This window comes from Athene noctua, chromosome 15, assembly GCF_965140245.1.
Source record: "Athene noctua chromosome 15, bAthNoc1.hap1.1, whole genome shotgun sequence".
Classification (NCBI taxonomy): Eukaryota; Metazoa; Chordata; class Aves; order Strigiformes; family Strigidae; genus Athene; species Athene noctua.
The window spans coordinates 9,922,717-9,994,805 of record NC_134051.1 but is presented as its reverse complement, the minus strand read 5'-3'; positions in this window follow the sequence as shown (position 1 = coordinate 9,994,805).

Here is a 72,089-nt window from a genome sequence, read left to right as displayed (position 1 = left end):
TCCAAAACATATAATTGCAGCTTCTGTGAAATGTTAATTCACAGAAGGTTGTATTCTCAGAATTGGTAAAATTGCAACATTCAAGTTTTCTTTAGCAAACAAGCAAGACTTCAAAACACTGAAGTTGCCTAAAACTTCCAGTAAGGTCAGATACTTGTCTACCAGTTAAATTGCCAGCAGAAAAAAAAACCAACAAAAAACCCAAAAAACCAACCAACAAAAAATCAAACCAAAACAAAAAAACCCCCAAACAACCCAAAAAACAGCAACAAAAACCCAAACCCCCAAACCAACCACCAAACACTATGAAAAAACAGTGGTTCGCAGATGAAGTCTGACTTCATCTCTGAAGTACTGCTTTGCCATCCATTCCTCCCAAAACAAGAAAGGAGAATAAATCCAGAGTCAGTTGCTAGTGGTGACTGATGAATATTGCAACATCATTTCTAGGGGTAATCATAAACGCCTATCATCTTTCCTTCTGCAGAAATACAAATTCGGTGCTGACATTTGCCCATCTCGAGGGTGGAGCAGGGTAGCTGGTTTGCACCAGGCACAGTGTGCGCCTTTTGCAGGGGGGAAACCAGCCACAAGGAACAACATATTTTACGTAGTCAAAGAATCATTCATGATGTGGCTGGTGTGAGACACTCGTGCCCCTTAAAACCCCCCTGCAGCCACAGTGAAGGGCTCCAAGAATGCTCATTGTAGTCGCAGTTGTTGCATTAGAAGAACATTAGGTGTACGAGAAGCAGCACAGAGCAGGAGCTCTCTCTCATGCAGGAATTACAACATGACAGCACACACACATACAGTTAGAACACCCCATTCCCATGAGAAGTGCCGGGGATTTATGGCTCTCCTGGGGGTTTGCTGCCGCTGCAGCCATGCTCCAGAAGCCCCGTGCAGCGTTGTCTGCGGCGCTGGCTCAGCAGTGGCATTTCCTGGAGCACCTGTGTTTTTCTTGGAGGTCTCTCATCTCCATACTGACCAGACCTGATGTTGCTTATCTTTGGTGATTAGATCAGCTCATATCTCCAGTACGGAGATATGGGGAAGGAATGATATAAAAACATACCATCCTACACCATCTCGAATGACCTGCCAGGAAGCAGTTTATTTATATGGCCCAGGCACTCAATCTACTGTGTAGATATGTGCAAGCAGGCAGGTGCAGATTTAGCAGGAAAGCTCCCAGTAAAGGCTTTAACCCTACTGTCACCTATTTGCGTTAACAGTGAAGGTCACACACTCTACCACATCACTCGGGACCACTTGGCAGCTGCCCAGTCTCTTTGCCATTGTTTTGGTGGTGGCCACATGCATCCTGGCTAGCAGATTATGGTTGTCACACCTCTTACTGCCATCACCTTCTGAGGGTAATCAAGGTGCAGGGGTGAAATGAAATGTCACCTGAGTCAGGCTTTTAAAAACGGCCTTTGAATGAAAACCAGGACCAGTTATCAGGTGGTACAGGACTGTCTGTCAGTGCTAACAGCTACTGCTGCCTGTGCTTGGAGGCAAACACATGAACCAGCAGCCCAGACTGCACCATGTGGGGCAACTCCCAGCACATCACTCCACCATGACCATCCACCATTTGTCTCTCAAACCCCATGCCCTTCCGTCCTTCCACTGGCAGCCCTGGAGAGGTCAAACAGCCACTGAAAACTGCAATAACATCTCTGAAGCAAGTAGGACCGTGACGGTTTACCTCAGCTGAGCACTTCGTGCAAGCATCCGTGACTGCATCGTGCGGGATGCAAAACCTTCCTTGCAGTAGCTGTGCCTGTGTGCACTGCTCGGGCTGTCCGCGGCTCTGTTTCAGAAACAAAGCTGTTTGCAGTTCAAATGTTCGATGCAACATCATTCCAAGAAAGGAGCCATCAGTTAAATTGATCTCTACGTCTGAGGAGGAATCTTGGCTGAAATCTTTCCCTGAGAGTCCAACAACAACAGTACATCAGTTACTCCAGTGAATTTCATTTCTCAACCCTTTAACATGTAATTCCTGGACAGATGCCCTAAACTGAAAGAGTAAAATACTTCGCTCCTGGCCACTTGAATTGCATAAGAGTGAATGCCCACTCCTAAGCCATATACAACTAGTTATTTGTACTCTTGTTTCAGACTGCCACAAAGCCTGCAGTCTCAAAGGACCAGTATTTTTATATTGGTTCTCCTGAAAAACAAATATATATCACTCAAGAAGGATCAGAAAGAAATAGTGCTGGAATCTCTTACTGAAACTGTCTCATTTAACCAGGTTAACAATTATCACACATGAAAATAATATGTCAGAGCTGAAACTCTGGGGTATGCTGTCTTGATTTTATGTTTGCTTTTTGAGTAAGAAGAGGCAAGATCCTACCGGGCTTGGACATCCCTGGAGACATACTTTGCTTCAGAGCTTTGGAGTCTTTCATCCTTGCTCAGGACAGAACAAATCCCTCAGGCAGATCTTTTCTGTGTGTTCTTGGTCTAATATTCTTGCTTTTAAATGAACCCGTTCTTTCTCCAAGGGCTGTGAATGTCCTGGAGAGTCTACATGAAATGTGTTCAAATAGCAGAAGAAATCAGTAAGGCAATTTAGTGGGCTAATGCCTTATATCACACTTTAACATGTGTCTGACCATCTATCCATTGTTTAGTTAACTGGATAGCAAGGAGGAAGTGAGGGTTCAGCTGCTCTGCCTGCTTTTTTTTTTTTTTTTTTTTTTTTTTATGCACTGAAGCATATTATGCCTTGAACTGATGCTTGTAGCAGCAACAGTGCCTTTATACGCCTGGAATATTTGTCCTACTGTCCTTCCAGCACCCTTCAGTGCTGTGAGTCAGCAATGTGCACCCAGTTTCTACATCCTGACAGAAAGACGATAAAGGGTCACACAGTTGGACACTAACCACATCTGGGACCGTGCTAAGGAGCACCGTCTACTTGAGTGTCATTTAAATCAGGTTCATCATATGATTTATGAGCATATATATCTCATTAGCTGTGCTCTTTGCTTTACAGGTGTTACTGCTGGTCTTTCAGTAGACAGAAGTCACCCTTTCCAAAAGATTTCCCTTTTCATACATCAAATAGTGTTAAACACCATCCAGTCTTCAGTGTTATTCCCCTTTCCAGTATGCAAGACCTTAATGAGCCCCTTATCTGATTGGCCATCACACTGGGCATTAGAAATTCACAATTTCTTTGGGCATTTCTCTTAGTTTTGCTCCTTTCTCAGTTGCATTTGACAGAAAGTATTTCAGGCAGCAGGAAATGTTTAGATGTATTAGAACTTCCTTACAATAAATATGTTTAGTTAACATAGTGATAAAAGAGTAAAGGAGGGTCAGGCTGACATCAGGAGCACACAGTGCCCAGTTATTCCCATTGTTAGTAGCTGGTGTCTCTGCCAATTCCTGCAGGGACAAGGGACATGGCTGTGAAATCTAAACAGGGACAGTGTGCAGATAAACCTGATTACCATGTTTCCCCTGAACAACATCTGCTTGTTAACACAGTTGTAACTGAGTGCATGCCAGTGCATACTATTCTCTCCGACACTGTGATTTCTTCTACCCCATGACTTGTTCGGCTGCACAGCCCAGATTCTCCAGCCATTCCTCCTTGCTCCAAAGAAGGGAGGTGGAAGTTGCTGAACAAAGCCAAGCACAGCCCATAGTTCTGCTTTTTATCTTGCATTTGAAGACTTACTGTTTAATCTCTTTCTGAACAGGAGCCAGTTTCAAGAAAGCAAGACAGCAAGGTCCTTAGGACAAGATGATGGATGGAGCCATGGAGTTCAGAGCACTTTGTTCATCCACTCAAGTTCTTTCTTTAGATAATGATAAAGTTAACTGGATCAATTTTAGAGCTTTATAACAGCAGAATGACTATGGATTGACAAGTCATGTAGTGCATAACCCACTTAGATGTCATCAGACTGACACAACACAGACTGTACCTGGAATATCCTGTTCTAGTACATTTTTAATAAACTAATTTTCTTGCAGATCACATGTCTTGAATAATACTAAGATCATGGCTTACCTGGTCAATGTTATCCTGGTTTTATTTTACATATCACCACCTACTAACTGGTACAAAACTCAAGCTTTCCTAAGTTCATGCCAAAGCACCCATTAACTACTGTGAGCTGATCCTTCTGAGAACAGGAGCAAATCCCCATGGAACTGAATTAGTGTAACTCCATTAACTTGAATGGAGCTTTATCTTCTCACAGCAAGCAAGCAACTCTCTCCCTTGCTTTCTGAATTAGTCCTACGTGTAAAGCAGAACCTCTTCAGTGAGTTAAATTGTCTCATTTTGTTCTGATGCAAAACTGAGCACAGAGAAATGGTAGAGCCATGCCAACTTATATTGGACTATGGACTCCAAAGACACTTTCTCTTTGTCATCTCCAGCACACTCTCCTAGTGAATCTGAAAACAGGAAACCACAAAAGCAGCTGCCATGGGAGTGTATTGTTCTTGCAACTTGACCGATATTTTACCTGCCCAACTGGAAACCCAGGTGTTCTTCTGAAAGCATACAGTAGCCCATCATTTTACAGACTAATGGTATTTTCAGCCCTTACCAAAATAGACAGGACTAGAGTGCCCTCTCATTTACACTATTTTTATAATGGTTTAATTTCCATGAATAGAGGGTCTTACTTCTCAGCAGTGTAAACGAGATCAGATTTGTGTCCACATCATTTTTGCAGTTCAAGGCAAACTTGTTAATTTATACTGAGAAGGGACTGGAATATTCTTTGAAGAAGGCAGTGCTGTATAAATGGCATGCAGTGATAGTAGTTTTGATATTTGGTGGTGGGCCAGTGTTCACCTTCAGATCTGCACTGTGGTTCTCTCCAGACCCATCCATTTTTCCCTTTTCTTGACGTTTGTAGTCTCCAGACAGAATCCACCACAGGTAACCACAAAACACAAATTCACAGTTTCAAAAGTGGAGCTTGTGAACATGAGATGTCAAAAGATATACAGATACTAAAAAAAAAAAAAAAAGAAAAAAAAAGTTTTGTGATTCACCACTTGAAAATCTTTACAGTTCCTTCCATCAAGGAATAGTGGTGGGAATTGCCAAGAATATGGTGCAGAGGAGACACTAAAGGAGCCCTGGTGCAAGTCAGAGGGGAAATCCTTGCTTTTGAACAAAAGCATTGTAAATTGTGCTGTAAATTTTGTTGTTTGTAGAAGTTTGTACAACTTTCAATCTTTAGGTAGCTGGTTCATTGCTTCCGGAAGAAGAAGCAATGAAGTGAAACTCTGATATTGTTTAACAAAGCAACCTGTGCGTGTAAGTCAGGGTGAGGTCTTGGCTTTCAAGTTGATCCCTGGCATGCAAGGAAATCCAGGAAAAAAAGCAACCTTTCATGAATCAGGGGATTGCTGCTGAATTTCCAGCCCTGATTTTGGAATAGAGATGACTTCCCCAGGGTTATTTTATATAGCTACCCTGATTATAGCAGTTGTGTTATGATTCAGACTGGTGAAAGTGAGATGAGACCAAGGCTTGCTGAAACACTGTACTGATACAATTCTGTTCGTTGCTTATCCTGAACAGAAATGACACAGCAGGTTACGTGCAACCTTCACAAACTGGGAAGGTATAAAATCAATATATTGAAATAACACGGGCAAATGCTGATCCCTGTCACAACTGGAGAATTCTGGAACCTGAAGCAGCACTGTAAAGGCAGCATTTTGCTGAAGGTCATCTTTGGACCAGATGGTCTCATCTTCCCATCTTACTTCCACACTGAGTTTGTAGTTGTGTGAGTCAACACCTGAACTCAGTTCAGTCATTCGTGCTCTTTCCAGCCTTCAGTGTAAAGTTGGGCAAGATCACCGTTCGTTGCTTGTTATTATTTCTTGGTTTGTGCCTCTGACAATTTCATAAAACAACATTGAAATTAATGGATTAACACAGAAAACAAAGGTTTACATATTTTAGCAAGCTGAAAAAGCAAATAAATTTTACAGTTAGCTCTGAGGCCAACAGAATAGCTTGTTTGGGACAAAATGTTACGTTTCCCTTCAAGTTTCAGAAATTTCAATAAAATTTTATTTTTTAAATTGACATCAGGGATGGTGGCAAGCGTTAAGATATTTGATCTGACTGGAAAATCAAAACATTCTCTTTTGAAGGGTGCTTTTTCTGAATGTTTGTTTGTTTGCCTCATCAGGAACAATTCAACAGAAATGAGGCAAATTCACAAAACATTTTCATGTTGTTGAATCTACGTTTTTGCCAAAAAAAAAAAAAAAAAAAAAAAAAAAAAGGCAGCTAGAGCTTTTCCCAGCGCTACTTCCAAACTTTTACAGAAATTAGAGTGAAATGGTACTGATTAAGATGGGGTGGGGGGGCATCACCCTTGCAGTAACTCTATCCAAGGCAATGGATTTACACGAGAACTGACTCTTGGCTCTTGGTATTTATAAAGCCTATAGTCTTCAGCAGTTCATTTTCAGAACATTCTTCTTCAATGACATGAGGGTGGAATATTGCAGATAATAGCCTCAGTATTTATAAATTACAAAAGAAGCAAGGTTTACTTGGACAACAACATACAAACTGGGCAGTACTGAGGTGTGAGTGCAGGTGGGCAGTAGGTTCACTGTAGTGTGCAGCCAACTGGTCAGGAGAGCAATGTCAACACATGCCTGATAGGACCTGTCTTTTGCTTCCTCTTCCTCCTCTCACTTGTTTTCATATTTGCTTTTATTTGGTATGTCAGGTCCTTCAACTGTTAATTTCAATGTGTCATTAACCTGCATCTCAGAGGTTTCACCCTTCCATTTTGTCAACCTGTGGCAGCTCCACTTCCCACACAACCCAGTTAGTTTATCCAGGAGCCAAGCTTCATACACGGGAGTGAGTGAGAGGACACCCATGTGAAAAGCCCATGAATCTTTCAGACAGGGGCAAGTGTCCTTCCAAAGAGTGCACACGGTTCCAAAGGGGATACAGAGGAATTAGTGTTAAAATAATGTGTCGGTTATGGGAGTTAAAAAAATACGCATAGTTGGAAAACACTCTCCCCCATAAACTGGAAAAACATCAGCTTTTGTGGGCTATTTGCCAAGGATTCAAATTCTCATGAACAAGCTCCTCTGAGCTCATTCGAAAATCCTCGTGAACTCTGCTGCCATGCACCCATTAGGTTCAGGATGAAAAGAAAGCCTGGAAGCTGCTGAGAAACCAGAGGGCTGCCAGCCCTCCCAGATCTGAGCGTGGGACTCAGGCAAGCTCTCCCCACCCCATGGAAAGCAGATGACATAACGCTTGGGCTCATTCTGTCCATCCCTCATGTGGCAGAAGCAAAGGCAGGAATCAGCTTGCTTTTATTTGTGAGCTTTCACAATATGAAAGGGATTGGGAGAAAATTAGGTGTCTGCATCCATATTTACATGTAAGCCAGGCCCAGGCCCAAGACTACTCTCCAGTTCCAACTTACCACATCGTGGGCAGACAAATGCACAGCCCATCTGGATGGTCATGTGGTGACTTCAGACCATCTTGAGGTCCTTGGGCCCCTTTCTTCCTGTGTCCAGCTTTTGACAGAAGCTAGAGTTGGTAACGTGCTATAGAAGCACATGGGTCATGAGGCTGGCTGAAGTGAAGACCTTTCCCAGGTCCTTACAGCATGGTCAGAGTTGTGAGAGCCGGGCTTGCTGATCTGCAGAACCTGCTTTTGTGTGAATCGCAGGGATCGGGTCCTGCTTGTGTCCTGCCCTCTGCCACACTAGGGTCATTAAAAATATGCTTTGGGTTTTACATGTACTTCACTTTGCTTGGCTATCTGTCCATAGCCATACTTATCTGCACCCAGAGGTTGGGAAGCCTGCTCTGTTGTAACCCAGTGAACATCAATAACGTATGTTACCAGCTGTATGGGCGTGTGGCACTACGTGTAGGTAGACACGTACATGTGTCAACTTTGGTGAACTGATTCAAGCGTGCAGCAGTGGGGAAAATGTTGCACATGGCACAAGCTTCCTTAGGTGAGGAGGGAGTCTAGGACCCCCTGCAACAAAGTGCATATTTGATTTCGTTTTAGATAAGGATGTTCCAAAGTTAAAATCCAAACCTTGATAATCGTGATGAAGAATGAAACTAGTGTTGAATGGTCACTGCCATTCCTTTTTTCTTTTTTTTTTTTTCCACAAAGACATGAGCAAGATCTTTCTAAATTATAAATTAAATATGATATCTAGGAAAGAAGGAAGATTCAGTGTTAAGACTCAGCTCTGTAACCTTTTTGCTGAATAGCTGAATAGCCAGCACCAGGACATGATTCAGAGACAGTCTGCGGGCATGTCTGTAGCTGTGCACAGCTGAGAAAATAAAAGACCCTCAGCTAGGGCAAAAACCCAGATAAAGCATCACTTTTCCCCTCCATCCCAGCAGCCAGGGGTATCACTGATTTCCCCAAAGCCACAGACTGGAGTCCAGCATCACCTCCCAGCCATAGCAGTAGGACATGCAGGTGACAGTAGCACATGCCTCTGAGTCAGTAACCTCCTGGTTTTCTCTTGAGTAGATTTTCACAACTCCAGCTGCAAAAGTCAAATGTACTGTGTGTTTTCCCCTGACACAAGATGAGACTGAGGACCTGGGGGCAGGACTGAGGCTGTCTGGGTGACCCTGGCTGGGCCATTGCTGTTTCTAGGGGAAAGCTGCTGAGGAAAGATTTGTAACATCTATCATTCATTTTTGGATGTCAGTGCCCAGGAAGGCAGAGATAGTCTGGGGGATTCATTTTGTTTTAAGAGAAACATTCTTTTAAGTGAAATTTTGGAAGGGCTGCTGATAAACCTCAACACTGAAATCCAGGTGAGGGGAGGTTTGCATGGGAGAGCGTGCGTTCTGGAGGAAAACCAATAAAGATCAACCTGCTTTAGCCACAAATCTCACATAGGCTTACAGAGAATCATTTCAGTCTGCTGTTTGCACAAAGGACTTTTGATCTTTCAAAACTTGCTTTGTCAAAATCCCTTTCACAGTTTGCAAGGGAAAAACTGATTATTTTTGATGCAGATTGCTGGGGAGGCCGCAAACATCTGCCACTGCTTTCCTCCCACCATCCCAATGCACAGGGGAAGGTAACTCAGGGAGAGTGATGTTGGTGTTTTCTTTGCTGCTATTTCAGTGTATGATTTGCAGATTTTAATTCTATCAATGGCCTGATGTTGTTGAGTGACATACAACCAGACTGTGTCATCTGCAGCAGGGGGAGAAGAGCCAGTTATGGGTTAGCTCTCAAGATGTTCTACATCAGAAGTCTAGAAAATGATGACGCCTCTTCTGACCATGAAAAAGTTTAAAAGACCGTTCTAAAGGTAAGGGTCAGACACTGGCTCATTTGGAGAGAACCACTCTGTCCCTTCCCTGAGCACACCTTTAATATCAAATTATCGGGACTAATGACTAATTATGTGTCTCCAGTCTTTTTGACTTTTAATAATTTCTGTACCAACAAGCTTTACCACTTTCTGGGGGAAATGTTATCTGAAGTGTGAAATTAACCATTCTTTTGTTATGAACTCACCACTTGGCCATAGCTGCTAAATAGTTTCAAACCTGAAACATATTTGAACTGTTTCCAAGTTCATCTAGAGCGTGACCTTGTGTGTTTTAATAATTATAATTTCCTGAGTAAAGTACAAATCTAGAACCAGAGAAAAAATGTACAGACAGCTGCAGGGGTGGGGATGGCCGACTGTAATGATGAACTTTACAAATATAGCAGGACGAAAGCAATAAATCTCCAAAACCAAAGTGCCTCCTCATTTGAACCCCTAGTATGCAGCAGTGCCCTGATGGTACACAGGAACACTTTTCCGCAGGCTGCTCTTATGACAGTGGAGATGGAAAACATGGACGGAGAATAAGGAGGCAAATAGGTATCAGGTTGATCTTTTTTTTCCCAGAGAGCTGCTCTTGTTTCAGATTTTTATCTCCAGCATACTGGTGTAAATCAGCTGAAAGCAGCAGGATTTACCCCTGCTTTGCAGAGACGTGAGCTCTGCTCAGGCGCACAGTCGCGGTATGCATGCACATGTGAGTAATCCCACTGGAATCAAGGACTTGAAAGAGGAGCATGCACATGAGTAATGTTTTGTAGATACAAGGGCTGGAATCTGGGCCACATGGCTCAGGACAATGAGATGTGTCAGTTCTGCATAAATAACACAGGCATTCAGCTTCAAAACTCCAACCTACTTAGCAGGGGCAAAAGTCACACTTTCCATTTCACATCTAGGAAAGTGGGGACCAGAGCAGCAGGGTGACCTGCAAAGCAGCAAGGGCTGGGATGAGCACAGATGTTGGGTGCTCCCAGCGCCCAGGGAAAGATGGGTGCACAGCAGCCCTTTTGCTCAATGCTCCGATGTGCAAGCAAGAAAGTGTTGTGTTTTGTGCTGTGATCTTGCTTGTAGGAAAAGCCTGCTTAGCCTGCTGTAGGTACCATCCATGCTGCAGGGGAATTTGGACCATAGCGAAAGGAAATAATCTCTGTTTCTCCTCCAACGGCTTTTCCTATGTATAATAATCACCTCCTAAAGCCTCAATGAAACAGGGCTAAAAAACAATAAGAGAGCCAGTGTGACAGACCACCCAGGTCAGGGTCTGTTTATCAGGCATGCATCACTCCATGCAGTGTAAGGCTTCTCTTAGTCACTTCTGGGAGATTTGACCAGGAATATGTCTAACACAACACTTGGCAAAGGAAAGACTAATAGTGTGATTGTTCTGTCGGCTTCTCCCCTTCTTGACTAATATCATGCTGAGCAGTGTTCAAGTTAGCGATCTGAAAGGCCTTTTCATTATTGTATCGAAAACTCCTCTGACTGCAGATCTCTTAATCAAAGGACTTTTATGTAAAGTCACATTTTTTCCAAAACCAGAAAAGTTCAGGCTCAGAGCATAAACATTAGACTCATTATTTAGAAATAGCAAGTAAGTCCTTTGGGTTCTGGTATCAGATCAAAGCCAAAAAATTAAATTGCTTCAGAAAAAAAAAATTAGTTCGTTTTGGGAATCAGCATATTTCTTGTTTGCTTTTTCATTATGGAGCTAAAAAAAGGAATAGTAAGATTCTGTCGGTGGTTTTCAAGTGTTTTCCAAAACTGGATGGATGCTGCATGCTAAGTACTTCCACAGCCTGTGGAGGCAGAAAATATTTTGTTGACATGACAATAAAAACATTCTGCAGACTTATCGAATTATTTTCTCCTTCACCATCCGTAGCCACAAGAAAGCAGCCTGATCGCCACACTCCTGTGGCATAGAAACCTGCACTCAGCTGACGTTGACTTTGAACTGAACCTCTGGAGCCTACACCGACGTGTGGAGGAAGACATTTCCATCCAGATTGTGGGTGAGACTTGGGAAGTGGCCTCGGTTCAGCAATGTCCCCTGCCAACATGTGTCCTGGCTGTGCTGTCCTGAAGGAATCACTCCTTTTGGGGATGTCCTGTGGTAACTGATTTACTAATGGTGGTTTGGGCAAAGATAACTGGCTTATTATTTTGAAGGGGTTTAGCCCTACTATGATCACCAATGCTATCCTATCTTCCACCAATCCTACCAACCCTACCTGTCATCCTATCTTCTCCCTGTTTGTGGTCTTCACTCACTTTTTTAGGTTATGGACACACAAATGATGGAATTGGCTCTTAGCAGGGGAGCAGGACGGAGATGTGGGGATGGGAGAGCGCCATGTCAGAACAGATCAGCCACTGCAAAGCAGACGCTTTCTCCATCCAAGACAAATCCCACCTTGGAGATCTGCTGCTGCCGACAGCAGTTCCCACCCTTCTGGTGGCAGTGAATCATGAATCCATGGTGCCAACGGCCATACTGGCCACCAGGCAGCTCAGGAAATGGGGGAGCAAGGGTAGATGCAAGACTGATATTTGGAATTGCTTTCTTTTTTACCATTTACTTCCTGATTTATTTTTCCCCCCAACATCAATTACCTGTTGTGCCCACAAGGCAGATGTGACCAACCTTAATTCCTGTTGATTTTTGTGAACTTTGCAAGTGCCTCAGAGAGAGGTGGGACTTTCAAGAAGTACCCAAGAGAGCAGGCTGCTGAGGGCTGAGGAATGGCAGAAATGCCCACATGTTTTCTGTTTGTGACACCACTGCTGATGGGAATCTTTTAATCACACAGCGAGACCAGACCATGCTACCTTTACACCACTCCTTAAGATCTTTCCCTTATCTCTAACTTACTGTGGTCTGCTAGGGTTTCCCCTGTCTCATTCCTCTGTCAGCTAGAAATAGTTTTGAGCATTTATTCCTCAGGAAATGTGAGTTGTCTCCATGACTCGGCCACAGTTTCCCTGCTTGGCTGTCATACAACATTTCATCTTTTCACTTCTCAGGTCCCCATCTGTACGAAGAGGTTAATAATGAGAGGAAAACAAGCGTAGCAGGGCCAGCTACACACAGATCCCCAAGTCTTTAGGGGCTGAGGGGCCATATAATTTCTTAAATGAATCAGTCACATGATATTCTTTTTTTTTTCTTTTCTCCTTTACTGGGTAATTGAACTTTCATAGACATTAGGAATCTGAAACATGCGTAGCAGTTATTTATGTACAAATAGCCTTTTCAATGCAAACTGAGGTTCTTGTAAGGAAGAGAGTCCTTCTGTGAACACTGGAGCGAACAAGCACCTGTTTTCACAAATGTTATGATTCCCACAACTGGCATGAACAGTTGATATTCAGGGCATAAACGCACATTTTCCATCTCTGCTTTGCAACATTAGCTGTGTTGTCCCCAGCCAAACCTCCTCAATCAACAAATAAATAAAGTTTTCTAAATGGCCATCCCCTCCTCCCTCTAATAAGGTCAGCATTCATCTGGCTCAACTTCTGCCCAAGTCTTTGTGGTGAGCAATTCCTATGGGCTTGGCACTTTAAGGCCTGCAACTAGTCCCTAGACTTGAAGGTCTTCAACTAGTAGGAGATAGGAGGCCCAAGAACGCAGGTGGATGAGCTTGGCTGTCTTACTGAATGGGAGATGAGTAGCTGTCAGACTCAGCACTGTGCCAGTGGAAAGGTGCCTGCTAAGGCAAGAGGATGTAATTTGACCTTGTAAGTTCAGTAACATGGGAACCAATTACACAGAAATCCAAGCTTCAGCAGGCAAGACTGCACTCTGGTGTTAGTTGCTCTCCAGCAAACGGCTTCTTGATGCGTAGTAAAGGTTAGGATTGAGTTGATGCTGAGTTGGCAGCAACACTGAATTCTCTGGAATTCATGTCCTGTCTTCAGTAAGGAAGAAAAAAAAATACATATATATATATGGATGTCTTCTGGCAGTCCACTTCCATGCTTCCATTCAGTCCCTGACCTGTTATTTGGGAAACTGCTACTTGAGAAAGCAGAAGATAAATCAGTGTACAGTAAAAAAATAGCTCAGTGTTCTGCCTCAAGGCAGGGGGTCAGAGAACAACAGAGTCTAACATTATCTGTTAATTTAGTAAAATGGTGTGATATTGTATATGAAGCAGAAGAAAGGAGAAAGACAAGCTCTCCTGCAGGCATTGCTGAGCAAGGTGAAGATACAGGCTGGGGGAAAGAACTGGGCTCAAGGAAGTAGAAGTGGTTCTTCCTTAGATGTCCTTTCATTAACGACATGCAACACAGTCCACTGGATCTCACCAGTCATGCCATCAGATCACTTTCCACCACAGGGAGATTGTGCGTTACAGATACTTGTGCTGGTGCTGCAAGCCAATCAGGCAGCTGGCAAAACACACCCCAGCTGACGGAGCTGCACACAGGCACCACCATCCTCCCTGTGGCCATGGAGCCCCAGTCTCCACTGATCCCTTCACCCCACTCCACTGATAATACGGCATTGCCTTCGTATCACTGCATAAAAGCCTTTTTCAAGGAAATGGGATAACACCAACACAAATCACTCCCATCTGAATTGTTCATGGACCTTCCAACACCACCAAAATCACTCAATCTATTCTCACACTGGAAGAGGTAATGGTCAGCAGTAAAGAGATATTATTCTGTGTTTGAAGGAAACACTCAACCAGAGACCTATTTTTCCTTCTATTGTTTAGTGAATAGGTGAAAAGGAACTTCAGCGATCCACTTCAGACCAGGACAAAAGTTTAATTTTATTTCATTATAATCAGAAATTTCAGAATTTAAGGGGTAAAAAGCATTGATTTTAAAAATTAAACACTGTAATATATTATAACCTTATACTTAAGAGTGTCTGTCTGTAAAGATGGGAAAAAAGGACATTATGAGCCTCTGATGAGCACATAGAACTCTAAGATCCTCAGAGAATCTGACACTCTTAAATGGTCACCTAAATATCTTTCAAACCCTGGCCTGCCTGTGTTTTGGCAGGCAGCAGATTCTCCACTTGCTTTTCAAGCCCAGGCTTCACCCTTCAGTCCTCCACTTGTTCCCTGCACACCTTGAGTCCTGGCCATCATTCTTTGCCTTTGTGTACTGAGCCCCTTTGAGCAGTTTTCATGTCTCTCGGCTTCAGTCTCTCTCTGTTTCATATCTGAACCTATCCCTTCCCTTCCATATCTACACTTCTAGAGTATCTCTTCCATTCTGGTATCACTTACTCCTAATAACTCTATAATTATATTGTGGAGCCCTGTCAAGCTTCTAGGAACAAAGCTTGCATGAAGGATGCTATACAAAATGGACCTCTATCGCAGGGGAATTTGCGCTATGGCAGAGACGAGGAAGTTGATCATTACTCTTATCTAGAACAAATTGCACATAATAACCTTTAATATTTTCTATCAGATTTTGTTCCTCAGACAGACACAATTTTTTTGAAAATGAATCTGTATTTAACTGAATCATCTAAGTATATCTGAGTTCCCAAAATAAGATACTTAAATGTGCATTAAAAAATAAACAAATGACTAGTTCACTGAATGAGGCCCTTGTTTCACTGCCCTTGACATAGGCTTAGGAACTCAAAACTTTTGTATTGACTTAAGATAAATGCTGCAAGACCATTAAGCAACCCATTGTTCTTACGGTACCCAATAATCTAGTCTTTTTATTTAAATATGATAGTAAGTAATCCCAGAGCCAATGAAAGCATGGAACTGACCAGGTGCTACGTTCCACAAATACTATATTGCATAGAAGAGTTTAACTCCTTATCTGAAAAACAGTTGGCTGTGACCATATTAACAATTATATTATCAGTTTTACTTGGCAACATTTATGTGTCAAAATGTATCATGGGTTTCACAGCTTAGTTCCAGAAATAGGCTGTGATCCGGGTGACATCATACCTCTCCGTAAAATCCTTTTTTCACTTTTCTTCCTTCCATAAACACTCATACTCCCAGCCCTACTTTGAATTCACTCGGGCTATTAAGGTATAACAAGCTCTTCCCACCGTTCAGCTCTATGACATGTCAAGAGGGTTGAAATTTTACCAAACAGCACTTTTTGCCAGCGGAGGACAGGAGTCTTTAGTGGCTTTTCTATGGTAGAACAGGAAAAATGCAGAGACAGTATTAAAACCATAATCGTTGTGCAATGAAGAGACACCAAAGGCTGTCAATGACTGAATCAGGCCGTTGGTTCACTGCATGATGTAAAAGGATAAGAATGTGTTATGATTGGGAGGTGTAACTCCCTTACTCAAACAACATCCCTGGATGAGCTGTGCAGATAGCTTAGCCTGGGGCAGGGAGGAGAGGTAGTACTGTGAAAGATTATGAAAAACCAGAGCAGGCAGAACTGAAAGTCTCCTCTCAGAATCATAACTGGTATTTTTAAATAGTAAGCAACCAGATTCTTAAAAATGAAGCGGTAGAAAGTGGCATTGTGAAACTGCATTGCGAAATTCAATTAAGCGAAGTTGCAAATAGCTACGCAACTGTCTGTTGTGTTGGAGCAGGCAGTCTGGCTGCCATTTTTACGATTCATGATCAAATATTACACTGTCTCTTCAGTTTTTTCACAAGTGTATATTAGGAAAAAAATTAAATTCTAACATTCTTCTATAGCATTCAAAGAAAGGATATGAGGGATTCTGCTCTGCATATGTTAATCCTTTCCTTCAAAAAAAGAATTAAAATGTGTAATTAAAAATATGTAATAAGTTTCCATGGTTAACTCAGTGTCTTCATGAAGTAAGTCACAGACCGTAACATTTTGCTTTATTTTGAAGGACCAGTTTCCCGGATCTCAGCAAAGCTGGGTTTTACCTTCAAACTCTAGAAGAACATCCTGGAAGTTATGTGCTGGGGCAAGCAAAAGAAAAAAATCCACCACTGAATTGAAAAGTTGTCTCAGGAACCACTCAGGAAAATTAAAACATCTAACCTAAATTTTCAAATTGTTTGGTCCACATTAACTCTGGGGCAACATTACTCAAGTTTTCGCCATTCCAGCTTTTATTTAATTTATTTTGGAAAAGAGTTAAGAAACAGTGAAGTTAGAGCACTTTTGTCAGAAGCTGAAGAGAAGCTTTATAACATACTTTAAGGTCTTTAGGGTTTTTTGGATGATCCTGTGAGTTTCTTCATGCAAATAGCTCTTCGCTGGACAAATAACATTTGAATAGTGGGATGTTCTTATCAATTACTACGGAAGTTTGGCAGTGACATGATACCCAAAGTAAAGGTATATTTAAGAATTTCTTGGGGGGTCCTTTTCTATTTCCTTTTTTTTATTTTTTTTTTTTTTTCTTTCCCAAAAGCCAGAGGCAAAATTAAAAAAAAAAAAAAAAAAAAAAGGCAGAAAATACAGTGGAACTGCAGAACAAACAAGATGGCAAAATAACAGAACTATTTTTTAATAAGCTGGGAATTTGCCTCAGTATGCAGTTCTTGGAGGAGAGGCAGTTTCTACGAGCTGGCCAGATTCCCCGTTGCAGACATATGGACACCTGGAAGAAAAAACAAAAGTTTTATTCTTGTATAATCCTAAGGTTACATTTTTGTGACAAGCATAAGTACTCTTTATTAGGAAAGCTTGAAAGATTGCAGAAGCTGTAAACTGCATCTTTTCCTGGTTACATGATAAAGAGGTATAAACCTAGGATCTTTACTCTCCCTATGAATGCAGGATAACTGCTAACATTGATGAAGCTGCAGAGTTGGAAAGTTGTTTTAGAGAGGATAGTGCAGCTGGTGAAAACAAAACACACTGAGAAAAATGCAGTGGAGATGGGGAGGGAGAAGAGGTAGAAATGCTATAAATAAAGCCTATATTTGAATTAAACTCTTCTTGATCTTTGATGAGTTATGTTTCCTAAGGGAAGAGAAGAATAAGAACAGTGATGAGGGAGACAAATACTTGTTGAAGATTCAGAAGATATTTTCCAGGGTCCCAGCCTTGAGGCTGAATAGGAACAGAGCTGGACTCACCCAAGGAAGAATACAAGATTAATAAGGAAAACTACAAAATCTGAAATAGAAGAGACATGCAATAATATGCTTCTCTCACTGAGACTGAGCAAGGGCTAGAGGAGGATTAGAAAATAAATATTGTTCATATGTCAACTTTTTTTCAAACCTAAGCTATAGAAAGCTTCTTAGCTCTGTGATGATTTTGCTGATCTTTCTATACATCAGTTAGTTATTTCTCTATCATGATTATTTATTTTAATCTATTAAATTGAGGCTAGGAATAACTGTGAAGCTGATGTGAGGGAGCTCTGGCACACCACAGCAACTCCTGGAGAGGTGGTACAGAGCACGTTCCAGTGGCATGATGTTGTGGGGGTCCAGGGGAGGCTGGGCAAGGGAAAGATACCTCTTGATGCAGTTTATCCTGGGCTTTTTTTTAGTATGAGATGACCTGAATTATGCCTAAATATTGGCAGTTGGCCTCAGCTGCTTACAAGGTTCTCTTGTAGCTCTGGGCTCTCTCGCTGGGGACATCTGTGGTGAATAAGCAACAGCAAAAGGGACAGCCCGCTTCATCAAATGTTCTCTGAGCTACGTGTGCTATTAAAGACATTTATTTTTTTTTACTCATCTTTTGCTGTTAGGATCCAATGGGTCACTGCAGAGAAATCTCCCTTTATACAGGATGTCTGGAAATGGGCATTCAATGCTTCCTGTAACTTTAACAGGAGCTGAACTTCTAGAAACAATTGGGAGAGTTAGGAGATCTCAAGCCTTCTTAATACACCAAAAAAAGGAAGGCTAGTATTTCCTTCTCTTTGCTTGCAGAGATTTTCTTTAAAATGGAGTAGTTCTCTTTCGGGCAAAGTATGTGCTAATATGTATGGAAGTGTGTCACTCAGCTAGATTTCATCCATGACTTGTGACATTCATTTTTTAAGGGAAATATATTTTGCTGTCAGGACTTACAGCAGTAACATTACCAGTACTCATTTTCATACTTCATGAGCTCCAACTACATCAACATAGCTATTACAAGGGAATATGTGATTATCTAAAGGCAATATAAAACAGTCATACAGGTCGCAGGGGTTTTACTGGAGTGCTTCAGAGGGACTTTCTCATTAAGGATTGACACAGATGTGTTTGTACATTTTAGAATTCATATTGGGTTACTAAAACTCTTAACATGTGCTTGCCGGGAGGCATTAAAAGTACTACCATCCCCCTCATGAAGCACTTGGATAGGCTGTGTGTATGTCTCAGTGTAAGTACAGTTCCTGAGGTGCTCCTGCATCAGGATTTAGACTATTTTTACCCTTTTCTAAAGACCTGTAGAGTATGTTTCTAAAGTCACCACCAGCCTGTGTCACAAGTTTGTCAGAGCACTGCTTAGCCTTTGGGATGGCCCAGTTTCTAACACTGGTAAGGATGGGGAATGTAACCACCTAAATGACATCTTCAAGCTTTAGGCTTTTTTTCTCATACATGGCCTGAGAGAAACAGAATCTATCAGGAAATGACATTTCTCTCTGCAGTTAGAAACAGATACATTTGTGATACCTCCTAAGTGTTTGGTGAAGGCAAAAATACCGAATAATCTGCAAGACTGAAAAATGACACTTTTGAAGGCATCTTCTTCCCACTGGCACACTGGGAACAGGCATTGTGGGAACTGGTAAGACTTTAGCTCTGTTGATCTAGTATTCATTTGGCCACAAGATAAATGTAGAGCTGAACATCTTTGCACTCTGAGTATAATAAAAAAAGGAGGTGGAGTAAAGTCAGATGTGTCCCCTCTCAGAAGGATCTGCCACACATAGATAAAATCCATGAAAGACCCAGTCATACTAAATCACTAATTTGAATAGAAACATGATGATGAACATTGATGCAGAAGAGCAAAAAGAATGTTTCTGCCCACCTAGTCACCAAGGTTTGCTTCACTCCGTGTCAGTAGTGTGGTAGGGCACCTCTGGCCCATAGATCACTTCCACACTTTTTGGCTTCTTAATACCAGAAGTGGAGCTGTAGAAGACAGGTAACAACACTCTTGATCTGTCATGAACGTCGGATTTACGAGGTCACATACATCCTGTCCTTGGATGTTCCAACTCAATATGTGTCAAGAAAATGCATTTGTCAAACATATCTGTTGACTTTCCTGAACAAGTTGCACAGATGCTCACCTCTTCTTTCTAAAAAAAAAAAAAAAAAAAAAAAAAAAAGGATTGTGTTGCAGCCAACATTGCTATCAGAGCTCAGGAACAAATAAATGTGTGGCTCCCCTCCAAGGGGTTTTCCCCCTTGTTTCCTCACAATTGACAAAGAAGCCAATGTTGTTTAAGAGTAAGGCAGGATGACAAATCCATGCATGTGCTCTACTTTGTAGCTGTCTGAGCCTGCTGCTGCAGTGTTTTCTTAAGAATGACAACATTATTATATATTTCCTGGCAGAGAAAATCTAAATTGATGCCCATTTTCTTACTTCTATCCTGGGAACTGCAAGAAAAAAAAACCAACAAACAAACCACAGTTGTACCCGGGATGGATTTAAACAGGAAATATCACCTAAAATGTTGGAAAATCTGGCTGAAAAGCAAAAAAATGAGTTTCAAATCTTACCAATGGACAGATTTCTGTTGTAGTTTCGTAAGTGGATGTAAAACTGGAATAACCTCAACAGAGTAATTGTGTTCTGTTATGCCAAGTTGTATCCCAAATTGCTTCAATTCATTCAGTGGCATTCTTTGGGATCTCTACCAGCATGAAATAGTTGAATGGGGATTGATTTTATAGCAGTTTCAAGTACATACCCAGCAGAGGAAATCTTAGCCAATTAGAAAAAACACAGACAGATGCCCATCAAACATTCACAGCATGGTCTTGATCTTTGTCAGGATTTTCCTAATAACAAATGACAAATTAACCTAGCCCATCTCATCAGGGAACCTGCAGGGCTTGTATGCAAAGGAAATCAATCTGCATCATGGAGAGATTCCATGCAGTTTGTTGTAGCCAGAAAGAACTGATCCTCTTCCTCGTGAGCTGCTCTCATGTGTCTGAAATTTCCTATCTCCAGGGAGCCAGGTTTGAAAGTTAATCTCGAAGGGCTACAAGGAGTTTGCCATGGAAGCTGATACTGTGAAATTACTATCTGATAAGAGGGAGAACCAAACAAGAGCTAGCTAACAGCTCTCTTCCTCCTCCTGGTTCTGACACTTTCTTCTGGCTGCCCTTCTCCCAGATTGTGTGTTAGGACAGAGAAATATGGATTTGCAATTGCATGAAAACTGCTTGTAACCTCTGACACGATTGCTGGCTACCCATATCTTAGAAGCCTACTTGAATAACAATAAAACACTCTGAAAGTCCTCCCTTCTTCCTCCTGTTTTCTGTAATTAGAATTATGCTCTATCCTGTGGGTTTATTAGCTACCTGCATGTCGAGCAATTCCTTCTGGCAGGTCCACAGGTGAGTGAGAAACAACAGTACTGGGAGAGCTAGAGAGGGTTTGCACCTAGAAGAAAGGTCTGGTGGCATCATCACTGAATTTTGATTGTGAAGAGTAGAGTGTGTCCTTGGATGTTTCTGTGAAACGGAACCATCTAGACATAGTCCTGTGCAACCTGCTTTAGGTGACCCTGCTTGAGCAGATGGGTTGGACATGGTGACATCCAGATGTCCCATCCAATCTCACCCATTCTGTAATGCTGTGAACCCACTGATGAACTTTGTTTGGTCCAGTCTGTGTGGTTTCCCAGTCCCTTAGTTACCCATTCATTTTATGTTTTAGAAGAAAAAAGAACTTCCTGCCTCACACATGTCTTCCACTGAGACTTGTCTTACACATATTTTGTGCTGAGACAGACCAGTAAATCTGATGTCACTCTCCATTTGGCCCATATCATTGGTTTGTGGGAGAGGGTTTGAGGGGACATGTGGGACTGGGGACTGGAATATCTTTTCTATTTTGCTTCCTGGGGTTAAATATATTATATTGTTTTTTCTTGTTTTAAACTGGCAATTTTCCCATTGACACACTGGGTGGTAACATGGCCCCACTGAATTCAAACTCCCTCCTGGGACCAGTGGAGCCAGAATTTCAGCCAGTGTCTTCCATCACATTGTCATAGGTCAGCTCTACCATTTAGGTTTTTATAAAATGACGTGTAGGTCCCCTGAAGCTCCTCTTCCCACTGAAATAATTGACTTAGGAAGAGTCCTTGGTTCCTGGAAAACTATTACTTGTATTCAGAGGATGTATATTCTAACTGAAGATTTCAGTAGATGATCTGGTATGATCTACTGTATGACTCACTCAATGTCATTTCAACTACAGAGTTCTCTAACTCCTTGATTAAAAATGTCTTATCTGTAGGCATCTAGTCACCATCTGAAGACTTCAGGAGACAGACAGATAAAAAATACTCCCTCATCCCTTTGCAGTAATTCTCTTCTTAGACTTCATTCTGTTATGTCCTCTTTAAAACCTGTCAGTGCATACAGTAATGGGAAATATGAACTACAGGGAGAGCTTAGTAATTTAGATTAAAAATGAATTACATTCCTCAAAATTAAGAGCATGTGAAACTTAACAGTATATATTAGAATGTTTTTAATTTGGGGAGAGAATTTCAGTAGGGTCATTTGGGAAAATAAACAAATGTGCTTGTTTTCACATTGCTGAGATTTTAACTTTGTTTTCCAGTTATGAAAATATGTCAAGCAGCTCAGAGCCTAATGAGAATTCCACCCATCAAAACCAAATTAAGTTTATAATGAGTAGAAATGGTTGAAAATTCTGAATTTTGAGTGCTTGATGAAAGTGTGTTGATCACTTCATTTTTCAAAAGGGAAAGAACAGATTCTGATGTAAATATTGTCAAAGGCTCTTTTCCATATCATTTTTCTGTGTAATTAACAGCAAGTTGGTTGGTTTTGTTCATTTCTTAAGTACAGAGGTTTTCACAAAGGTTGTGGTTCATGATGAAGTAGGGTATGGTTTATATACATATAACATTAAGAGAATGAAAGCCGTAAATCAGTCTAGTTTATAACTGTAAAAAAGAGATTACCTTTGCACTAATGCTTTGTCTTCACTACAGGAAAAAAAGAAGCTAATTTATAAATCAAGCTAGTCATTGAAATAAGAAATCCACGGAGACAACAAAAAATTTTTACTTCAAAATGAGTTTGTTGCAGCTAGTACACCTACCCGATCTCCACTAGCAGTTATCTATTTTGGTGTAAAAACATAATTTTTTTTTCCTCTTGTTAAGACATATGCTAAGATCAGGAGGAAGATATGGAGAAAGGTCAGCAAGGATCAATCTTTAAGAGGGACAGATTGCTCATTAGTGAATGCAATAGACATCACCACAGAAAGAAAATTTAGTGATTGTATTTAAGATGTATGAATGTTTTCCTTGTCAAATGTCATTCCCTTTAGAATTTGGCAATACTAACTTAATGTAATTCTCTTTCATGTGAAATTCAGTTGGGCTGTGACTCTGTGTATAATCTTTTTCTCATGATGGTAGTATAATTTGACATATCAACTGTATATTTATAATGGAAATAAACTTCATTATGACTTCCCAAAGGGATCTGATCTAAATCTCATTGAAAGGAAAATGGAAAGACTCCCATTGACTTCTCTGATCTTTGGTCAAACTATTGTTAGCTGTAGAATTCTCTCTCTTTCCCCCTTTAAGCTTTGCATCTGGAAGCCACACATATTTTAAATATGTGTATTCGAGTCATCTCTTGTTTTGTTCCCATTGTTTCACAGCGTGTTAGAGGTGCACTTGCAATGTAAAACTGAACAATTATCACCTTGTTTCAGTGTTATTATCTTGGCAGCAGAGTGTACAAGTATGAACGCTAAAGTCTCAAGTTTACATGAGGTTGCATGGAGAAAATTTTGCAGGAAGGTAACTGCTGACTTCTGAAGCGTTGCAATCAGTTCCAGGGGGGCAGAATTTGGCCCCATTTCTGCAAAATAACTGTGGCTTTCCTTAGCAGTCTGATCATGTCATAATTCACTTTAATACTCATGTATACTAGCCCAGGGGCTTATATAATTATTACGCCTGTCTCATCATGAAAGACGGATAAATCACACCTGAATACAAGAGTAGGAACTTGTTGTTTTGTTTAGATTTTAAACATTTTAAAATCATTATTAAATGAGCAAATTGCGTATGCCCTGCAGTAGGGGGTACAAGTCAAACTATACTTCTTACTACTACTGCTATGGATTTTGAAGAGTACAGTCTCATTAGAAGGAAACATTGATTAGCAGGGTTGTGAAGAATTTATCTGAATATAATGCAAGGAGTAAACAACAAAGATAAACTCATTGGACATAAACTACAGTCTAGTTGGATTTTAGAATATTTAATAGATCAGTTAATACTTTATCCTAAGCCACACGATATTGTATTCATGAGGGCCTCTAATTATGCAGACATCTGTCGGGAGTGTTATTTACAGGAAGGTTTTTGAATAACCCAGACAATCATTTCTAGTTAAGATAAAGTCCCAGAAGGTTGGTCTCCCCTGACTGGGGAAGCAGAGATTTCCACATTAGCTGGGTCTGCACCACACAAGGAAGTAATGAAAAATCAAATATTCTATAAAAGCAAGTGTCAGGGAGATGAAGCTATCTAGGGCCTGATTTAAACCCTAGGGAAGTGAGTAAAAAGGATTGTTTTAACTTCCATAGCCTTATAACAAGGTCTTCTGAGGTATGCAAATTGAAGTATTAAAACCCTGGAGTGTGGTAGAATGAAGGAGATCCTGCAGATATGGGATGATACAAGATTTCTTATTAAGGAAACATGCCTTGCTGCTGGAAGAGCACTCAGAAGCACCGAGCAAGCTGTTTCCAATCACTACACGGTTAGAGTAAATTGCACAGTTCCCTTCCCACGTCAATTACAAATACATTCAGACCTATGCTGTTAGCAAGTATATATTTAACTTCATGATTTTTTCTGATTCATTTAATACTTGTGTAGGTAACTCTTATGAACACCATGAGTATTAGTTGTAGCAACTATAAGGAGTAGGAATATGAGTCTGTAAAAAGCAGGATTTTCTTTCTTTTATTTTCCTTATATTTTATATTAATTATCTTAATTTTCTTTCTTCTCTAGCCAAATCAGCAGCATTTTTATTTAGATACTAAATGACTGCATTATTCAGGGCCAGTTTCACTCCTTGGGTCACTCTTACAGCCAACTGTATAGATATAATATTCTCCCTCTTCATAATGAACAGATGATAGTTAGATCAGCTTTACCTCCTGTGAGGAAGAGGACGAGACAAGGGCTGAATATTAACAGCCTTCCATCTCTTTCTCAGGAAAACCAAGTTTTGAGTTGCCATGTCCACTCATGCAATTTCTGCTACTTGTTTCCTTTGATGTCAGCTACCACTGGCACCATTTCAGATAATACTGAGATCTATAGCTTTTCTTTTTCACTCAGCATGATGGTAAATGCCATGTGCAAAAGACTTTGGGAGTTACAGATATTGTAAAAATCCAAAGTCCTCCTCTGTTGCAAAACTTGTGCAAATAAAAATAGAGAAAAGCTCTAGAGGCCACAAACTCTCCACTACTTACTGTACTGATTCAGTTATTCATGTCAGCCAGGCCCCTGTATTTGTCTTTTCCATGCGAGGGAAGACCTTTCCTTGTGACGATGGCAATGTGAGGAATTGGTACCTCTGTTCTGACGTCTCTATCAATCTTCCCACACCCTGAGCAAATCAGGAGGTGACAGGGAGAGGGGAAGACAAGGGAAAACACCCATCTGTGGAGTTTGCTGCCTATTTGTTTGTCAGAGAAGGTGTTTATTTACAACACAGTGGGTTTTGTTTGTTGCTAATTTCAATGTGAGGGTCTCTAATTTAGATAACACAACTGGTACAAAGTGGGGCTTGAAGCAGGTCTTGCAGCATCAGGGAGAGGAAGGGGCAGAGCTGTGTGTCAGCAGCATGCAAGGCTCCATCCTGCAGGGCAACGGGGATGCTCTCAGGCTATTTCGGTAAAACAAGTACAAATATGGAGAGAAGGGACCCAGGCAGAAGGATTTGCTAACTGTTTAGCATGGTGACAAGGATGTTGTAGCCCCACTTTAGCCATGGCTCAAACTTCAGGTCCAAAGCTGTCATACAGCTTTAGACACAATGTCTAAGACTCTGATCATGGTTTTAGCTGAAAGACACTTGAGTTGATGCTAATTGACCTATCTCAGATGCTAGACCTTTTATTTTTGTGGCAAAGCTAATCCTAAATCAATAACATGAGTCCAACATTTACTTTCCCCACAGCCCAGATCAAAACCTCAGACCTAGTGAGGTTGTGCTCTGCTCTGTGCTATATCGTAGTGTTCAGACAAGCTACAGCAATATTCCTGAGCCCAAGTCTTTGACCTGCTTAAATCCAAGTCAAAGTAACACCTCCAGCATCTGCTGCAGTATTTTACAAGATAAGTAAAACTCAGTAAACTGAGTTTATATCAGTTATTCCCATGTTTTTCTCATTATATTTATCTTGCATTTTTTCTGAATGCTACCCACCCTGCCCCCCCATCACACTCCAGTGGAAATGAAATGCAGCTCAGTCCTGTCATCTGCTTAATCTTTTCCTTTTTCTACCATGACATGGTTCACCTGCCATGGCTGACCAACCCTAACCCTTTTCTCAGAATTCTGATCTTTTGGAGTAAAATCTCAGTATAACTTATGAGATAAATTGGAGATCATTAGGGTTTGTGAGAAAGCAAAGGGAAATTCCAGACTGAAAGCAATGGAGGCTCTGACTGTAAACTTGTGAGGATGGCAGAGAGTAAATGGGGTGATTTGTCCCACTGAAATGCTTCAGCCAAGTTTGAAAAATCATAGTTGGCCACTACAGAGCATGCAAGTATCAAAGGGAAGTATGGGTTAAAGGGAAAAATCTAGTAAAAGAATGTATCCTTTGTGCAGGGAGGTTATGCATTTAACAGATCTCTACTGAGTTACTTAATAACATAGCAGATGCCAGAAACTTTACAGAAAAATGGAATTACTTAGAACTTCAGTGCTAAAACATTAGCAGGCATTCCTCCTGAATGACCATACATCACTAGTGTATGAGACGTTACTTCTGCCACAATAGTTCAAGTTTTGTGTTCTCTCTTTTCAGTGTTTTTATTGTGGATCTGTGTAACTGTTCTGGCTGTGTTTGCCATGCAACAAATGGACATTGATGTTCCATGAAATCACAGGCTGAGGACAGAGCCCTGCCATCTCACCACAGCTATAAATAGGGGAGATTTAAGTGAACCCTCCCTCTTGATCATCGAGTCTTGTACTCTATTAGGGGCTGTGAGTGAAGCTGAGGAGGGCGAAAATTGTTTCCCCAGCTCTAATCACATTAAGAATTTCAAGTCGGGATGCCAGGAGGGTGATGAATAAGAGCTAAACCACCTTGATGGATCTTGAAGTTTCACTGGAATTTCCCTTGCCTTGAAAATGGAGCTTAGCCATGATAAGAAGTGCCACAGCTTTCTTCACTGATGGGCCTTCAAAGAGATTCCTTCTTCAAGGTATATCAGACATGGGACTCCATGGAGAAGGAGGGTACTGGGGTTTTATTAAGGTAGTGGTCAAAATTTTAATTTTATCTCTTGTCATTTAGATAACAAAGTTGTAATAGCTGCACCACCAATACAGCTCTGTCAGACCATTTCAGAGAAAGACTGGGGCTGAAGCCACCCTTTCCATCTCCTGCAATCCTCCCTGTAAAAGTCTCTGGGTCAAAATGCACTTGGTCATTTTTGTCCTTAGCCCAGCACTTTTAGATGTCTTTACAAATCTTAATGCAGGACTAAACCTCTGCAATGACCTTATTGGGAAATTGAGCTTCAGGGAAAGTTGGAATTTGTTTGCAATTTAAAAAAAATCTTTTGTAATTTTTTTTTTTAAATTATTATTTCTTCACGAACCACAGGACATTAAACTTTAATTGATTAGGTGTTTTCTTGATGAGCTTAAGTGACTCAAAGAAATGGTCTGGAGAAAAGAAACAAGTGGACTTTTTGTCCTTCTAAAGTCCACTTTGTTAATAAATTGGCTTTTCTTTAGTAATGTGATGTTAATTTTCCAGAAAACTTATGAGATACTTCTGCTAGTCCTTTAAATGCTTGCAAAAGTTTTGCAAACAGACCAGCATCCCATGTGTGCAGTGACTGTTGGACTACCTGAGAGAAGAGGATGACTTCACAGTTAAATTCACTGGATATAGACCAAAAAGTTCAAAACCTGCAGGGATTTCATGCATGAGCCTGCACAAACCATTTAATCCCTTTTCACCTCGGGCTTCGTAACCAAACTCCCAACACACTAAACATATTCTCTGACCAGTCTGCAACATCTTCACAGCCACGTCTCTGGGAGATTTCCAGTCCAGTCTGAGGACATGTGCTGAAACCAAGGCATAAATCCAGCCAGACTCACCACCACTCACCTCCCAACCTGTGCCCTTCCTGGGGCACGATTGGGATTTACCCACAGGAGCTGACCTTGATTCTTCCAGCAAGTCCAGCAGCAGCAACAGCTCTGCCCTCTGCTCTCAGCTAGGGAGACGTTTCTAATCCTTACTCAGGTTCCTCCTTGGGACTTTGCTGAAATAAATTCCCTTTCAGTTATTGTTTGAGCTACACAGGATTTATTGTTTATTAAGTTTTTTATTCTGCAACTTGCAGACCACTTTCTGATTTAAAATGTGATTTAGATGTAGGGCCAGTCTTATTTTTGCATGGCTTTACCACCAGATTAGGAAATCTACTAATGGAATAGAAATGGAGTTAAACAAAAAATGAAGGCTCATCTAATCCCGTGTCAGGACAACCTTTAAAAGAGGGCCTAAGAAAATACAGTTATTTTTAGATTAAATAGATTGATAAATTTGCTAAAAGGAAAATTTTACAAAATATGAATGTACTTCTAAACAACTGACCTTTGAGCACATCACCCTGTGGTCGCATGTGTAAAAGCAGGGAAAGCTGTATTGTCTTCACTGGCTTGACTGAGATGTTAATAGGTATCTGGTTAATGAACCAGCACGTTTTCACTGGTACTCCAAGCTCATCGGGGCTGGATGCTGTTCAGTAAACAGATGTCTGTGGGACCAGAAAGATTCCCAGATTTGTTTAGCTTTTTCCAAGTGCATTCATGTTTCTCTTTAAATTCTGCAGTCCTCTTCTGAAAAGTTTTCAGAAAGAACAAATGGAAACAGTATTTTTTTGCAGATAAGAGGAAATCCAAACTAGACAGATCCCATCCACCCTACATGCTTTTAAGATTTTTCTTACCTAGTCAAGTAACAACTCTGTTATGTAGACCCCTTGCTTGTGTTGTATTTGTGTTGTAGGTGAACTCTCATTGCAAAGGAAGAGCATGACTTAGGTGAGTCATCAGTTTAAGTACCTTAGTGGTTTAATACTTCCAAGTTGCTTTGGACCAAAAAGTGTGAGGATCTAATTAGGTCTTAAATTTCAGTGACTTAAGTCTACTGGCTGGAAGAGCCATCTACTTCTTGTCTCCTAAGCAATCAAAAGGAGTGGGAAAATAGGAGTGTTGATTAGCTCTCCCCAAGAACTCTGGCAGGGATATTATGTACCTAATGGGATTAGTGTGATGAACACCTTTATAGTGTAAGCTAAATAAGAAGATGCTGATATCGTGAAATAAATAAATAAATAATTTTTAAAAGTCAATGTAATTGGCATAGGAATCTCCCTGGCTATCTGCACATTTCATCTTATATTGCCAAGTGGTTCATGAGCCTGTGTAAAAGAAGGGTTTTTATTAGCTTTCATATCCTGTATATTCATTCCACCTCCTCCCCAGATATTCACCTCAGCTGACTTATGACAAGCACCATCTACCCTATCTGGAAGAAAAATAAACAGTTCTTGAGCCCTCATGGTACAAAAGCAAGTTTAGCTGGTACTCCAAAGCCCTGAACTGGAAGAAATTGATTGATTTATAGTATGAGAAATCTCACAAGGAGTCTCTTACTTACATCAGTAGGTTGTAGATTTCATTCTGTTGAAAACAACTTTCTCATCCCCCAAGCATAAATTAATGAATCAATAATTTACTGAGTCAGTCAGCTAAATCTTTCAATAGAAGGGGAGAGGTGAAAAAGAAGTATGCTTCAGAGGAACATTAATGTGTTATCCTCTCTATTTGGTGCAGTAATCACACTAATTAGGGCAACTTTTAATTAAACCATTTTCATCTAGATTGACTCACAAAATTGCAGTTATTAACAATAAGAAAACTAATGGCTCATATATGCTGTAGTGGATTTTAATAACAGATGTGCTAACCATGAGAACTTGCACCCCACAAGTTTTTCAGAATAAGCAAGTGGGTGTGTTGCACCCACTGCACTGACAGAAATGTCACTATTGTCCACATTGTTTTTATTTCTTTTCCACAATAGCCTAACTCACTGTATATTTGCCTTCTTTGTCTAGCTTGACATTTGGTCCCACACGACCAAATAGTGTCTGGTCTGAGGTAACCAAGTAGGAGTTGGTTGCACTTTAGGGTTTTTTTTTCTTTCTTTCCTAAACAGGTCCACTTGATAACAGAGCAACGGGGCATTTCTGAATGCCACAGGGGCACCCACTGTGGGAAAGAAGCCCCTACCTATATTTTTATGGTCTGTCCACACATGAAAAGGTGCCTTTACAAGATGCCCTTCTTCGTACTCTAAACATGAAACCTGTAATTAAATAGGAAAAACGAAGTTACCAAGCAGTAAGCACTAAAAAGGCTCATGCTTCAATAACGTTCTGTTTCTAGGAGCTCAGGTTAGCCTGAAAGGATAGAAATGGTGCAAAAAAGCAGGTCACAGCTATTTCTAGAAATCGTGGAAGTGACTGGGGCCCCTTGACGCCAGGAACTGGAATTTCCAGACATTAAATTAGCACTAGGGTATAGTATATCTGATGCCAAGGAGCTCACAATTATCATTAATTCAACCACAAGTAAGTGCATTTCAGGTAGTACTAAAAGGTTGGATTAAGACTACAATAGCAAGGACAGTCAGTTAAAGATAAAAGTCCAGACTGATGACCAAGCTCTGCCCGTCAGAAGGTCTTGTGGCAAAGAGGCCCAATGAGACATTAACAAGGATCAGAATGATTTTTCTCTTGCAGGTCTTGTTTTTCGTCTGTTTTACAAATGAAGACATTTAAAAATGTAGAAGTTCTTCTGATTAGATTAGATTAGGTTTTTAATTACTTCTGCAATCTTCCTTAAAAAGAGCCCTGAAATAGAACAGTAACTATTACTTACATATAATAGACATTTTATAGTCTTCCTAATTACATATATTTCACCAATAGCTATTATGTACAGTCAATTAAATATGCAGTTAAAACACCTTAAATTGCATACCATGGACCATACTGAGTAAATAAATAATTAGGGAGTTATTAAAATGCAAATTCCTAACATAAAGGAGCAATTATGGAAGAAGAAACTATTTTAGTTCATGACTTATTGACCATATCAGCTTTTCTGGGGGTTCCTTCTGCATTAATGTGAATGTTGCTGACACAATAGACAGAGCAGCAAAATGGTTTGTTTCAGTCAATGCCTAATTACTTACAGCTTTTAGATCCTGAGGTCTTGACTTAATGGATTGTAATGGCACAGAAGGGAAAAGAAAGCTCTTTGCACACCCAAAGACTTCATAACATTATGGAAAAGAAACTTTATATATTTTCTCTGTATTTACCTTTACCATTGCCTATTATTAAAAATTGGTCTTTTTTTTTTTTTTTTTTTATACTTTTGCTAACACAAAAGGAACCATTCTGTTTGCCAGACTCATGTCAGTGAAAGCTGAGATCAACTGGAGCTTGGTTATCAGAAACTGGCATAGATCCCATCAGGTTTATGATCTTTCAAGCTACAGATGAGTCCTAGCTGATGCATGGACTCCTGCTTTGGAGTCATGGAGCTGCCTTTCACCTCCAGCTTCAGATGTGCCTCCTGGCTTTTGAAAACATAGCTCAGCAATTTGACCACCCTGTCCAAGAGCCTATCCGAAACATCCGGGCTTATGGGCACACGCATTTTGATCTCTTCAAACATAAGTCATTGGATGTTCACAGCTGGAGGGGCCTTGAAAATGCTGCCCAGGGAAATCTTTTCAGTTTTTTGTTTCATGGCCACTTGTGTCCTGTTTAAATCATGAAGAGACAAATTACAGCTCAGGAGCTGTTTCCTCCGGATCATCAAAAAAGTTTGGAATATACACAGTTTCTCTAAGCTAATAATCAAATACAGAACAAGCGCCACACGAAGCAGGGAGGCTGTAGACCCTGAAAATAATTCAGTAAGCTAACAGAGGATCTGTACGCTGGTAGCTGTTAAACACAAAGGTTTGCTGCCTGCAGTTCATCAGCCCCAAAGCTGCAGCTCAAGCAAAACCTGAAGGAAAATTGAGGATGGACAATGCCCTGCTCTGCCCTTGCTATGTGTGTGCTTGCAGGACACAATGATGGGCAAAATGGTCCTTTTGGCCTGACCCACTGCAGGTCTTTACCACATGGGTCATGGCTCTCCAAGGCCGGACTGGGCCCCACAGACGGGGCAGTCCCGCCAGGCAGTGCTCATGCATCTCACGCACTTTTTGCTATGTGGAGTTAACAGCTCCTTTTCTATCATGGTCTATGAGAGCTATGTTATTTCTGAAACACAGCACGTTTTGTTTGTTTTCTTGTCCCTACAGAGACCAGACCAGTGAACTTGCTGCATAAATCAGAGAAACTCTTGCCCTTTAGAGTATGTAGAGTGGAGCTGTGTGTGTGCATTACTAAAACATATATGCTTTGCCATCAACTTCTTTTGTCTCTCTCCAAAAGAAAACTAAGATGTAATGTATTAAGGATCATTTTCCTTTGCAGTAAGGCATGCTGTGTATGCTGAATGAATTTTATTCATATAAGGAACAGACTCAGATTTTTTAAACTGATAGTGTTTTCAGTATTACCCTAAAAGTCCTCTATAAAAATGTTTAAAATTAATTTTGAGTCCTCCACTTTCCTACAAATACATTTTTTTCAAGATTTAAGAGGAAATTCCTGTATGTTTCTGCCCTAACAAATTATATTGGCATTATTTTATTGACATCAATTCCAGCTTTGTTGTAATAACTTTCTTCTGATGCTGTGCTCTTTGCTATGACTTGGCTAGACTTAACTAGAAAATTAAAATTAGAGGAAGAGCTGCAGTTCAGAAAATATTCATTGCCATATTAATTACATATAAAAGTAATTTTTACAAATCATGTATTGCAAAATTCCACCAGAAAAACAAAACAAAACAGAACAAAACAACATAGCAGGTGGAATAAGACAATTGGTTACCTTTCAGTTTGATTGGCATGTACAATGTGATTGCATCAAGCCAGATCCTCAGTTACTGAAAACTAGAAAAACTGTATTGTCTCCAGTATCCACTGCTTCAACCAGAAATAAATAAATCTTTGTCTGTTTTATTGTATGTGCAAGGCAAACAAAATTAGAGGTATTTTCTTAAAGATCATTGCTTAGTGAGGGGGAAAAGACAAAAAATACTGTCTGAAAATATTCCCATTTAGGCAATTAATGCACTCCCAGGCATCTTACTGAGACCATTTAGCAGACACGCAGTATGGTGGTTGAGTTAAAAATGTGGGGATATGGGATTGAAACCATGCAATGAGTAGGAGATGAACACACACCTTGTGGACCGCAAAATCTGTGCAGAGCTTGAGAATGTTCCCACAGTGTACTGATTATTTTGAAGATTTTCTTTTCCTACTGATCTTGGTTATACAAGGTCACATCTTTAGTCAGTGGGTCTTCCCCTAACTAAAACCAGTGCTGCTTCCTAAAGCCCCTGCTAGGTTGGAGATACAGGCTTAAGCAAGGCAGGACAAAGAGGAAAACTAATGAAAAATGACTTTGTACACATACTGTAAACTCTCCAACAACTTCAACTTCACAAGTTTCAGGAGGAAACTCATCTAATCACTGTAAATTTTTCCTATTCAGAAAGAACAAATAGTTCCTCACAAGACCATGAGAATTAATTTGGTATGCAATGTAACTAGTTTCAGTAAATTAAGGAAATCATGTGTGGCATTCTTTTGTGAAAAAAAAAAAAAAAAATCCATATTCACCACTCTGCTTTTCCTTAGCTCTCCATTTTCAGCTCTATATGTTGAAAAACCACATGGGTCATATCTAATTAAATGTGGACTCCTCTGATAAAGCATCTTTGCCTTGGTTAAGATATCAGCAGCAGTAACTCTGATGTGATCAGTTCTTTCAGGGCTACAATAGACATAATGTGTTCTGTAAGGTACACAAGGCTGGGACTACAGGAACTTGAATCCAGCTCCTAACTGAGCAACCTGCACCCTACATGGTTCTTATCTGCCCACTCTGGGTTTTCCCCATCTATGAAATAACTTCTCCATCTCATGGTACTATTGGCTGGCTGAAATCTGTTAATGAATAAAGATGCTTAGATGAATATGTGGATAGATAAGTAAAAGGAGAATTGAAACTCTTTATTTCATTAGTCTGCCAGTCTTTAACTGCCACTCCACACTAAGAAAATGTTAGAAATATATAATGCGCTCATGCCGTGTTGTCTTGCAAGCAAATGTTAAAAGAACCACAGGAACCAGTTTAAAATATGCGTGAATACGTACAGTATGTTTACATTGGTAAACCCAGTCTGTTTGTGCTAGGAAGCATTTTTAGCAAATAATTTTATTTATAACTTCTGTGCAAGCATTCCAGACATAGGTGGTCTGTAAATTCCAGAAGATACTATTTAAAAAGGAATTCTTTAACTAAAAAATGAAAGTAATAATATCCTCTTGAGGTGCTAGATACTGCTCCAGCTGGTACCAAGTGTTAATCTTTGGAGAAGTGAACTCATTTTTGTTTTGACATTAAGATAATGCTCTATGATTTCACAGTGAAAACATTATCTATCCCCGCTCTTTCTCCCTCCAATAAAGTTTTACAAGCAATAAAACGGCCTAGAGATCAGCTATCTTCCTGTTGGTGCCTTTGAATATTTCCTTTTGATGCCTACCGCACAGAAACCTCCCCAGTGAATTACTGCAAGGAACACTTTAATACCACTTCTCAATTTAGTTATTTAGTCTGAGCTAGAGTCTGGAGGATAGACAGACACTGGGAATAGCACACTCGTTAAAGGCAAGAATATTCCCAGATAGGAGGAAAATCTAGGTTAAATTTGGATTTAAAGCAACTTCTGCTTTCCAAGTACTGGATGATTTCTCCTTGGCTTCTCTTGGCTTGTTCCCTTCAAAGGCTGAAAATGAGTTTTACCCCCATGCCCAGACGCTGGTGCCTTCCCCAGGTGGCAAAGCAAGAGTGGAGGATCAGCTTCACTCTGCGGTGGTTTGTAATAGGCTTCACTCTAAACATATAATGACACTGGCGACGGGGTAACTCCCACTTCCTACCCTAAATAACTCTCTTGGGGATGATCCAGTTTGTTCTTAGCCAAGCACCACGTCCTCTCTAACTGGTATAGCTTCCCTACTAAAGTAGCAATTAGGAGAAACATTGCCAATTAGCTAATTGCATTTCTCACAGCTGCCTCAGTACAGATTGCCTTATATGTCATAAACTTCTCTAGGCTTTACAAATGACTTATCTCGGAAGTATTTTTTACAAGCAATGTGTTCATTTATATTTTAATTCCAGGAAAGTTGTTGGCTTTCCTGTTCCAGCCTGTGTAGAACAATGCACCCATCCAGATTTCCTCACAGGGTTTTCTAGCCCTACGCTCACAGGGACCTGAACAAGAGCCTCAGCACCCTCCAGCTCAGGAAATCCCTGTTGGTGCTGCACACAGCAGAATATCCACGGGACACATCTCCATAAAGCTGCACTACTTCTAGTTCCCCTTGAGCATCCGCCTCTGCCTACCATCAGGAACAGGATATGGTTCTATATGGCTTGTGAGAGCTGGAACTACCCAAAATGGCAATTCTTGCCTTATTATGCTCTTAAGCTTTTAGCAGGAGTGGATCAGCCATGTTAGTCACTTCCTCCCCTTCCTTCTGGAGCCTGTTACAGGAAAGGAGGAACAATGCACCCTTGTGCAATCCAACTCTTGCTTGGTAGGCAACACGGGGCAGTGGTGGCACGTGGCACTGGGACACTCGCCCAAGCACAGCTGCCCAGAGATGGAGCAGGAGCAGTGGTGGAAGAGCCAGATCTTAGGGGATGTTCAAGGTGATGTCTTTCAGATTTTCTAAGATTATCTTGGATTCATAGGCGTCCTTATATCTTCTTGATCCAGTATAACAAAAGCTGTGGTTGCATTGCTGTAATGTTCACAATCTGGAGCTGTCAGAATGTGACATATTTTTAAACTGATATCTGTCCTGCTACTGCTTATATTTGTTTACACCATTGTGTAAAAAGACTCTTCTCCAGAGAAATACTCCCATCCCATGAATCCCTGTGGGTACAAACCAGACCTCTGCAGTTCTGATTGGCTTGAGCCACTGATTGAAGCAGAGGGGTTGAACTAAACAGCCAAAACAATAATGCTTCCACTAGAATAATATGGCCTAAGCACTGTGCATGGTAAGGTCCATTCTGTGCTGCAGAGGAATTTTTCAGTGAGAGTCTTTGAGTAAGGCTTTTTTTCAAACTGGACTTATATTCACTCAAAAGATCTGAACTTCCACCAAGCCCAGGCCAAGCTGTTAAGAAATCCAATCTTGGCGGGACTTTTTAAGAGAATGGTTATGTACGGGCTGGTGACATGTAGTTGCAGAGAACTAGGGAAAATAGACCTTCTTTCAGGTAAATAATGGAGAGCATCTACTCTGCCTTGACCAATTCTACTGTTGCCTCCAATGGAAAATACAGGCACTCCCATGGTTTATTTCTTCTTTCTAGACTAGATAAAATGAGTTATTATGAGGGTAGATAGAGAACCTCAAGCAAGGAATCATGGGGCAAGAAATACATATAAACCGAGTGCCAGGTATTTTTGCTCACTGTCACAAACCATCACAAGCCCATATCCTGTGAGAACTGGAAGAGTTAAGCTTCTTTATTTCACCCAAGAATGAGCATAAATGGTTGTCTTTAACTAAATTGTCCACAGATATATTCTTTAATTCCAGGAAGAATTCCCATGTTTTCCTGATCTGTACTTCCTAACCTTTCACTGTATCTTTTTTAATTGCATTTTAGTGGCAAAGATACTTTTGTTATTTTGTGTGAGTTCAGTTCCTGCCAATATTTCAACACAATTGCTTAGTCCTGCACATACTTAAAATGATAGGCTTGTACTGTCTTTCATCTGAAGCCAAATGGGTTTTAATATAGTTATCTCTTTAAAAGCAGTGTTCCCCCTCCTCATTTGCTGCTTCATCAAATCAGGGCAGGCAGGAAATTCTTCATCCAACTTTCATTCATAAGCTGGCTCGTAGTAGCTGTTGCAGACGACCATTGAAAGCAATACCAAAAAATCTCATTGGTTTGAATGGGTCGTGGATTAGGCCCAAATAACTTTCTGGACATTTATCTAAGTTTTGGGGTTTTCCAAAGTATTTATAAAGTAATACCACTCCTTGACTGGCTGAAATGTGACCTTTCACGTTTTTGGAGACTCTGTTCTTTATGTAGCTGGATAAAAATAATGGAGACCATACTGAAGTTTCTAAAGGCGACCAGAGGACCTTAATTTCAAACCTGCTCATTAACAGGTAGGTTTGTGGGGTATGCTACCCATCTTGGAGGAGGATCACTCGCTGCCGGAGCTCTTCACATTGAGTGGCCAGCCTGGGCCCAACTGCTGTTACCTCTCCAGACCCACTCATTTGCTTCTTGTGCAAATATTTACCCTGGCCCGAAATGATACAAATGGTTGTGTCCCAAACCATCCTTTCTGCAATAAGTCCATGAAGGGGACACAGGAGAAGCGGTGCTGGATCCTATGTATTTCCACACATAGTCTTACTCCATCCAAACTGGAGGGAGGGAAGAGAAGGCACAAGTGATGGGGATGGGGATGGGAAACTGTCCTGTTTACTGAAGGGAAACACTGAGATAAATTATTCACATCTCGCATAGGTCAACTCATAAAGGGGCCTTGTATGCAGACTTGTGTTACTGCAGAGGCTCAATAGCACATAGCTACCAGTCCCCCAGAAGAAAGGGCCTATGCAGTAAAAAACAAGATGGCTCTCCTGTATTTGGGTTTTTTACTGAATTGGGAAGGATTTTAAATGTCATTGTCAGAAAACAGAGGACACCAACATCTGCCTATAGAATGAAAAGGAAAGGATGCCAAAGAAATGGTTTGCAGAATGGGAGGGAAGGGAAACATCCTTAAAACTATGGTGTAAGCCCTGCAGCTTGCACTCCCCCCCACCCCCCCCCACCCCATCAGACCCCAGACCCCGCTCCTTGCTCATCCAGGTCCAGTTTTCCAGGCTGCAAAGGCTGGAGTTAGTCACATTTTGATTTTCGGTTCAGATGACAAATTCCACTTTATCCCCGGGGTATATTACTAAAACACTTTGCGCCACAGAGCGAGTTGGCCTTTTCAGACACCCTGTGCTCTGAGGAGACAGCCATTTGTACAAAAGTCTGTGCAGTGTATATGGGCATTTAGTAGGGAGATTAATATTAAAATACTCAGCTATCCAATGAACTTATTAGGATAATGCAATGACTTGAGTCTAGATGTTAGAGTTCACTTAAAGTTCACTGACTATTATGGGACTGATGGTATATAGAATAGCTTAATCTTACCGTGGGAAAACTAAAATCATGTAGGGGAAAATTAGGCAAGACATGGAGGATAAACTTCCATTCCTATGAGAGATACCATGGGACATGGCAAAAAAAGGCAGAAAAGGAACAATTTACTTCCAATGCAGTGGGAAAGGCTACGCCATTACCAACACATACAGTAGCCATTTGCAATCTCGAATGTTTTGTAGACATTTTGAAAAAGCAGGGAGGAGAAAAAAAGCTGCTTTATGTTTCTTTTTCAGGCACACAATGCAGAGGGGAAACCAGAGATTCAAAAGACAGCTCTGTTTTGCAGGCTAAAGATTCCTGCTTCGTTTACTGACAGGACCTTTCTATGCATAAGAGGAGACCTCCCACACCTTAAATTACTGCACTGAATGGATTTACATTCTGCTTTATCCTCTGCATTCCAGCTCCTGCCCTTAGCCTTGTGATTGTGTGCATGCGACTCCGCCGGCTGCATGTCCCAGAGAGCTCAGGTCACCCCCACCATGAAAGCCCAGAACCAAAGCTGTAGGAAAAAAAGAATCCTCATTTAGATACATCCTTCCCAAGTGCCCCTGCTTCCCCAAGTGAAATTAAACTTGCAGAAGAAAATATTTGAGAGAAAGTTGAAGCTAATGAAAACTGCACAAGGTACTTTGGCTTCACTCATCTGGAGAAGAAAAGTATAGCTCTAGGCAAGCAGGAGCTTGTTGAGCTTTAAGAAATGTTACCTGCTTAAAGGCAGGTAAAATCTGGCATAAGCTGTTAATCCATCATTCAGGTTTTTACATGCCAAACTCCTGTAAATGTTTTTCTACCACATCCTGTCTCCTCCTTCCCCAGCTGAAAAATAATAATTTTGGAAGGGCATGAATTAGGCCTGTCATTCTTTTTTCTTCTTTTTCTTTTTTTTCTTATCCTTAAACTACATCATATAAACTCCCTATCTCTCGGAGGACTTGATCCTGTGCTCCTAGTCAGGGGGCAAAATTCACCATGACTTCAATTTAAAGTGAGACTCTGCGTTTTCTTCCAAGAGAGAAAAACTAAGCCTTCTTCCTGCCCATCACATGTCGCTGGCCATCATCAGGATAGCACTTTAGTCGGCTACCAAGTGACCCAGACAAGGCTTTCGAGCAACAGATCCTGAACATGTTCACCCCAGGCGGAGGCAGAAGGGAAAGGGGAAGGGAGAGGGGTTGATATTGATATGAAAAATGGGACAAGGCCAGATTTGAGTAACCTTAGCCTCAGCAAGGAGAAGTGTTGACAAAACAGTCAGCCCGCTGCCAAGGCATTATTCTGGCTGAACAGTCCCTGACAGCGGGTTTCAGCACGGCCGGCAGCAGGATGGATCTCTTGCTGTGCCGATGCTCATTTGGGCAGCACTGATGTTGTGTCCTTTGGCCCTTCCCATCTCCTGCATGCGTGCATACAAGCACATCCAGTCTCCTCAGAGTAAGAGGGAAGATGACTTTTTTTTTTTACTATGAGTTAGAGCGATTTTTGTGAAGAGTTTATTACCCTGTTTGCACAGAGATGAGTGGGGATGACACCCACTGCTCACTGCCCTAAACCTACGGATTATTTCAGGGACAGTCTCACTTTCTTATGGCAGACTGGATCACTATCTGATGGTTGAGACCAGCCACCCAGTGACTCTAGAGACATCCCCATTTGGTCTCTCTAGCATTACCTCTGCAACAGGCTGCATTCCCCTTTGCTGAAGTTGAGTCTTACAGTAGCGGTGCCACACCAAGTCCAGTGACAGCCCCCTCCTTCCCACGCACCCCCATGTGCTGGTTACCATCTTTTCACAGGTCTGTGGTATTGCAGACTCCCTGGTTCACAGCTCACCTCTCCAGATGCAGGTAACAGCTGGAGCACCTGGACTTTGTAACACAATTCTGCTGCGAGCCAGACACTAAAAGAAATATGTAGATCTAACAAAACATCCGAACTTCCCAGTGCACCTGCAAGCCCTAAGTTTCTTTATCGCTCCTTAGCATTCCTTGGTCAGAGTCCTCAAGGGTGCTTGCAGTCTCTCCACCTGCACAGCGCTTTCCTGTCAACTCAGCCCTCCCTCAGTCTCCTTTCTGTTTGCTTAATGTCTTCTGTCCTCTGTAAAGATAGCTCGTCAGATTGTGTTCCTTTCTGCTCTCCTCCTAAGCAGCATCACTACTTTTGCCTAATTTCTAGGGATGTGATGTGATATTTAGTGCCACATTTGACAGGCAGGCTGATTTCCCTGACCAGTAACATTTTCAAGCGCTCACAGCATCACCCCTGTTTAAGGCCTTCTGCTACTACAGGGAGATAAAGACTACAGCGAAAGTCAAAGACTCCCACATGGAAAACACAGTTGGCAGAGTTGTATAAAATACACAACCTCTATTTAGATTCTTTGGCTTGTCGAGCTATGCTTTTCCATGGATTTTATTTCCCCCAGAAGTAACAAAGTTATGTATAACACCTTTTACAAGGCATTTGACATTTACCATATCTATGGAAATATGAATTGCCTCCCTGAGTTCCTGTTTACAGTGTCACCTGTCTGTGGAATGAATAATCCCACAGAGGCATCGGTCTGCAGCAGAATACTTTTCTTTTAAGAATTGTACACACAGAAGAGAGCATTGACACATTCTAACTTTAGGTCTATCTCAAGGCCAAGCTCTCTATAGTGTCAATGCAGCCTCCAGAGAGCAATTCAGGATACCTAAGCTAAAAGTCTTAAATTAAGCCACGTGAATACTTCCCAAAGTGTCAAGGACTCCACACTCAGCGTAAGGAGAGATCCCAGTATGAATGAACCAAGAGGAGTCATTGACCTTAAGAAGACCAGGATTTTCATTCACAAATTTAATGATCTTTTGTTAAAGTGAATGCTGGGGTTTTTTAAGCCATTTATGAACTTCCTTCAGAGTTTTATGAATCTGCATGGAATAATTAAGCAAACAAATCTAGTCCCATGCTAAGTTAATTACATGCCTTGTGGTTTCATATGTATTTTTCTCCTTTTCATAGTTACCTTTTAATATCTCCTCATATTTCTTTCTGACTTTTCTGTATTACTTTCTTTAGTCTTCAGGAAACCCATTATTACTCATGGGACCAAGTAATCAAATAAGTCTCACTGAGTGCAATTAATCTCTTCAGCTAGGAGGCTGGCTGTGAGATGGATTTCACCTTTATTTTTTTCAGTTACTATGGATCAGCACAGCTTCCCCCTAAACTCACGTCTCCATGTCCCTCTGGACCATGTGATATGTAGGACCTCAAGCCGGAGAGAATTTCCACCACTCCTGGACAACTATGAACTGACTCCGTACATTTGACTATGTTGAGGAAGGAGGGAAAGGAGGACTTATTTCAGTATTTCAACGATACCCTTAGTGGGGCAAATGATTTATCTTCAGAAAGGACAGATTAATGATAGTTCTATTAAATATGTCGATTTAAAATGTTAATATTGCAGCAGAATTATAGCTAAGTGCATTTTTACTCAGCTTGGCAGAGTCATCACCCTGGGGACAGGGCATTTCGTCTGAGCTCAGAAGACCAGTGCCGGGGCCAAATATTACCCTGTGTCCTACAGAAACATTAGATAAAAGAGATTTAAATCTTCCAGACTGTTTGGAGATATACCTTGACTTCAGTGAAATTTTGACAGTGTCTCATGATATTCTTATCAGCACTTTTAAGAAACGGATTGAAAATAAATGTATGCAAAATGAGAACACAAACCCACAAACTGTTCTGAGGAAGACGTATATAGAGACTACTCTTAGACGACAAGTGTAAAGGTTAGGATATTCTAAAAGCCTGTTATTGGTCTGATACTTTTAATAATAACAACTCATACAATTGACTAGAAAATATACTTATTAAATTTGGAGATGGCATCAAGCTAGAAGGTCTGCAATTCATAAAGATCTTACAGATTGGAGAGATGGCCAAGAAAGGATGTAAGTCAGTAAGGACAAATAAAATTTTCTACAATTAGGTATAAATAACTGATTGCACAAATACAGAACGTGATTAACAGTTGACATACCAGTTCTGCATGCAAGAACCTGAGGTTTATAGCAGATCACAAGTTGAGCATGGGCCAGGAATGTCCATGTTGCAACAAATGCACAAATGCACCCATGAGATGCAATATCCAGGAGTCCTGTCTCTAACACACACACACACACACACACACACACACACACACACACACACAGAGTCCTGTCCATGCACATCATGCTGGGAATGCCTCAGCTGAGAGATTTCATTCTTTTTTAGCACCACAGTTTAAGAAAGATGTGGGCCATTGGCAAGAGTCCAGAGGACAGCAGGGATGACCAAAGGTCTTGAAAACAAGGACCACTGAAGTTCAAGGATTGTTTAGTCTAGAGAAGGAGACAGAAAGTCTTCAAGTATGTGAGAGCTATAGGGAGGGAAGACACAAATTCTTGTCCTTTTCCATTATGGATGGGACAAGGAGAAACTTTCATGAGTTGCAGCAAGGGACATCCTGCTTAGGCATTAGGAAAACTTTCCACTGGTAAGGATAACACACTGGAAGAGATTGCCTAGGGAAGCTGTGAAGTTCCTATTTATTTGAGTTTTTTAAACTGCTAGCAGAGCACAGAGGACGAGTAATCCTCCCCTGGGGCAGAGGGATGAACTTGATGACCTCTTGAGGTCCCTTCCAGCCTGTTTTCTGTGCCTCTATGTAAGCAAGACAAGAAACAAATGAGCATGGGAAAATATCCTGTAGCAAAATACTATAGATCCAGTTCACATAGCTTTGAAGGGCAAGTCAAAAATTAATTGATCTTTAAGGACTTTGAAGCAAAAAATATGCTATTGCTCTCCTAAAGATGTTACATAGATATTTCATAGCAATGTAGTACTTAAAAATTATACCACTATAGTGCTGAAGCAACTGGGAGGATAGTGGAATATAAAGCTACTCTGGTGTGGATATAGCCAGGGAATTTTCGTATGAAGGAAAGAATCAAATTTTTCCCCATTTAATCCCACAGAGCAAAATTTACCCATGTATTTACAGAGGAGGCATTTTGCTTTCTTGATGGGAAGTGGTGCAATGAGGTGTATAAGACCTGCTCACCCCGCAGGGCTCAGCCCAGGCTGCGAGACAGGGGAAACCACTGCCCTGTGACAGCTTTCAGCCCTCTCAAAGGAGCTGCAGAAAGTCTGGCCTACTGCTGGGGTGGAGAATAAATTGCAATTTCTACTTGGAAGAATATCTCCTACTGCCTGTTGGTGTATGTACCACTAGTATTTGAGCCTGTATTGAGTATTTGAGTACTCAGACAATTATTCAAAAGAGGTGAACCTGGGAGACATTCCTAGGCAGAACCAGGAGAACTGGTGAGACAAAGAGCAAATTCAGAGATTTACAAGCTGCTATGTCTGACCATGACCATGTCTGAAGATGTAACATTTTCTACATTCATCTTGTAAGCTAAAAAAATTGAATAAGTATTTTTGACTACACAAACTTACGTTCCCCTTACCCCCTTACCCTATGGGAAGGATAGGCTTGCAACCCTTTCTGAGTGAAGTTCATGCTAATTAAATTTTCATGAAGATAAATATTAAAGTAACAACTCAAAGGAAAAAGTTAAGCTAGGCTGTTTATAGATGGCATCACACTGATTAATCATTATTTGTAACTTTCCCACCACTCCTATTGGACTAAATGCCTCTGGAAAGCTCTTGTTCATGCGAACTCATGCAGTTTACAGAGATTTCTTGATTTAATGAGACACGTATTCTGATAGCCATATAGGAAAGTATAACGCAAGACAAAAGGAAAGAGAATATAATACAGTAAGAGGGGAAAAAAAATCACCCTTCAGAATTACCCACTGCAAAGATGATGCTCATTATGTAATTGAAGAGCTTGCCGCATTTCAGACATTTAATTTTTATTTTGGTTTCTTTCTGCAACAAATATTTATAGCCCTCTCCTTCACTTACAAGAACATCCAGTGGTATTTTAAAAGGATTTAAATAAGCAGTGTGTCCATGTTAATATCCACTCTGCAATCATTTTGACTCAGTTTTCTGGGAGTTATTTTTTCTCTGTGATGGCAAATGAAAACTTCTGCCAGACTGAGATGGGATCTGTCAGATGGGGGTAAACAGAGCATCATGTTGACAAGCCAAATGCACTTATCTGTATTTCAATAAAATTTTAGTTCAAGTCATATCAATACAGAAGGTGGGGTGGGAATTGGTTTAGGTGCATTTTTAATTTCTTAAGTGTGGATCTATAGTCATGTTTTAATGCTATTCTTCTCTATTCTGCTACCGAAGGCTACATGCAGAAGATAAACATGCCATTTTTTTTCTTTCATTCAGGGTGTTAGTTCCCTGATTATGCACCAGGCATCACCAGAAAATTAGGGAAGTGTAACCAGTGAGTGAGGAGAGGGGACCTCTGACATCTGAACATAATTTTTTTTTGTGCACCTGATGAGTACCTGCCAGTCCACACTGGCTTTTTTTACATCTTCTGGAGATCAGGTCTCTTGAGAGCATTCAGGGTGCTCCAGATTACTCAATGTTCTTGAGTGCATAGGTCTAGGTGACTGGCCAAGGTCATGGGCAAAATTGGAAGTGAAAAACAGACTTCTGTGCCCATTGCTCTCATCAGTCACTGCCCAATGGAAAACGCTACTGAGATAATACAACTACTGTCCGAAGCTTGCTCACTCACTCACTCATGCCTTTAGAGGACTGGATGCGCTAACCCAGACCTTTTCACATCGCATTTACATCCCTGCATTGGGCCAGGTGTCCATTTCTGAGACACGCATGATAAATGGTGGTGAAAAATCACATTTCATTTCAGTATCAGGTATTATACAAAAGGCAAGTTAAATAGCATCAATCTATTATAATTGTTATAGGGAAGGTTGTTCTGTTTTGGAAATACAGTAAAACATTTTCAGCATTTTAGGCAGTGCTCATTCCTTTGAGTTTTACCACATAGAACTGGATAAATAATTTAAACAAACATTGTGAACAGTTTTGCAAAATGCACTTAATGAATTATTCAATGAGCTCTATTTGATCATCCTCAGACACAATACTGCTGTCAACAGCAATGAAGAAATTTCTAAGTAGGTCTTAAATATTCATTTTTCCCCATTTGAGAAATAATGTGTACTCTGTCCTATCACCCATGTTAGCATGTCTTAGAGAGAAATAGTTTCACAAGTTGTCATCTCTCCCTGTATTTGTGTTAAACTTTAAATTTAAGATTAGATTATCTCTTACATATATTTTTTTAAAGATAAGTGTAGGAAAATGTTTGCTGTGCCAGTTAAAACCATGTCTACAATGTAAAAGTGAGTGCATCTCTGGATTCGAATAGTTACATAAAAACACAAGAGAAACAATGGAGAAGGAATGGCATTCCTGGAATGCAGTCCAGATGTATATGGGCTGGGTAAGGCTAGATAAAGTTTTAGAATAAACTCTGCAGTAATAATCACTTAAGACAAAAGGTCTCTAAAGCTCTAATTGCTGATGTAATCCTTGGGTCTTAAGGCGAGATGTCTGAAATTTAGATCAGAAATGAGTGCTATGTGATTTTGCTGACAGGTAGTGAAAAAAAAGTTGTGGATATTGAAAGGGAAAGCATGAAAATGAATATTCCCCAAATTTCACATTAGGCGTGAGAAGCTGCTAGAAAGAAAGTAAATTTCCCACTGGGCTCTTTGGGGACCACAATTACTCCAGATTTACATTTAATATCTGCCTGATGAAGACAGTTTGATGCAGGATTCGGCAGCAAGAAGAGAAATGAGAATAAAGGCACGAAGTGAAGAAAAACTATGGCACTAGACTTTACCATCCACTATAATACTTTTTTTTTTTTTAACCTGTATGATAAGGCTCACAACCAAGGTAGTTTCCCCTTGCAACCCATCACTGGTAGGGGGAAGGCAGAAAGAAAGGGAAAATACCCATGTGCCACCTCTAATTCTCTGGTCCTTGGGCTGGTTTCATACTGGATCTGTGTTTTTTGGCTGACTCTGCAGCAGCACAATCTCTCCACTGGGGTGGATCAACTTGAAAAGCCAATGCATCACCATTGACTGAAGCAGTGGCATGTACTAATGCAGGGCCTTCACCTTGAAAGCCAGAATGTGCACCTACCCAGCCAACAGCCCCGGGGTCACTGCCGTGTGTAAGCCTGAAGGGTCTCTACTTCTGTCACAACAGAACAACGTGATTCTACAACACTTGAATTCAGGTAAAATTAGACCTAATGTACAACTTCCTAATGCCTCCAGAAACAACTGACATTCATTTAGCATCATACCTCTGGTCCTGACTGCACCATATCCTGTTTTCAATATTTCCTCCCCTCATTACATCCCATGAATATCAGATGGAGAGATCTGTTGGATATCCCACCTGCTGCTCAAAAGCCAGAAAGGAGTTAGAGCAGGAAACAGAAATCTGACTCAGAGTCATGTAAGGAGAACAATTCCTTACAGGAACATTAACATTCACTATAGCTTTGAAGAGATTGTAGTGACTGGAGATCTTTGGAAAAAAAAGTGTATTGTATGTATTTATATACAAAATTTAATTTATACACTGGACAATGTGGATATTAGATATTACAGGAAGGACAGACTCACTCACGTCAGGGCCCATATGCACTTCGTCAACTTGTATTTTTCTAGCTTTACTTTCTGACGCCTGTTAGCTTTTCTTCATTAAGTGTCTCTTCTAAATACAACAAAATTAAAAAAGAAGAAAAACATCGCAGCTTTTACCAAAAACTCTCAAGCCTGTAAGTGATGTGCTTTTCTTTTATGATGAGGTGAAACTTTAAAGATTCTGAAAGGAAGTTAGTTTAACCTCAGCGTCAGAAAGCTTTGTTTGCAAGTTAATGTACTGGTAGTATTTGAATTGTAAGAGTACTACAGCTCCTTCAGTCTAATGACTTAAAAGATACTGAGGATGCCAGACTCTTGAAAGCCTCTGTTCTCCATCTCAGCTGTTTTGTTTCAAAGTCATCCAAGACTGCTGCAGAGCCAGGAAAGAACCCCAAATCTCCCACAACACCTTTGTCTCACTACCAGATGAAACATTATGCCCGGTGTTGAAACAAATGCATGAGTCTGCAGCAGGCAGAGAAACTGAAGATTTCCTATTCGTGCAACACTGTCCATGTTTTTTCCTAGCTGTGTACATGGCTGCTCATCTTTCATTCTTATATCTTACCAGAATTTGGATTAATAGCATCCAGGTCATGTAAAGACCATCAGCCGCGGAGATTGTTTGTGGGGTTCTTTTTAATTGATGTTTTCAGGCAGCAAGTGCTGTTTAAATCTAACCCTAGATTTAAATCCATGTGTCTAGAAGGTAAAGGCTGGAATGCTTTTCCAGAGCCCTCAGATTAACAACCTTGCTATAAAACTCATAGGGGTGATTGTTTATTAATTTTCAACCCAATCCTTTAGCAATGAATATAAAGTTGACTGATGCAGATGTAGCACTGATTTGTTAGTGCTTCACCAGTCTTCTAGTTAATCCATTGAGGTTTTCTTTTTCCCTAGAACTAATGACCTTTCTTGCTACTTCTACATGTCTCTCTTTACTGTACAAGATTCTTGATTCTTCATCCATACAGAAATGTGTCAGACAAGCCCATGCTGTTGGGAGATGTTTACTACATTGTGGAGGTATTGTACTACTTAAGTTTCTGTGAACGAACAGAATATGTAGCAGCCACACATTACACCAAGTGTCCCCTTAATATTTTCATTGGAATGCTCTGCAGGAGCTTGTTACCCTGTTCAAAGACAAAATATATAACTTAACAATTTACTCCTAAAAGGTATGCTTGACATCCCCCTCCACTTAACCCTGAATCACAGGAACCACAGTCTAAGGTAAGAGGGCAATTCAGTCCTGGTCCTCAACAAGTCTTAATAGTTCCTTTTTGCAGCAAGCACTGCCAAATGTGGTCAAATACATACCTGGGCGGTGGTTTAGAAGTGCAGTTGGCCGCCAGCAAAGCACTAAGTTGGGATCACTGAACTTTTTTAATTTCTCAAATACTGCAGAAAGAACTCAGGGGACAATAATTAAAAAAAATAAATAAAGAGAGGGAGAGAGGGGGAAGAAATTAAAAAATGTCTGTGGAATAAGCTCCAGGGCCATCTGGGTGAGTCCTATTGAATAGGGTTGGTAGTGAGATGTTGATGCACTCTCACCCATGTACCTTGACGGAGAAAGAACCCAGGGATTTGGCCCTGTTAGATTGTATTTCCAGGAAAGATTTTAAAGCAAGCATTAAACTAGAAATGTCAGGAAATGTAACATCTGGTACAGGACTAGGGAGTATTTTAAAGAAATGGAATGTCAAAATAAATTTCTTAGTATCCCTATCTTACTTAGGCATAAACTACTGAAAATCTCTGTCTTACAAGTTCACACAGCACAAGTTACAGCTCAGTAAATTTATAAGTCTGCTGCTTTTGCTGTCTTTATACACTATCAGTCCAACTCCAGCTGATTCTGGACTGAGATTAGATACAGCCCTGCTTTCCATCTGTGCTGATAAAATGAGAGAAAATGAAATTATTTCTGCAATCTTGTAATTCCATTTCACTTGCTGATTATCGAGAGTTGGCAAGGGCAATGACAAAGGCAAAATCCCCAAGGTCACTCCAGCACACACTGTGCCTTCTTATCCTGAAGGACTTCTCTTGCTCTCTCCTAAATTAGTTCATGTGGGAAAAGAAATATAGGGAAAAAAATTTAAAAGGAGTACAGACATATGCAATGTTCCAAAAGAAAATAACAAGACCATGTCAAATTGCTTTACGTTCCCTTCTGAAAAAACATGCATGTTCAAACAGGCTCTGCAAAAGTATTTGCCTTGCTCAGTCCGAACAATGGGGAAGAAACTCCTGTGTGCAAGGGGAAACATCACTTGTACTTGTATCATAGGCTTCTCTTTCAAATCAGGAGGAATTCTGGGGGGGGTGAAGACCTGGGGGATTTTGTAGGGGATCATACCTGATGCTTACAAGCAAATTTTATCTCCTAATGAGAACTACCATGTGAGGTCTGGATCCACTAGAGTATATGCCCTGTTACATACCTATATGAAAGTTATTGTAATCTTTCTGCAAAGCAGACTGCTTTCCAGGTATCCTAACCTCCATGGAAACTTGATAATCAGGATACTAGGATTCAATTATCCAAACCTCTACTGATACAGACTCCCAACAAACTCCCATCTATTTAAGTCTGTTTCATATTCCATGAGATTTGTTTTCAGTTCTGGTGACAACAAACTTTCTTGTGAAGTCTATCTGGGTCAAGTTTTCAATCTGCTTTTATGAACAAAATTTACTTGGGAACGTTTTGATGTGATGAATGTGAGCTTAAGTATCTGTCAATAAAAGCTAATTCATTCTTCGGTATCAACATGGATTCAGTTTTGCCTGCAAGTCGTACTAAAAGCTGAATCATACTGAATCTTCAAGTTATGCATACAGAAAAACAAAGCAAGTTTGCAGAGATCTGGCACTAAAGTTCTTAAATCTTCAGTGTTTGTGAAGTCAGAGAGGCAAAGCCAGAGCTGGAGTTTTGTAATCTCTCAAGCCAATCAATACAAAAGATAGGCACAGAAGTCATGCACAGATAAATACAAAAGAGAAATGGAGGTACCCAGGACGTCAGCTTTGAAAACCAAAATATATCATACGATGGATTTCTATTGCTTCCTTGGTCACATGTCTTTATTAAAGCAGATGCCTGCAGGGTCAGGAATGTAGTCAATAAATAGGCTGGAAAGCGTGAACTTCTACTGTAACAGCCTGCAGGGTTTGCTGGCCAGCCAGCACCGATGCTGAGTAAGCAAAACGCTGCAGACAACATGTTTTGCTGCCTTGACCCCCAGAATTGTTGTAGCAGCTTTCCCTGCTTGTCAGAGCTCTGCGGTGTTTGCTTGCTCCCAGCCGTGGTGCTGCCGCCCGAGAGGAAGCACACACATTTCCTAACTTGGCCCCCAAAGCAAACTCATACCTGTGGCTTGGCCAGCAGAAGAGGACCGTGAGGGAGATGGACAGTATCTGGAGAAATCATCTCTGCTTGATGTTCTCTGCATGTTGAGATAAAAGGCTTTAATAGGGTAAGGACAATAATAAGGATAATAGGACAGCTCCCTCTATGTGCGGTTGAAGACTATCCCGGAGAAATGCGAAGTGATGCATGTGCAGGCAGATAAATAGCAGCTGCAAACTCTGCAGACACCATCACAGATGGGGGTTAGCAACCTACGGCTGTCTCTTTCAGTTCTGCAAGAAGAAGAAGAAGAAAAAAAAAAAAACCTGTAAATTGGAAGAATCACAGTGAAAAGGAGAGAATAAACATGAAGGATGGAAAGATAATTATAAAAGTATGTTGCACACATTCGCAGCAGTGAAGCTTTCTCATCTGTTAAAAAACACAAAGTAAATGTTCACTTCAGAAAACCACATGGGAAATGCCACGAAGGCTGGTATAACACCGTGTCCTTCCTTTATTTGCAGTAGCATAAATACCTTTTTATCAGACATTCTAATCTTGCTTAGCATTTAATAGGACAGTGTGCTGGGATATCCACTCTGTTATTTATTATTTAATTAATTTGACAGAAGTCCAAAAATACTGAAGGCAAAACAGTGTATCAATATTTACTGTACTGATTCACTGGAATTAAAATACTGTAAAAACATAACTGTGCACAGACACCGTTTGTCTTGGCCGATAAAATATTTTGAAGTTTCATGTTCAAAACACAGGTCTGGAGTAAAATTATCACTGAAAGGTATTGATCAAGCTGTTACGTTCCTAGCTTTGTCTGATACCACAAAACATTTTGAACAACTTCATTAACTATGGGATATTAATGATCAAGGCAAGGTTAGAAAAACAAAGGCTGACATTAATAACTAAATAAATATTGCCATTAATACACTGGAATCTGGAATTTCTATTGGCCAAAGCTGGACATTTCACTAGAAGTATGAAGGGAAATGTGGAAATGCAACACTAATTTTTAATATGGCAGAATCTTACCAAATTGTTTCTGTGCAATCCCTTCTCTTCTCTAAATGAGTAGAAAATATTAGACCTGATGAATGAAAGACCACATGGGGGTCTTTCAAAAGACAAGTGATGGATCCAAATGATAGGGGATTGATCTGCAGGATGCAGAGAATGTAGAGAAACTGTGTTGAGAATATGCATGCTAAATGCTTTTGTTTAACAAACCACTGAAAAACTCCTACTTTAATACAGGTATATGTCAAGAGCACTTCAGTCTGGGTTTCATTCTCAAGCAAGTGTTACTCATTAACTGCATAACAGGAGTTCTACATTGGCAGCCTGTCCCCAAACTTAAGTGCCTCAGTATCAAAAAACCAAAATCAAATGCAGTATAATAATACAATTGAGCATAACTCCATTAAAGGCATGCAGAAGGGATATTCTTTAAAGAAACTGAGATCCACAGAAAAAAGAATGGGTTAGGAGTGACCGTTACAGAAAAGATTCTTGGAAGAAACCAGCAAGAATGATCTTAACTGAAGTTTTTATGTACAGCAGTGTACAGTATGATGTGAGTCCATCCAGTCTCAAACATGTTACTGAACTACAGCTTCAGCTGCACTCCACAGCATTGCACTCTCTCTTCCTTTTCCATGCACTGACTGGCATAAAGTGACATGTACAGTCCCAGTGTTTGGGCAGAGGAGCCTGTGGCATGAGAGGGAAGGTGTCCTTAACCAGGATGGCCAGAGCTCAGTGGGGTTTGCAAGAAAAATCAACATAAGTCAAGGTGGAGGAGGGTCACTGGTGAGTGCTAGAAAAAAAGTCCACAAGCTTGAGAAGCAAATGCACAAAGAAAGGAGTTGACCAGCACACAGAGTATATAATTACTAATCCAGCTTTCTTGGGCAGGCAGGTATCAGGACAACATCTCAGACATTTGTTTTCTTAAAAAAAAAAAAAAAAAAAAAAAAAAAAAGTAAGAAAGAGATATGGTATCTCTAAAAAAGAGATACCAAGGTTTCTGATTGCTCACAGCAGGGGTAAGCCACTAGACATCAGTCCAATGTCTGTGATGTCCTGATTTTGACTGTCAGTCTCTGACTTTGTGGTGAGTGCACTTCAATGTTTTGCTTCGTTCATGTCTGTAAATTTGGGCAGTTAGGCAGAATCTAAATCAGGTCAAGGGAACTACAGTTCCCCACTGCCCTGGCTGCAAACCAGGATCTCCAGACAGGCAGCTGCGGAGAGCAGGGGAGAACGCTTGTTTAGCACATTCCTGAAGGGCACTGACTATCTGCAGCCATTTTCAAGTGGTTCTCCTCAAGTCAACCCAGGAATGTGCTGATGGGCCATGCAGGTAGGGCCAACCTCACAGAGAGGATGCAGGACCTTCAGTACACTGCAGGGAATGTAACGTGACCCTACAGTCCCTTGGAGAGCTGCAGGGAGAAGCATCTGCAATGGGAAGCATTGTAGACCAGTGGTCCCCTGCAAATAATTTGTTATTAGCTCCTAAATTAAGCACACTTAATTGCTTAGCCCCCTTCTACTTTGTGTCAAGAATAAATCTTGTGCAATCATATGAAATAAAAGGAGGTGACAGAGGAAGAGGGCGATGCTGGAGTGTCACCAAGAAGCCAGCATTCACACCAGCTGGGGAGGCTGTGCTTTTAGTCTTCCAGAGCCTCTGGCCTGAGCTGAAGCAAGCAGCATTTCACTCTTTTGCCGGATCACTGAGTCTGAGGGAGGAAATAGGTTGGTTGAGAAACTGCTTTTCACAGAAGAGCCAACATCCTCCAGGATGAAGCACTTAGAAAAACTTTGCATGAATTAGCAAGCAAATGTGAGGCTGGAACAAGTAAAGAGGGACAAAACTTGTCAGTTTGTCATTCATGCAATAATCCTGTCAAATATGAAATTTACTGAATCGGTGAATTTTGGCTTTGTTTTTGGCAGGGGGGAAGGAAGAAGGATATATTACTTTGTTTGTGACGTATTTGTCTTTTTCCAAACTGGAGAAGCAACCCTATTATTTATGATCGTTTTTCATCTTTAGAATGTCATATGGCAATTTCAGGATCCTCTCTCGGTGTCACACTGATGTGCAACATCTGAACATCACAAATGGCTACTGGCTTCACTAATGGGGAGAATATATAAATTCAATGCTTGTTGCATATTCAGAACAACCACCAATGCCAGTTTCAATTCTTCATGAATTAAAAACCTGGCTGGAATACAAATCAAATCATAACCCTATCTTTTGTGAAACAGTCCACATTTTTTGCCATCAATCTCCAAACTCTTCTAGTCCTGAGCCTCTTACAAAAAACTTCATTCCAAAAAGTCCATTACATTCTCATGATCTAGTGTTATGAAAGGATAAAGAACTGCTCAAATTGCCAAAAAAGCTCTGAAAAGACTAGTCCATCTTCCAATGGGAAGGTTTCACCTTCCTTGAGAAGGGAAAACTAAATTCACCCCAATTACATATACACATGTTACTATAAGAAACACTGAAAAACTCATGACAGGTTGGTCTAGGTGCCAGTCATCTTACAACCCTACAAAGAAAATGAATATAGTTAAGGGCGTAAGTTATTGTATTTATGGTGACAGAATGGGGATCCAAATCAAGAACTGGAGCTCTACAGAGCACAAGAAATGGTACCTTGATTGTCACCCAACAAAGTGTCTTTGTTCAAGGGGTAGTGATCTCATTGGCAGGACTCAGAAATGAGTCCAAGTTTTCAGATTTAAAACTGACACAGAAAACCACATAGTTTCTGATCTGTGAAGTCAGACGGAGGAGCTGTTATCTGAAATAGTGCACAGTGTCTGAGTAATCTGCCAGACTTAACACATCCTGCCTCAGGAGTCCAGGTGGGAAACTTTACTATAAGGAACAAAATGAAATATAAAAATACCTGCTAATAGTTCAGCTACTGCATCATCAACACTCCACAAATAAAGCTGTTAAACTACACATATCTCCACTGGTGTAATTGCTATACCAGCTGGAAAAAGTCTGTAAGGATAGGTTTAGGGAAGTAAGACTTCCATCACCTGTCCTAATTAAGGCTAGACCAAAAGGTAGAATGATTTGTCCTCATTAAACAAAGCAAGAAGATAGAGTGGGGGCATTGGCTGTAGAGTTATGGAAGAAATCCTGAACCTCTGCTGGGTGCAGTACACTTACACAAAGACCATCTTACGTAGGAGGAGCAACCGACATCCAGGCAATGATCCGGAATAGATAAGCAAGCAATTCATGGAGAAAGACACATCCCATCTCCCCAGGAAGTCGTCGTTCCAAGATCAGAAGGATCCAAGTTCTCTCCTCTATAGACACTCTAAAGCTTTTCTGGCAGATTCTCCCTCCTGTTGGCCGTGCCAGGTTCAACCACTTATCACAAGCTGGAGGGGGATGTTTCCCCACATTTATATTTGGCACAAGAATTTCAGCTCAAAAAGATGGAGCTGTTACAGAGGTAGTGCTTACGAGAGCAACATCCTCCCAGATGGCCTCATAAAAGAGGGAGAGGGCAAGCTCGTCTCACTGGCTTGAAATTGCCAAGTCGGCAGAGTTAAAGATCAAGTTTTGAAAAGAAAAGGTCACGTTGCATCATATAAGTGCCACCCTCCCTGGGACAATAGACAGCCTTAATCCAGCATCACTCAAATCAACAAGAGTTTTTTCCAGTGACTTGAACAGCAGCAAACTTTGAGGACACCATCTAAAGCCAGGGAAGATAATAGGAATCTTTCCAGTCACTGAGGTGGGCTTAACATCAGTCCCTAAATGACTAAGACATGGATCTAGGCCTGGAGAGAGAATAAATCTTAAACGGAATAAAAGCATGGTGTTTCCAGTACATGAGTTTAATTTTCAGAATTCCTGGGTGTGCAAGCAGTGTTGATTTCTGCAAAGATTTTGGAAGCAATCTACAGAGCCAAGTGGAGCTTTGTCTTGCACAGATGCCTCTTTGCAAAGGTTTATAGACACTGAAGCCAGCTCAAAAACCATCATCAGCCGGCAGCAGAACTTAATACTAAACCACACAGGGTTCCCTGGTGGGACTAATACTAATGGCCTGCTACACACCAGACAGGCAGAAGCTGAGCTCCCGTCAGAGTAAGTGTTGCCCGTGGGAAAGTGGCACATATCTTCTTCTGGGGGCAGTTGAAAAGGCTGGGTAATGCACAACATGAGTGCTGCTTTCCAGCCAGCTGCCATTCGGACAAATCAGGTACCTCTCCTCCTGCATCTGCTCTTGTGAGCATCTGATACTGAGCAACACCTTGTGCTACACAATTGCATAAATCTTTGAAGTTTAGTGACAAGGTTGTGGGAGTTTTTGCCAAAATAATAAAAAATCCCATCCAGACAATGCCTCCTCCCTCTCTCCTTGCTTCCCTTCCCCACTGAAAAGCATGATCCATTGGTATGTGATAAGGGTTCAGCTTCCAGCCAGTTCAAATTGCCAGTTGGAAATCAAATTCAGAGAAATCCAGTGAAAAAATAAGACTCTTCTTTTAACCAGTGCTGGTTAAATACTGGAACATTTTAGCTTGTGCTCACTATGTGTCAGTAGACTTGTAATACACATTCCTCTGGCAGCTTGCTAATATCTGAGTTGAGAAGGGTCTAGGATAAAGTTTGAAAAAAAAAAAAAAAAAATTCGTGGTGGACCCAGATTCACAGAAATGTGTTTTCAGAAGCGAAGCTGCTCTTCCAGACAGGGCTGGATTTCAGTCTTCAGCTGTTTTACAGAGTCTTTGTGGCAAAATTCTTGGTCCATGAAATTCACCCTAATTTTCTCTTGGGTAACAATACCTTGAAATCACAGCCCATACCCTTGTGGCTGACATTTCATCTTGTAGTGGGGTATTTCAAACCACAAGGATACCAATTGCACATCTTACTATGTATTTTCTACTGTCTCTGATGAAAGATTTATAGCTTGATTTTGTGGGGTTTATTCTGGTGAGTTTATTGGGAATATCTTAATAAATAGGGCATTCATTGAAATATCCTATATCAGCCACAAGTTGCTTCAAAACTGAAGAAGCCTGTCATCAAGGGAAGGTTTTTCTCAACTGTACTTTATAAACAGAAGTTACTTCTCGTACATGCATAGGAACCACCCTACACTAAGGCAGATGCAACATGACTAATAGGCTCATCATGACTAATAAATTCACCCCAGTTACAGCACATCAGTCAAATCAAGTATTGCTTTTCACCAGACATGACACATCATGATGTGTAAGGCTGGGAATTTTGAAAGATAATGTTAGTGATAGACTGCACCCTGATGCAACATCTCAAAATGCAATTTTAACTATCTCCAGGTTAACCATGTGGAATTTCTGCTGTGAAGCCTTGGGCCAGGATCTCTGCTGACTCCCCTGAGTAAGCATCAGGTGTTCCTAAGGATATTGATCTGCAGTGTCCATGTCATCTTGTTACACAGGGGATGTTTTTAGAAGGTCGGTCAGACAGGTTGGTTTCCAAGATTATTGGGATTAACGTTTGAGATGGAATCATGCCTTAGGTAAAATGCTTACAAAGATCAAACCTTTGAATAGCTTTTAACTAGGATTAGGAGGTGAATAAAACAGGAAAGAGCAAAAGTAAGCACTCAGCAAGAGGGTCAGTCAGTGTGGCTCTGGAACAGGGAGTTCCTCAGTGGCTGCCCCAGCATGGCAGGCCAGTGAGCACTGAGAACTGAGGGTACCTGCCTGATGTCGTGAGAGATGGGTGTATCTAACTGAAATTTGAAGCAATACTTCACCTACTGCCATAATAAGGGGGATGGAAGAAATAGGGGTTTTTAAAAACAAGAATCAGGGATCTGTTAGTTCTGAAAACAAGAACTAGTAACTTTCTGCCATAGTTATGACCCCATTCTCCCACCTCTCTCACTCCCCACCCCAAAATCTGTCATTTCAGGGAAAGAAATATTACCTTTCCTTTAACCCTCACAGCCCAAGCAGTGGGAATTATGGTCTCATCCTTAAGTTTCAAGCCACAGAGACCTGGAAAAGAGCTGTAGAGTGAAGATCTACAGCTTTATCATGAGACCATTAATGTCACTTAGATGACTTCAAGATTCCCAAGGTTCATTTGAAAACCTCTACTCTCTGCCATTTGTAGATACTAAACCCCAAACCACAGCATTTTGACTGGCACTGGTAGGCAGTCACCGGTTTGCTGCTAATTACAACCTAGAGGGGTCTGTGAAAATCACTCTAGCTTGTGGTATCTATGAAATGTGCAGAGTGAGAAATATGTAGGCTGATGGGAACATTTTCTTCTGACCTTTGCAAATTTAAATGGTGATGTGGTGGTCACACTGATGGTCGATTTGGTTTGGGGGATCCTTTCTTCATTATTTCTCCTGCTCAAGGCCGCAAGGCTAACTGGTGTGGAAGTTAATGGCAAAAAACTCTCCTAAGCTGCAGTTAAGTATGATATAATGAGGACATCAATTAACTTAGGGCAAGCGTTTATGATTAACTGTGAAAATCAGTACCATTCAGCGGTGCATAGCAGCAAAGGGAAGACAGTCTTCCAGACCATTATTTCACTAAAAGCTCATAACCTCACAGCAATTTCTTAAGCGTCCTGACTGAGAAAATATGAATTTTCAGTAGAGCTTTTATTTTGGATGTTACTGCATTTATAATATCAGAAAAGGCCATTACCTTTTCATATAGCTCTCTATAGACGTGACTCTGCCTTCTAAACCTTTATTGAAGCAGAAGAAATATTACATACTGTAGAGACGTTACATACTATTGACTATGACTGCTAGCTGATACTACTACATAGTCTGAAGATAAATATGCACTGTATTCTGATATTTACCAAGAGGAGTAGAAAAATTATCTACTGATTTGTGTATCTATAAACCACCTCATGATCTTAGAAAGGGGGTCAGGGAGAAATCTTGATAGGCAGAAGAGATTTATGTTTCAGCCTAGATAAGAACTTTGCCAGATGACAAGGTAGCAGAAAAGACAATTCTGTTGAGAGCTGTTTTCCTTCAACAGAGACCTTGTAAGCATGAGGCAGAGAAAAATCAGGCTGTTTGTGTGTAGCTCTGATCTGGCCTCACGTGGCCAAGAGGCCAATCCACAAGCGACAGAGGCTGGCAGACCTTCAGTATCCAGCCCAGTCTGTATTCTGGGTAACAATGGGGAAGATAGTGACAAGCTGGAGGGAGTTCAGAGCAGCAAGAGTGTCACAAGGTGAGAGGAATTGAATTATAGGGAGAGATTATAACAAAAATGAAATACTGTTCTAGGCCAGGTCTGTACCTAGAGCAAAGCTTTACACAGAGAGAGTTAGACTGATTTATATTAGGGAAGGTTTGAGCTTTTAATGTCCTTATTCAGTTTGCACAGAATGTTTTGGTCCTCAGATGGTTATATGGAAGTCAAAGGGAATGTTTTGCCTCTTATCAGAACAGGACAGACTATCATCAAGAGAAAGTCGGTTTGGTTGTTGAAGTACAAAAATTTGTAGCCAGTAGCAGAGATTTCCACAGAAATTAAGAGGAAAAAAGATTATGTAAAGTGTCAGTTAAGGTCTCAAACACTGGGATTTATTTAAGGCCTAAAGTTGAGGAATATTGCTTGTCTATCAAAAGGTTCACTGGCCCGAGTGAGAGCTGGTTGTGCTAAAGGCTGACCTCATTTGTGTAATACAGGTGTCAAGCCAGCAGTAGAAACAGAGCTGAATACCTTGATAATGGCAAAACCAAGAAAAGCCACAGCAGAATAGAAGCAAATACCAAAGTGGGAGGGAAAATGAGGTCTACAGCACTCACACATACCGATATTCATAGTTACTCCCTCCAACCCTTAGCAGATTGTTTGTTGTGGAGCTAACAGGTCAATAGACTGTGTATAACAACATCTTATCTCTATAGCCTCTGTAATCTACTGCTGAGCTTCTGATCAAATACTACTCACACTTAGAGTGACTAATAACTATTTCAGAGCTCATTTCTAAAACTGCACAGAACATTTTATAAATGGAAGTGTACCATAACATGCCATTGCAGAAGGTGTCTCAGTTGCTCTGAAAAAGGTCCACCTTGAAGGAAACAAGTGTAGCTCAACATCTAAATAGCCCAGACAAGCAGTAACAGCCAGAAAAATGCATAAAATTCCACTTGCAGCAGCTGCCAAAAAAATAAAATAAATAAAAGCAGACTTATTTCACCCATTAAATCCATCAACCCCTGGGAGATCCATTAACAAACGTACTCTCAACACCCCAAGGGTCCCACTCCCCAGGATGTTATGCACTGTGGTCAGAATTGCCCTACCCAGTGAATGGTAATGTGCAGAGGTGTCTCCTCTTGCTTGTTCTGCAGGAACCGAGTCTCTCTACAATGAATTTTAATTTTTTTTTTCCCTCCCTGTAGTCTGGCCAAACGTCCTGCTCACTGCCTCTTTTCTGCACACTTCATCAGAGGGGGCGATGGCTGCGGCTGTGCCACCCCTCCCTCCGTGCTCACATCCCGACCTCGCAAGCTGGGAGCTCGAGCGCAAGGTGTCAGTCCTGGCGGGGGAGAAGTGCTGGCAGCCTGCTCTGCTCTGCTTGGCTCGCAGGAGAGAAAGGCTCTGCTGGTTTGTAGCCCTTTTACAGGAATCCTAAGGCTACAGCCCCCTGGGAGACGGGAACATTAGAAGTACCTGTGAAATGAATCCCACGCTGTCTGGTGGGACTGGTGTAGAACTTGCTGTGAACATAGTTTTCCACAGTGCTGGGACATTTTAGAGTAGGATAACCCATAATGAGCTGATGCTGACATGCAAGGTGCCAGACACTGTTGCACCCAGGCAAAGTTCCCATCCTTTGCTACTCTGAAGGACAGTGTCATGTGTGACCACTTCAGCTCAATGTAACACCACCACCTACTGAACTTCTTCGAGTCTATGCCAGTGTAGTAGTCTCCAGTGCATGGAGAATACCTTCATTTTTTTGCCCATGATCTCCTGCTGTCATCCAAAAAGGCACTGCAGAACATGGGAAGATGATTATGAGCCTGCCTCTTAATGTTTTTCATTACATTCTGTATAAGAATGGTTGAATCCTGGTTGCTATCATATTTTTACTAGGTATCTAGAAGATATATACATAAATCAAAGCAATGTTTCCCTTGGTACTGGCCCATCAAACCAGCAATTATTTTCTCATTTCATTTTTAACCACTGAACTCCTGTTTTATCTCTAGATAATGATGAATATGGTTCTGACACCAGAGGTCCACATACTCCTGCTATACTCATTCAGCACAGAGCACAAATAAGTTACTTGTTAATATATGAACTGTCATGTAAGAAGCCACAATTATGCATGATTCACCGCTACAAGCTATGTAAATCTGTGGTGTGTATATATGATAACAAATGAGTGTTACTTGATGGGAAAACACAGGTGCCAAGAACCAGGACTCTCTGTACTGCGGATGTCAGATATGGCATCAGTGTTAACACCTCTGCTAACCCTTACCTTCAGGTAGACACATTTCCAAAGGCTTATCAAGCATCCTCTATCACTCCAGTCTGTCAAAGCACTGGCAGCAAGCCAGACCAGATCCCGACCATGCAACACTGTTCAGTGGGAAGGTATGAGAGCAGAGAAAGCACATGCTTCCTTCCATAGACTGAAATGTCACATCCAGGCTCCCTGCTTTCAGTTTTGAATGGTGAAAGTTTGGACCCGTGCATGTTCTTGCCAAAGCAGTTATTAAATGGCAGTGACAAATCATAAAGGTATTGCACTGTTTACGCATGGAGCAGCAGGCTTGTGAGTCCTGTTGGAGACAGCCATCAGCAGGGCACGTAATGAGACATCTCAACAAACATTTTGCCTGATAAAGCTGTTGGTAAAGCTTTGGGTTGCTATTTCACCCATGGAGGTCATCTGCATGTATGTCAGAGAAAGGTACATGGTGGGGAATGATAATTTTTTCTTAACAGTTCTGTTCTCCTCTAAGTAAATATCAGGCCATTAACTTGCTCGGTCCATAATCCTGAAAACATTCATTTCAGTACATGTAAGCATGACTGTGGACGCTGCATGATGCTAGAAAAGCAGGGCTTTGTCACAAGCAGACCTTTGCAAAGGTGCATCATTACAAACATAAAAGCAGAAGGACAACATGGAAAGGTTTTGTCACACACCCTCACCTCCCATTTCAGCTCCCATCTTGACATATGATTTAGTATTATTTGTATAAAACTGGATAATTCATAAAATCTTCCAGCATACACATAAGCCATTATACCTGTTAACATTTTCCTCTCCTCTAGTTTATCTTTAGCAGAAATTATCATTGGACTAACCTTGGCCACTGACTCTGTCTTTGGTTAAGTAAACAAGGGCGGGAAGGAGGGTGTTTGGCTCCCTTTTCCACTTCCATTTCAGCCTGAAGTGCCAAGTCCCCAAGCACATTTTCAGCATCAGCCTTGGGAGAAGTTAACAGGTTAATGCCTTGAGCAACTTCCTTCCCATTTGTGCCCAGTCTGCTTTCTGTCTCACGATGCCAGTGAAAGACTGCATAGGTGAATCTGAATTATGGACAAAGCAAGAATGCAAAATTATACTCTTCATTCCAGAGGAAAAAATAGACAAACCCACAAGTTTCAGGACACATCCTGACTGCTTCAAAGAAAAATTAAAAGTTACAGTGGTGGAGAGCTTCATAACAGCACAATTTTTAACATTTTAGATCCTTGATGAAGCAGCTGTTAAAAAGTGTTTTGTACTATTTGGCTCTGATTTATTCATGTTAGAAATTCTAGTGTAGACCACCCTGTAATCAAGTGCTTGTGAACCCTCTGTGTAACACCTTGAAAATGAGAAAGTTGGTAGGTAACAGAAGCAGTTTCCTTCTTTAGATAAAAATGTAGACGCTTGAAACACAAGCCAGAGCAGTCCAAGGGTCAGAGTGAAAAAACTGCTTTTGCTCACAGGTTTTGAATTCTTCTTCATGCCATTCTGTTAGTTATGGTATTGGATAACATCTTTGGTGTTTTCTTAGCCCCCAGTGGACAGTAACACACAAACCCAAGCTCCACACACAATTGGAATAATCTGTGCGTTTTGGAAACAAAGGGCTCCATTGAGTCACCGTTAACATGTGTAAATAGGAATGGGCAGAGTGCCACCTCGGACAGGGATACATTTTGATATGTGTCCTTGATTCTCACCCGTACAAACTAAAAAAGACCACTTCATCTTTCCAGCTCCTTGCTACAGTGCTTCATGCTGTAAAGACTGGGGGAAAAAAAAAAAGAATAAAAAAAAAAATCACAGATTTCTTTCCTTTGAAAGGAATAAAATGCTTCTAATTTGTATTCCCAGTAGGGAAAGGAACTGGTGGGCAGCACAAGCAAAACACTTATTAGCCTGACGATGCAAACGTACAGCAAGAAACTGGATATAATTATGCCAGGCACATCATGTTCAGTGTAAGGTGCTATTCACAGGGCTTCTTATCTTCTGAAAACTTTAGTTGTCTGAAAATTACTTAGAAGTTAGAGTGTATCCAGGTGATACCCTGACAAGTCTTGTATCTCTCCCAGGTATTTCTGTATTGTCAATCACCATAACATGCAGACACTATAGCATGCCATAACTCAGTTTGATCTTCTTTTTCTCTCTCCCTCTCTCCCTGCATGACCAGGTGTGCAGGGTTCCTGAAGCAGGTTTCCCTCTGACTGTTGCTGGTGCACTTCCTTGGCACTTGATTTACAGATGAAAGATAAGTATATGTGGCCACATTCACACAAAGGAAGAACAGATCTTTTGCTTTCTTTCTGCTGTACATGTTTTGCAGGGCAATCACTTGTCAATCACACTCCATTCCTGTTCATGTCCCTGAGGTGCAGTTTTGATACAGGGAAACATAGTGTACTTTGCTCTGTACCCTGGGGAATAGCATGTGCATCAAGAAACTATCTCTTCATCTCTGTATTCATGGTGCCTCCACTTCCAGTTTCAGAGTTCCTCACAAATTCTTTAAGATGTTTCTCCCTGCAGTACATGCTTAGTTATTAACAGCATCTTAGATTTAAAGGTTTGCAACTAAGACTCAAAAAAAGAATGCAGTTTCAAAGACCTCTAGGTTTCTACACCTCATTATCTAGTTTACTTTTGAAAACACTGAAGATCCAGATCTCAATGACCTGCCCAAGGTCACACTAGGAGTCAGTGGCAGAGCAGAGACCAGAACTGCAGCTGCTGAAAAATTTGGAGGATTGTCAATCCTTCCATAATATTTGCAAAAGATGTCTAACCAAATAGGCTTAGGAACCCTGAATACTCCAGAAACCAGAGCACTGAGGCCCAAGTAAACCCTTCCCAAAGCAGCTTCAGTGGGTCCCTCAAGTGGTTAGCCCACATATGCTGTACATTTGCTCTTCCACAGGATGTCCCTTGAATAACGTCTGGCTGAAGTAGTTTTTTGGGAACACGGCTAACAAGACAGCAGTATCTGGCATGCAGCTCCTACTCATGCCCATAGTGAATGTGCATGGGGAAAGCCCCTGTTCTGCAAGCAGCAAGTGAACACCGAGGTGGCACTTACCTCCTGGAGACAGAAAGAAATACCAGGGAGACCATAGCAATGCACGGTTGTCATTGCAGTGACCTGGTTATGAACAACAAACAGGTCCTCCTAAAGGCAGCACCCCTCAAGCAGGGAAACCTGCTATCCATCCCCCAAAGAAAGCAGTAAGGTTTCAAAACCTGTGGTCCACGGGGATCGTGAAGCCAGCAGCAGAGAGCAGTATGGCATTATCTCCAAAAAGAAACAGTTCAGAGACACAGTTAGCCATTAAGTCAAGTGAGCTAGACAAAACAACACCAAAAGATGTCCAGTGCCCCCCTTTCTGAACTGATGAAGATGTTCTTAATTTTGCTTTTCATGGCAGTGTGGGAGCATGGTAGAAAACTCACTGGGGTTATTGCTTCTTCCTTGCCTGTTTTTCCTCTCAAACCTGGATTAATGTTTTTGTTTGGAAGGCTTGCTAACAAGTTGAGGTTTTCATCTTAGTAGGTCTGCTAATAGTACAGGACGTTCCCCTGGATTTGTGATTTCAATGCAGGGTTTTCTTCAGAGAGTGAGGAATTTTTTTATTAGAACCAGCCAGCCTACAGAACTGAACTGTACCTAAAAATAGAAGGCATTGCTTTTTTTAAGATGTTAAAAATAGAGATGTATAGAAATGGTCATGTATAGGCTGCTTTTACAAGAAGGCAGAGGTGCTCTGAATGGAAACATTTGCTATCTGCCATGTAGCTAAGAAATGTAGCATTTCACAGTGCCATGAGCTGCTGCTTGTGAAGAACAAAGAAGAATATAGTAACCCTGGATGGTCTGAAAATCGAGCTGATACCATGCTGAAATACACATATATTTGAATGAGACATTTATTTTGTGAAGCATAAACAGAATACAGATCTTCAAAGATGGGGAGGTCCGATGGAATGGATGAAGCAGGATCATCCCATGTTGCTATTGAGCTCGTCTAATTCTCTCGCTGGTGGAACCTGCCTCGGCCCTTCCTCTGAGCACTGTGGAAAGTAGGATTCATTCCAGTTTTTCTGAAAAAAAATTACCAAGCCCTCTTTTTTTCCCCTGCAGAATACCTCAGTGTCCACCCACACCACTCAGGCTGAACACTGAGCAGAAAACACATGGCTTAGTGGGGAGAAATGCTCCCAGAGATGCTTTCAAAAGCAGACAAAACTCACACCCATTTAGAAAGATGTATCCTCTACTAAGCCCTGTCTTTTGGGGTGATTTGGCAGGGTAAGGATCATATGAAGACAAATGGCTTTTGTTTATTATCCTGTTCTTACTCCATGTTCCTCAAAGTTAATTCTTGATCATATTAATGTGCCATATTATAGCTGAGATATTCAAAGCTGTTAAAGTGATTTGAATAAGAAATTACCAATAACTAGAATTGGAATTTGGCATCAAGATCTGTTAAAAGGGGAAAAATTCTCAGCCTAAAGGTCTATATGCCATCTGAAATCTGATGCATTCATAATTCTCTTAAGTATTAATAGATTATTCCAAATGCAGAAAAACTCCACCTTTATTTTAAAAAGAAATTTGTCCTAACCACCCCATAAAGACTCTAGGTAGATTTCACATGGCATGGATCAGACAGTAAGAAGCTCACTAATATGCTACCCCAACTCATCTAAATGGATAACTGCTTTTTTTTTTTTTTTTTTTTTTTTTTTCCTGAGCATTATAAATGGTTCACCAAGTTATAAGACACATTAACCATCACCTCCCTAACCTCCCATCACCACATAAATGCCACCCTGGAGAACCAGCTGTGTCTCAAAAATCTCAGGTCAAGTGTTCACAACATTTTACGAGATGCCAGTACCATGTGTGTCAAATTCAGTCCTCGATTACCTCCAGTTTAGAGACACTCATATTTCCATCAAAGGATCTGATACTCCTTGATTTAATGGCTTGGGCAGTTAAGTTTTTATTGCTGTATAGATGTCCTTTCAGGCACCGTTATGTGAAGCAGCTACAGCTCAGTTCAATCCTCTCTAATACCAGGAAAAGAAAGTGGCCAGCAGCCGCTTAATGTCAGTGGTCTTGTGGAGCTCAGCATGCTGCTTGACCTCCTGGTCCATCAGGACTAAAAAGCAGAATAAGAGCTCCCTTCCAAGAGAGAGCAGAAAAGGAGCTTAAAAAACCACGATGGGATTCAGAGAACAGGGTATTCCTTCTGTCTGGTTTGATTCTCTTTCCCTTGCAAGAATATTCCCTGTGGAGATGAAAGAAGGATAGATGCACAAACAAAAAAATGGACCTGGATTGAAGATATACTCAACAAATATAACAGTTTTCCATATGTTCACCAATTATGCAGAGGAAAGACTTTGACTAGGACCTCTGAGGTGTAAGTTAGTACAGGTCTCAGGACCTAGATCGAACACGTGGATGGATTCACTCAAACAGGATGTCCCATCCTTTGGGTTCCCACTCCCTTAACTAATTGTAAGTTGTTTTAATAGCCATGCTAAAATGCACGTCTGAACAAGTTCTGGTGATGTCCATGCTACGTGGAGCTAGGATCTTCCTGCTATTTAAAGTGAAATGTAAAACTCTTGTTGATTTCCAGTAAAAATACATTTGTGAAGAAAAGTGTGTATTCCCATCATGGGCAGTGGCTCCAAACTGAATACTTCCCTCATAACTCTAAAACTACAAGCCAAAGGGCTTTACGGCCACTGAATTAACAGCAGCTCCCGAGTAGATAGAGAATGAAGTGCTATAAGAAAAAGCATGGGGAGATGGGAACCCTGTGATTGAGTCCTCTGATACAAAGGGTTTGCCCCTGAAAACTTAGAAGCCAAACAAGTAGATTCCCCCTGTCCCCTAAACAGCACCACATGCATAATTGATTGTAAGCAAGTCATTCATGACAAACTCAAAGCTGCTTCATGCACACAACCACGTTAGAGGAGTTGCAGGCCATGGAAAGACCAGAGCTGATTTAGGCATCAATTATGGATGAGAAACTTCAGTATAAATAAACTTGCTGTTTCACCACTGTACACTGAAAACTCTAAATAAAGTAACTGATTTTTCAGAGGCAGAATTCTTGCAGCTTGTCTCAAGGACATATTTTCTGTTTGAGTACATGCACACACACATGCGACCATGAACACACAGTGAAACCCTCAAACCTCAACCAAACAGAAACCATAGCTTAACCTATTGATAGACTTTTCTTTCTTGAACAATCCAAGAAAGCAGTTTATCTGGGTTCCCTCTGTAGCCACCTGCCATATTTGCAACTCTGGACGTTCAGCTTAATCCCACCATCTCTTCAGGAATTTTCATGAAGGGCAAAACTGAAATTCTCTCTTGAATGTAACTATTCCACTTATTTGTTCAACTTCAGGGCATATCCACACACTCACAGACACACACATGTGTATATAAATATATAGCTGTGAAAGTGACCTATTTTCCAGCTGCAAAATACTGTTGCTATCAGAGGTTTTTGCCAGCTAGGAAAGGATATGAACCAAAGAGGTGAAGAGCAAACTGCAGTATCTGCATGACTTAGAGGCTCGGCATGCCAGGTTCACAGGTGTTCAAACTACCCAGGAACCATTTGGCCCACTATTATGGAAAACATGATTTTAGAAATTTAAATCAGCCAGCATGAAAAGGTGTTTAACCAACTAATTACTGCAGGACAAAGCAGAAAGTCAAGGTTTTCTTTACATTTCTTTTTACTGTTTTTGTTATTTTTCACCCCCCACGGCACCTGCAATACTGCTTGCCTGACATCCTTGAGAACTGCTGGCAGCGGAGGAATTTATTAGCTAGAAAATTCCCGAAGTATCTGTAGGAAATATTATTCACAGTTGTAACATTTCAGACAGAAAAGAACTTACAGGAGTGAAAAGGACTAAAAATCAGGTTCTGAGTCTGAACTGACTCTCCAAACAGAGAGACCAGGTACATAGCACGAGACAATACATTTTAGTGTGCAGCTTTGCCCAGATAGTCACAGTCCAGTGTCACTGGGGAAGGAGGGCAGGAGAAAGGGGCAGGGGATCTTGTTCCTTTCCAGTGTCCTTCCTGAAAACTGTGGATCAAGTTGGTGGAGTAGAAGCATCTGCCCAAAGCGTGATTTCTACCATATTTCTGTGCTGGTCTGGATTTAGGGGGAGAGCAGAATTATTCTTCATCAAACTGAAGCCCACAGAGTATCGGCCCTCTACAGGGTCACACCTGTAACTGGGTGACCAGGGACCATGAAAGTACCAAGCAGCGTTTCTTCCCTAAACACAGGGGACCTGTCTGACCTGCCTGGGAGGTACCAGGAGGTACGTCCTGCGCACTCTGTCTTTCTCGCCACTTCTCAGCAGCTAAAAATAAGGCAAGTAGCTCTCCTGAGCTAGAAGTCACAGCCACAAAGCAAAAGTGCACTCAGCTACCTCTTTCTGCCCTTACAAGTCTATTATTACCAAGCAGAGCGAGAAATATTATCGTAAATATATTTCTGAATATGCAATATGAATTATGAATATGCAAAAAATTATCTTTTCTCTCTCTGTTCCTTCAGTACCAACTCACTGCTAAATATACACCCAGATGTATAGGATGAAAGCGTATAACATTGCCTCACTGACTGAACTCAAAATCCGGTTTCTAAAGGAATTTAGTACCTGACTGCCAAAGAAATTTAGGTATCTGAAGATGCAGTTAAGAATATTCCCAAATATTCAGACATCATCAAGTCCTATAATCTGTTGTTTTAAAAAGACTTCAGGCTCCTGAATCACCTTTGAGAACTGCAATTCTCTTTCTGCTTTACTTAGACATGGTAAATTATGGCCATATATATATTTTTGCCCACATTTCCTACTGCAGAAACCAAATTATTTTCTTTCCTCTAAATATATATTTATAAATACACATGCACACACTGTAGTTCTGCACTAATTGGTATTTGCAATGTAAGCACTGGCCTTTCCTTCCTTTTCGTCAATGAAAGTAAACATGATCAAAGCCTGCCAGTATTTAATGATGAAAATGTACCGTGTCTCTACCAGTCTTAATGTCATTGGAATGAACTTGAAGATAGGTTTACAACAAAAATAATTTTAAAAAGATTTCATAACAAATTCAGGGGAAAATATATATTTAGCTTTTCTTTCCTTATTTTGTCTAACGGAAAAAAAGAATAAACAAAGATGTTTTAAAATGACCTAGTGAGGGGCAAATAAATGCGTAGAGATTTTATCCAGCACTTCTAAGGATCTTGGAAGTGCTACAACTACACTGTAGTTTCTTTGTTACAGCTCTGTATACATTTATACAAAAGAAAGATGAAAGAGGGGAGAGAGTGGTTGATATGGGTTGTGAGAAGTTGGTGGAATTAGATGGCAAGGGGTCAGGTTACAGACAATGTAAGCTAAAATGCATCAAAGGATATGAAGCAAAGGACTAGATCAAAGTCTAAGAAGCCAAGTACAAGAATAAAAGAGTGATAATTGTAGGCAGCGAGAGAAAGCACTGGAATAGAAATGTGATAATGGTATGACCTCATGACTCAGTCTTCTTTTTTTCTCCAAGTCAGCAGTTTCCTCACACGGGGCGCACGGGCTGAAGAGGGAAAGAGTGTATGTGGCAGGAGGGAGCAGTGCGGGGAGAAGGGAGAGGAATTCTGGGGTTGATAACCTTCTTGGGCTTTAGGGAAAAATTCACTTTGTTTATCGCAATGTGCTCCATTCATAAGTTCTCCATAAGATCACAGGGCTGTCCTCATAGGCACTAGTGTGAAACAGGGAGCATAAAGCTGAAGACGGGTGCCTGGGAGGCTGAAAAGCCAAAGGTCAGATCCTGCTCTCTTGCAGCCCAGCAGAACATAGCAGACACCAGTGGGAGTGGGTCTGGTTTAAAGTTACAATTGGGCCCTATTTTAGAGAAATTATTGGGCACTGATGTCTCTCTGTTCCGTGGTTGAGACATCACAGCTGAGAAAGCTGTTGTCATCCAGAGAGCTCCTAAATTATACTCATCTTCAACAGTAGATTTGTTCTAAGGAAGACATTTACATTAGATATTAACTTTGATAGGAACTAAATGCATTTTATTGCCAAGAAGGAACTTTCCTTTAAATCTAACAAGGTCTCAGTCCTCACTGTTGTACAGCATGGAGTGCAAGTCTCTGTATACCCAAGCTAGTTGAGCAGACCAGGGGATCTCTCACCCTGGCTTGCTGGACAGATGATGTAGAGTCTTCTCGACTCTCACCATGCCCCAGTAGGAATCAATGGCATCATTTCAGCTGACTGCATTAAGACTAGGATTTATTCCATGATCCCTGAAAATATGCATTTCCCCATTCACATAGGTTTTAGTTTGAGACCGGGTAATGGCCATCATCATCAATCACAACCGGCCCATACTGACATACTTTCTGGTGTTTTTGAAGGCTGAAGCCAAGGCTGCACAGGGTAAAAGCTCCTCTTGTGAACATGTTGCTGCACTTTGTTCCATGCTTGATCTATGGGAGTGGGTAACAAATGAGGACAGTCATCACAGGCAAGTCTCCTTCCACTGACCACAGGGTTGAATTGGTGCCAAGACCCTACCCTGCTCCAGTGGCTTTGGAAAAAGCAAACAGTTGATGCCAGAGAATAGCAGCGTCTCTGTTGCCTCCTTCAGCAATGCAGACACCTATTTCTGTTTTATCTGGAAGGCACTGTCTTGCCTCCTTCCAGCCCTTTTGATTGCAGGCTGCCTTCCCTTGTCCAGTGAAGCCTCAAGACATCTGTCTTCTCTTAAGTGAGTGAACAAATAGAAGTAAACTGCTTATTGGTCTCTCAGATCTCCATCTGTTGCTTGAGATCTGTGCACCATTTATCTCTTCAGGTCCTTCCTTTCAATGCAGCCTACTCAATCATTTGGCAGTGTATTTGTTTATTTTTCTGAGTTACTTGTTGTGCTCAATCTCAGGACAATGTTATGGGACAGAGGAATCTCTCACAGGGTTCTGGATTAGTGGATTTTGAAGAGGCAAAAAATCTTCAGGAAACTCAGTCTTTCCTTGCTGGGCCACAGGTTCATGTTCAAGTCTTTCTTCCTTGAAAAAATAACTTACTGAGACATAAAAGAGTCAAATAAGCAGACAGCTCCTTCTCTGCCTCACTGAATCTGTTGAACTGTCCTTTACTTTATACCTGAGTGAAACAGCTTAGGAGACCTTCCAGACCAAGATCTATACCTTCTCCATGTTTGAGTCAAAAATCTGTAGCTGCCCTGGGTTGGATTCTTGAGAGACACTGAAGGCAATTAGCATGTTGACTGACTTGAATCAGAAATATCATTGATTTCCAAAGAAATTTTATTGCTCTGTGTATTTCAGTTCTTGAATTTTCAGCTTACATAGAATACAAAACCTGTTCACATCTGTGAAATGTAGCTCTTGAACTCAGACGCCGATCAATATTTCCAGTGTTTAGAGGTTGGTATGCATTGTCCCCAGAAGCTGGACTGGCAGAGTTACTGGAGGAAAAACTCAGGTGTTTTGAGGACACAGGAGGGTGTGGGAGAACAGATAGGAGTGTGATGGTTTCAGGTTCAATGTGTGTCACAAAACACGTGAGATATTTTACAGGAGAGTGGAAATTCTCAGTGTTGCATTTTTTCTGGCTCCCTACAGGCTTTGGCATTCAGGTCAAGAGGTGATGTTCCTGAAGAGCAGGTCATATTTGGAGCCTGGTTTTGCCATCATCTGACCCCAGCACACCTGTGGGGGAATAGCAGCAGGTTTTTAGTCAGAACTCCAGAGGGCCAGAGCTGCTGACTAGCAGTCATGGCTGAAAGCCAAGCTCCCTTGCAGATACGCTGATGCTGACATGGACCAGAGGTAGCTGTGAAGTGTGGCATGCTATGTGTTGTTCTCTGCCCTCACTAAACCCTTCTGCCCTATGCTGATAAAACAGCTCAGGAAACATTGCCAGGGCCGATCATGGTTCAGTTGTGTCAGGCCTGGTACAACTAATGTGAGTCACGGAAGATAAAGAGAGTAAACATGTGGGAACTTTTGCCTTAAAACTTGCTTAATCCCATCAACTGTTCAGAATTTAATCCAGAAAAGCTTCAGTTGCAAGGTCTAAAATGTCTTCTAA